Source organism: Saccostrea cucullata, unplaced genomic scaffold (assembly GCF_032062105.1).
Source record: "Saccostrea cucullata isolate Sc308-1 unplaced genomic scaffold, CSIRO_AGI_Scuc_v1 ctg9505, whole genome shotgun sequence".
NCBI lineage: Eukaryota > Metazoa > Mollusca > Bivalvia > Ostreida > Ostreidae > Saccostrea > Saccostrea cuccullata.
In genome coordinates this window covers 1-72,089 of record NW_026936891.1, presented here as the reverse complement: position 1 = coordinate 72,089, position 72,089 = coordinate 1, and the positions used below count along the sequence as shown (strand labels likewise).

General features: G+C 32.9%; 3 protein-coding genes and 2 long non-coding RNA genes across 9 annotated transcripts in view; 3 read left to right on the top strand and 2 right to left on the bottom strand.

The window, feature by feature from the left end:
• The window catches only part of LOC134246820 (prominin-1-like), a 13,222-nt gene extending 1,657 nt beyond the window's left edge, over positions 1–11,565 (top strand). The window contains exons 3-11 of the mRNA XM_062729170.1: positions 1,483–1,548; positions 3,144–3,194; positions 3,288–3,368; positions 3,586–3,654; positions 3,897–3,986; positions 4,240–4,409; positions 6,773–6,814; positions 7,665–7,937; positions 9,381–11,565. Coding sequence (XP_062585154.1) covers positions 1,483–1,548; positions 3,144–3,194; positions 3,288–3,368; positions 3,586–3,654; positions 3,897–3,986; positions 4,240–4,409; positions 6,773–6,814; positions 7,665–7,926 — 831 coding nt within the window. The 3' untranslated portion in view covers positions 7,927–7,937; positions 9,381–11,565. The remainder of the gene's footprint in view (positions 1–1,482; positions 1,549–3,143; positions 3,195–3,287; positions 3,369–3,585; positions 3,655–3,896; positions 3,987–4,239; positions 4,410–6,772; positions 6,815–7,664; positions 7,938–9,380) is intronic.
• A 16,729-nt stretch (positions 11,566–28,294) lies between these two features.
• On the top strand, positions 28,295–33,055 carry LOC134246819 (uncharacterized). 5 transcript variants are annotated; one of them, XR_009987727.1, is made up of 6 exons: positions 28,295–28,671; positions 30,869–30,952; positions 31,041–31,132; positions 31,242–31,742; positions 32,230–32,326; positions 32,451–33,055. It is a non-coding gene; the product is annotated as an uncharacterized LOC134246819 (long non-coding RNA). The 5 variants fall into 5 exon arrangements; XR_009987729.1 differs by lacking the exon at positions 28,295–28,671 and having other exon boundaries at positions 30,689–30,952; positions 31,245–31,742; XR_009987726.1 differs by lacking the exon at positions 28,295–28,671 and having other exon boundaries at positions 30,689–30,952; positions 31,242–31,738.
• Positions 33,056–39,533: 6,478 nt separating this feature from the next.
• Positions 39,534–45,265, bottom strand: LOC134246817 (26S proteasome non-ATPase regulatory subunit 12-like). The gene is given in 12 exon segments (XM_062729167.1): positions 39,534–39,887; positions 40,505–40,582; positions 40,766–40,943; positions 41,084–41,196; positions 41,694–41,748; positions 41,787–41,875; positions 42,233–42,382; positions 42,768–42,872; positions 43,068–43,175; positions 43,292–43,420; positions 43,664–43,723; positions 45,132–45,265. Coding segments are annotated over 12 exon segments (1,371 nt in total). The 5' UTR covers positions 45,228–45,265; the 3' UTR covers positions 39,534–39,677.
• A 248-nt stretch (positions 45,266–45,513) lies between these two features.
• Positions 45,514–63,731, top strand: LOC134246818 (cytoplasmic phosphatidylinositol transfer protein 1-like). The gene is given in 11 exon segments (XM_062729168.1): positions 45,514–45,662; positions 45,665–45,693; positions 48,380–48,528; positions 53,491–53,579; positions 54,695–54,702; positions 54,904–54,975; positions 57,100–57,198; positions 58,219–58,278; positions 58,920–59,015; positions 59,342–59,405; positions 60,795–63,731. Coding segments are annotated over 11 exon segments (756 nt in total). The 5' UTR covers positions 45,514–45,646; the 3' UTR covers positions 60,869–63,731.
• Positions 63,732–67,379: 3,648 nt separating this feature from the next.
• LOC134246815 (uncharacterized) lies at positions 67,380–71,982 on the bottom strand. Its single transcript, XR_009987724.1, has 2 exons — positions 71,916–71,982; positions 67,380–68,251 (listed from the first exon to the last, which is right to left on the bottom strand). It is a non-coding gene; the product is annotated as an uncharacterized LOC134246815 (long non-coding RNA).
• Between the last annotated feature and the right edge of the window lie 107 nt (positions 71,983–72,089).

Genomic DNA, 72,089 nt, shown 5'->3' with positions numbered 1-72,089 from the left:
CAGGTAGTGTAGATTCAAGTTTGTTCAAATCATGACCCCGGGGGGTAGGGCGGGGCCAAAATGGCCGACCAATGTTTTACATAGAAATATATAGGAAAATTCTTTAAAAATCTTCTTCTCAAGAATGACAAAGCCATAATTCATCATATATATATGGAAGCATGCTCAGGTAGTGTAGATTCAAGTTTGTTCAAATCATGACCCCCGGGGGTAGGGCGGGGCCAAAATGGCCGACCAAGGTTTTACATAGAAATATATAGGAAAATTCTTTAAAAATCTTCCTCTCAAGAATGACAAAGCCATAATTCATCATATTTATATGGAAGCATGTTCAGGTAGTGTAGATTCAATTTTGTTCAAATCATGACCCCCGGGGGTAGGGCGGGGCCAAAATGGCCGACCAAAGTTTTACATAGAAATATATAGGAAAATTCTTTAAAAATCTTCTTCTCAATCATTTTCTAAAAAATAGCAAATCCATGATTGGTCTTGGGACTACTTTTGGATTTAAACTTTACAATAAAAAGCCATTTTATACTAGTCCTACCCTTGGTGCTCAGGTGAGCGATGTGGCCCATGGGCCTCTTGTTTGACTTGCTTTCATTGCAAATGATGCAAATAATAAATTTCTAAAATATAAAGAATTGTAAACCTTCTGTGACGTTCAAATTCTACCCTTCTGAAACCATCTTTATTATTCTATACAAATATTTCACTCTTCAAATTAAATTGTGCAACTTTCAGTAAAAATTTAAAAACTACGCGGTGAAACCTATTCTCTTTATTCATTAAAACATGACCGAAGTTGTTATTTTCAAAATTTTTGACAAAAGTTTGATTGTATCATCTGTCCTTAATCTGTCTTGCCCACTCAATATTCAAGCTTTTACTTTGTATAAGTTATTTGAGAAAGACACCTAGTATAATAAAAGTTAAGTTTTGATATGAAGCACACATACATTCATATGTGTATTTCCATACATACCTTTTTTCTTTATTTGTAAGTGCTATTTGCTTGCAAGAAATATCCATGAGTTTTGCAAATATATATCATATTTATCTATTAATAGATTCAGCATTTATGTATAGTTTCATCAGGCTTGAAAATTATTTTCACAGATGGATTTAGAACTCAAAAAGTATCAATCATTAAGTTATTCCCAAAAGTACATTGTTCACAATGTATCTCACTTTCAACGAGCATTTGAGTGTATGTGGCCTGAGTGGGAAGGGTCTAATATTGTTTACTTGGTTGTATTTTAAAAGGTCATGTAAGAAAGATAGGGAATCAGACTATTAAAACTTTCCAAATTATTTTTTGTTTTATTACTATTAAAAGATGACAAAAAAAAAACAAGTAAATAAAATGATTAGCATGTATATGTATAGAACGAGAATGAATTTTTTGTTTCATATTGTTTTTGTTTTTTTTGCTGAATAAATGAATATAAGTGGATTAAATATAATTTTACTATTTTGTAGAATGAACAAGCAGACATGATTCAAAGCTTTCGAGATGTAGAATTAAAAAACTTTACAGTCAAAATGGTATGTTTAATATATAGTATCAGATTTATTTTATGGCAAATGAGTACAAGTCCATTTGAGCCATATTTTATATGATACATTATAAAGGGAAGAAAAAAACATGGCGCTATCAATTTCCTATTTATAGTAGGTTTTAGCTCACCTGTGCTGAAAGCTCAAGTGAGCTTTTCTAATCACATTTTGTCTGTAGTCTGCCAGTCTGTTCCTCTGTAAACTTTTCTCATTTTTGACTTGCCACAAACTATCCTTGGATGAAGAGGATTCCACTTTGTTTAATTGAATGGCATTGCCCTCATTCAAGAGGATATAATTCAGAAAAAGTAATGATTCATTGGCATGTTTTAAAAATCTTGTCAAGAACCACTGGGTCAAAAAAAATGGAAACTTTACATTTTTTGCATGGTCTAGATTCAAATTTGTTCATATGATGAATCTTTTGGGGTATGTTGGTACCACAGTGTGGGATCAGAGGGAATATAGAAAACAATCTTTAAAAATCTTCTGCACAAGAACAGCAAAGTGATTGGATATAGAAGCATTCTTAGGTAGTTGAAAATTCAAGTACACCCCCATTCAATGTAAACTTTTCAATACTGAACTGATTTATACTTTTAATCTTTTACCCAGCCAATATGTGCTCAGTAGAACAATGTGGCCCATGGGCATGTTGTAATTGAATATTGTAGAATTCAAATTTATTGTATTAAGAACTTAAAAAAAAAAAAAATTGTGCAGAATTTTTTAAATAGAGGTGAAAACAAAAATATGCTCAAAAGCTTGGAAACAAACCTCTTTAATAGCAGTTCAGGACTTAAATAGGAATCCAGCTCCAATAAATAGGATTTTTGGATAAAAAATTTCATGGTAATAAAAACATTTTGGAGAATTTCTGAAGAACAACTTAGCTAAGTTAATCAGGTGGGCATTGTGGCCCTGGGCCTCTTGTTTATCAGTGAATATTTCCATTTCTAATTTTTTTCTCTGTGATAACTGTTTGAAAGTTGGGGGCATTTATTTCTTGATAATTCTGCCGGAATGTAAATTAGGCAGGTCGATAGGTCAGCAGCTAAGGAGGCCTAATACGCATGCAAATCTCGTGCGCATCTGTCTCTGTGTCTGACGCTAAGGAGGCCAAATATGCATGAAAATCTCGTGCGGTTGCCTTTGTCTTTGACGTCCGTGTGCGAGGACTATTGAAATTGGCATGGAAGTCCTGGTGTAATTTAAATCTATTAGACTACATTTTAAATGTCTAAGTCTACAATTTTATTTCACAATCAAATGGAAATATAAGGATATAAGGAATCACTGTCTAGTTTTGAGAGTATGCCAGGGACATCAACAATAGTGGGAAACATGGGATAATTTTAGCATAACGGGCTTCGCCCGTTATGCAAATTATCCCATGTTTCCCACTATTGTTGATGCCCTGGCATACTCTCAAAACTAGACAGTGATTCCTTTATTGTTTTTATTAGTATACCGTAATTGGTAATGAATAAAAGGAAAGGCTGTAGAAAGGTGTGCTTATAAACAAGAAATAAGAAGTACAATACATGTATTTCACTAAAATTCCTTCTGAATTTTTACTGTAGGACGATTTGAAAACAGCACTGAGTGTTTTAAAGGGCCACACAAATTTACAGGTACGTATTGTCAATGTTAAAAGATGATTTAAGATTTGACTAAGAATTGAATATGAATGTTGTTGATTAAATTTTTTGCAACATTTTTTTTAGGGAGCAGTAAATAACCTGACAACATCTCTTGGTGCATCTGAACTCAAATATAATTCTGAGAAAGAGCAGCTTGTGGAAGATGTAAATATCTTTTAATGCTTTTAATGATTCATCTTAATTGTTAATCTGTATTAAAAGTTACTTTTTTTGTGTTTCTCAAAGAAATACAATTAAAGTTTCTATGCTTGAAGAGTTGTATGAAATACAGAATATTTGAAGCTGGATTGATTGTCATGAAAAACAGTTTCTTTCTGAGGTGGTTGAGTGAAGTATTAAAATATAATATTTTAATTTACAGGGACTAAATAAGACAGTGAATAACGTAAAAAACTATACACTTGGTACAATTGAAAATGTTAAAAATGAGGTATGTTTTCCAGTATTAACTGATAATTTGAAAATATTAATGTGTATTTTATAGTAAGATTCTTATTGTTCTAAATACCTTGGTTGAATGGAAACTAAAAACTGGGCAATTCACAACATTAGTGTGTTTGAAAAGGAATTTATATATTACCTGGTACATGTATTCATTTGCTCTTGGTAAATTGGGAGATAAATATAATATCATTTTATAACAGTGACACATTTTTAAAAAATTCTTTGTAGGTGAGGTACAATATAGGGAAATGTAAACCTGTATATGAAGCTGTTCAAAAGTTATCAGACTCCATCTGTCTGGTTCTGTTAGATCCTTATGTGAGTACCTATTTTGTCATTTACTTTGTCTACTTTTAGCTTTTTTGTCTTTTTGTTCTATTATAATTTTTCACATTTACAAATGAAGGGCTGCAAACTCTTCACATGGAGATAAATTGGAAATGGAAAAATAAGATTGATTCCAGTCTTCTTGTCCAGATTGGTAGTTTTGATTAAGTACATGTACATTTACCGGTAAAACCGTTGATCATAAATTTATATTTTGAAAAATTTCTTGTATTTTTCTCTTCAGAATACCTTCTGGTTTGGATTAGGTTGGGGAATATTTTTCTGCATTCCAAGCATAATATTTGCCTTGCTGCTGGCAAACATGTACCAGAGAGAAGAGAAGTTTGATAAAGATCTTCACAAAGCCAAGAAGGAGAGCAGACAGAAGCAAGAACGGCAGGACTTTGACAGCCCGTATGTTCATATTGTCTTCTCCATATACCTTGTTAACATTAATAGAGTTTTATAGAATATACTGATTCATATGATCTTTTAATTTGAAAATGCATTCATTTATAATAGTGTATTTCTTATAAGTACAAGATGTCAGCAAATTTCTTATGTAGGCAATATCAGATTCACTTACAGGTAAACTTCGGTATCTCGACATCGGATATGTCGACAACCTGGGATATGTCGACGTCCGTCCGCGGTCCCGGCATTATTTACTATACTGGCACGCAAAAGAAACGCAACAAGCAGTAATCTACAAATGTTTGAATTTTTTATCTAATGATTTTTAAAAAAGAGTACAATAAGGCTAAACTCACTTTTCAGAAGATCAGAGATTTGATAAAAATGTTAAATGTTTATCTTTTAATTTTACTAAGTAACATATGACTTTTAAAACACCCCCCTTCAAGCCACTCAATTACAACGTGCAAGACAAGTCTTATACAACATTAGCAGCTTAATTTCTACGGTACAATAGGTTAATCAATATCGATATCTAAGTGAAGGAATCATTCTTTGCCATTTTTAAATGCCTGTTTTTCAGATGATTAGGTCGAATTTTCTCTAACTTAGCGCATTGTAGTAACCCTTGGACTTCCGGTCCAAAGACTATCATTTATGAATATACTACGTAAGACCCCGTTGAGACGTAATGTAGTGTGTTTTTGCATCATCAGCTCTCCATCACCTTTACTTTGAGATTTTCCAGGCAGAGCAATGGAAATGCGTACTGAAGCCATTTTCAAGAAGCTATAGCATCGTTACGGGAAATGAAAGATTTTATTTTTTGAAATATTGCTGCATTGAACTGTACAAACCCTTAACCTCCATAATATTGCCAACCGTTTTGTGAAACAGGCAATTTTCGATTTCTGTTATTCAGACTCAAACTTGACTTCCGGTTATCTTATGAAAATCGTTCAACCGTTAAATTACCGATATTTACCAATTTGAAGATATCCATAATTTTAAGATTTAAATTTTTTTACTTTATATAATTATTTTACCCTAAAGTAGGGTGTTGCGTTTCTTTTGCGTGTCAGTATATATAAATGATTTGCAAAAACTCTGATATGTCGACCTCGGTAATGTCGACTACCCCGCTTATCTCGACGTATTTCACGGTCCCAAGAGCAAAATTTACCTGGTTTATGTCGACATCGGGGCAATTTTCTGCTCTATTTAACCTAATTGTTTGTCAGCTGGTCGCTCGTCACGCACGGACGACTCCGTGTATCTCGACGTCCTCAGAAATTCACACTTTTCACACCCATGTTTTGACAACATACTGCTCTGTAGAGATGTGTTTTTAGAGGAATCCCAAGCCCCTCGGCGTCTCTAATACGTTAATTGATTAATGTTCAATCCTCTCAATTCTGCGTAAATGTAATTTTACATTTATTTATTTATTTATTTATGTCGAAATCTAACAAAACTTACACATTTTATTAAAAAAAAGTAACTGAATGACAATGAACAATATAAACATTGAATTCGATTTAACTTGAAAATTGTGGTAAAAATGCATTTAACAGGAATCAATCAAATCTACGACATACACGACTATTGCATCAGTCGTAATATGGATGCATATATGGGACATCATTAAGTTTGTAAAATGCGCAATTCCAATTAAATTTTGGTTTAAATTGAAATTAAATTAATGATGAATGATTATGAAATAAAAAAGAAGTGAAATGAAATAATTTTTAAAATATACGCATCATTTTTTTTCCGTATGTCGAAAGTCGACTTTGTACCGTTCCGGTTTGGAGTTTATAGAGCGCATTTCGTATCCTGTTCTGACAGAGCTAGTGGCACGCGGATCGAATGCTGGATGGAAAACGCTTTTAGTAAAATGAGAAGATTTCGATAAAAAAGAAAGCATTTCATAAATAACATTTGTGAATAACTTCTTAGATTTTCTAATAGATATAGAGGGATAGCTGAAACGAATGAGCTACAGTGTAATAGAAGTATTTGAAGATATGTCGGTACCTGTAGTTATACGTCTGTTCATTTTAGGTCTATGGTTTTACTATACAGTAAAATTATGGACGTCGAGTCTCAACTCTGATATCTCGACACCTCGGATATCTCGACATTTTCCGACTGTCCCGTCGATGTCGAGATAACGAAGTTTACCTGTATTTGACTTACTTTTCATCGAAAAAATGAACTTTCAAAAATTATCAGTGAAATGCTGAAGATCAATTATCAATATTTATAAAGGTAAAGAGGCATTCTATATTATAGTGCAGAGTTATACATTTTGTAAGATATGAGTAATAGTAAGAGTTTATCTACTGAAATAATTTTTGTAGAATGATGGAGCAGTACCATGATGATAGCATTCCATTAACCAGGTGAGTAGTCGCTGCATTTCCTGTTGTGGTGCACTATGGGTATATACTAGTTGTTTGTGGTTTGGGGTGGTCATTTAATTGTTAAATGTGTTGTGTTTAAAATAACAAATCTCTAATTTTATCACTTAATGTTACACATTTTCAAAATTTTTTCATAAGTTTATTCACATAAATGTTATTTTTCTTTATAGAAATCATTTTTGACATTCCTTCCATCTTTTTCTCACTTATATGCTTATGTGTCTAAAGGTGTAGGGTGCATCAAAACAATACTTGTAAGGGTGAAGGTTGAGGGTATATTAGCACAAAAGTCTCTCTCTGTCCCTATACACTCCTACGTTGATAATTAGAGCTCATGATCCTAAAACTGGTCAAGTCCATGATCATAAGCCCAATCAGGTCTATATTTTATTTAACTATTGGGCCCTATGAATGGGAATTCATTACAAGTTCTTTTTTTTTATATTGTAATTTTTGCTTGAGGTCAAGGTCTTTTTGACTGTTCTTCAGTTAAAGGTCTTTTTTTCTTTGAAATATTTTCTTAAGCTATTCAAGGTCATTACTAAAATCCACATGTTAATATTTTAAGATTAACATTGCCAGTAGAATTAAATATACTATATATTTTTACACTTTCACATTGTGAATACCCTAGTTACCTTTCCCTCCATAACACTGGTTTGATTCATTATAATACTAAATACCAAATAAGTTATTGTAATTCAAGTTCTGGGATTTTATTTTTGACCTATTCAGAAGTTAGTGAGCATGTGAAAATTTATTTTAATATCTGTTATTAAAATAAGGGGGACATTTTAAAATTTGACTTGTGCATTCTCTAATCCTATAGTCCTCCAAATGGTGGATATGGTCGATCAAACAATGGGGCGGTCAACCAAGGCTACTACAATGATCGCCGTGACGATTATCACCGTGGAAATCAGTACCGTGATGATTATCGCCATGACGATTATCGGGGCAGTCGAGGGGACCCGTACTATAGGCAGGGTGAGCGAGACTACCCCCCTCCCTCCTATCATGACTCCCGTCATTACCCCGGCCCAGGGCCTCATGACGCTTACCCAGTGCTGCCCACAAAGCAACGATACTAATTATCTGCACTGTAAGTAGTCATATGTAATCAGAATATGTAGCTCATTATAGTCACTTGTAAGAAATAATTCTGGAGGATTGGGAAATATGCTGAATTGTATCTATACAATGTACATTTATGTGTGTAATCTCATATGGAATGAAATCTTATACAGTATGTAGAATGTGCATTTTGAGCTGTAGGATTGAAAATTGCAATCTATTTTTAGGCATAATATTTTTCTTTATCATTATGACTGCTACTCTTTATCAATATATCTATAACTTTTATCACATTTTCTTCACCATTAATTATTTTTTACACTTTCTGTAGAGATTTTTTTCTATAGAGATATTTTGTAGATAAATCATTTTTGTTTTTTCAGCTGACTCAGGGGCAGATAATGAGTTCTGACTAATAGTAGTTTCCTTTTCATATCACTCTTTTGTCACCTTCATTAGTCTTCTCTGCATGTTAATTTAGAAGGCATAAAATTTTAAACTTAGTCACTTGTGTTGAATTGACAGAATTTGAATGAAAATCTGATGAAATGAAAATGCTTTTAGTTGGGAGAATAAACTTATATAATGCAAAAATTCAATACTTTCTCCAGTATTTTCATTCCATCTTGATGAAATTGTTCAAACTTACAAAAATAATATTTTTTTGAAAATTTGAGAAACACGCACAACACATAAAACATACTGCTTCTTGTGATGTTAATGTTTGTATAAAGACTGTTGGCCTTATGTGTTAATGCTAAAACACAAGCTAGAAGATCACTTTGGGGATTGCTGTTGGATTTTTTTTTTTTTTTTTTGTGAAATTTTACAAATGGCTTGGTTTATTGAACTTTGATGATAAAAAATATCAACTTTACATCAAAGCAAAATCTACCCTGAGAAATAAATTTTGCTTAAAGAAATTACCTATAATAAGTTTATGCAACAAATAATGCAGAAAAGCAACTGACTTATTATTGCATGATTCTAGGGCTAGAATAAAAGTATTCAAAGCCCTCAGGACGTAATTCCCATCCAGTATAAATCCTTATAGGTGAACATGATTATATAGACTTGTTGCATGAAACATCCTTTACAAAAGATTGTATATAGAGCTAGAAACATTGATGACCATGTAAATGTAAACAATAACCATGTAAATGTATATTTAAAATATAGATATATATATTTGTATATATTATTGTCTATTTATTGATCAAAAGTGTAAATGTTTATGTATATACCGTATATAGCTACCCCAGTAGATTACAATATGTATGCTCATTTAACTATATAACAAAAACAGTATTCTGATTTTAACTTTTAATTTAACCTAAAAATTTTAAATATGGGATTCATTGTATGGAGAATATAAAAATAGATTGCTTACTAGTGATAGAAAACTCTTCATTAATATATGATTTTTGTTTCTTTAAAATAACTCAAATGATTTCATTTTTACCTCTTACAGAGCAGGAGACTGGTGACAAAAACTGAATGTTAATTATCCAAAGACTTAATTATCTAGAGAATTATCTGAAGATCGAGATTTATCTGAGGAAATAGAATTATCCAGAGATTTAATGCAGAGCTGTGATATGATCTCATATACCAAAAAGCCCAGAATCATGGATTTCATGATCCGAAAAAATGTTAAATTTGTTACCAGGAGAAAAAAAATCACAGGTTGTTGTTTGTTGGAATATGAAAACCAGTGTCAATTTGATTGTAGTCAAAGATGACATTTTGTTATTTGATGTTGAACCATTTGTTTTTCATGCTAACTTTGTATTTAGGAATTGGGAAGTGAAAGCTTTTAAAGTTTGAATGAATGGCATGAAAGAACACTATTGTTTGTCAATTTTAATTTTTATATTTCAAAAATGAACCTTGTGCTATCACTTTTTTGTTTATAGGATATTTCTATATAAGAATTGATTTTTTTGATCACAGAGTTCTTATTTTGTTTTTATATTGGCAATTTGTAGACATTTATGATTTTTCTGTTTTGCTCACAAAGTTCTTAAACTGTCTTTCCCATAAAGGTTTTTTTGTTTGTTTTGAAAACAAAGATCATTCCACAAGATGTCATGGCTCAAAAATTATTTCTCTACATTATTTATTACCCCTTCATTCCAAACTACTATCTAACGGGTCTAACGTTCTGTTCTGTTCTCTTTTGTATGTTTTTGTTTTTTAAACCTATATGCTAGTGTGTTCAGTTAAAATCTGTGTACATATATATGTTCGTTATGTGAGTAAAATTGAGAAAAACATTTTTTTTTTTTTCAAAACAAAAATGGTGCTATAGTTTTCCAACATTTTCTGTTTCCCAATTCAGATTTGATATATGACCCTAAAATGGCTTATATTTCAGTGATTGTTAGCCCTAGTTTATTTTTGTGTGCTGCTAACTTATTTTAAGCATACTTATATTTTGAAAACACTTTTATTAAAAAAACAACAACATAATATACATGTTATATGGTGTATTGTATTATATTTTTCTTTGATAGGTAAGTTTTGTCGGATCCATATTTAGAAAAAAAGGAGAAATGTCTGTTTGTAATAGCAACAAATTTATGTTGCTTAAATGTTCATATATTCATGTGTTTTTGGTACAAAAGATTTTGGAGTATTGTGATTTGTATTTAAAATCATTTTCATTAAAAAAAATATACATGTACTTGCATATCAGATGTACTATGCAAATATTAGAAGGTTGCTATAGGGACAGTACATTGTATATGGGGTGTGTCAATGATCAAAATAGTTGCATAAATCTGTGAACTTGAACAATATGCAAGCTTAGCTGCTGTGTAAGAACAGCTAGGGTTAATTAGTGCATTCACTAGATCTAGATATCTAACATAGCAGCTAGCCTAGCTGCTATGGTGTTAAAACCATCCCATAAATATGAATTTGTTACAGAGAATGGTAGGTCAATAATATTTACTTTTGCAAAGAATTAGATTTGTTGTTGGTTAAGTTAAAATAGAAAGTACTGTTATTTGTGATTTTTTCTTCATTTTTTGATCATTGTTTAATCAATATTATTTTTCAAAAGGATCTTTTGTATCGAGTAGGTATATATTACAATTGCCTGAATTAAAAAAAAAATATTTGCTACAAGAATTTAAAAATCAGCTATAAAATATCAATGATAATTGTTTTTAAAAAGAATTTTTAATATTTATAAATATATATTTATATAAAAAAATGTCTTCTTGCCAAGGCAGCCCTAGCTAGTAAAGAAATAATGATAGAGGCTAAAGTTAATATAATTTTATGCCCATTAGAAAACACCTCCAAGTGATATGCCTTGATATGATGTGTTTACTCAATGGATAACTAAATTATAAGAAAGGGAATTTGATTAGTTCCATATCAATTTCTCCCAGTATTTCAACAAATCAATGAAATCTTAAATAATACATATGTACATGTATAAATGAATGCTGTGTAGATGTTGACACCAGAATTGTCACTTTTGAGGGACATACATGTAATTTAGCAGGTTTAGTGGAAGCCCTGGGTGAATTTTGTAGTTTTAAATAAACTGCAGGTCTTAATTAGTGGATAGCAAGTGACATTGGTTTAATTAAACCAACTGTTAATTTTCATTATTCATAACCAAGTTAAAAAACAAACTTTTATCATCATTTCCAGAATAAAAAGAATGTCTCAAATGTTTTATATATTTGATGCACATGAATTACCGGTACCGGTAATAATTAGAACAATGTTGTACAGTTTAAGAAAAAAACTGTCTATGTGAAAGTAATTTCAAGAATGAAAGTAGAGATGTTAGAATATTTTTCTGTACGTGATAAAAACCATTGACTTTATATATAATCACCAAAGATCTTTCTTTTAGAGTTTTAGTTAAACAGGATACATGTTTAAACAAAGATGCAAAAACTGTGCAATGTAGCAACCTCTTTTGAGAAAACGAAAAATATTAAACAGGCAAAATTGCTTAACTATACTTTGCCATTTGAAATATTCACACATTGATGAGATTTTTTAATACAGTTATAAAATGTAAATAATGTTACACCATATGTAGCCATTTATTTTTAGAATATGTACATTTAATGTACAAGTTTTTAACCTGATTTTAAGAAAATGTGATATATCCAAAAACCGTCCTTTTTATTAAAAGGATACTTTTACCTGAGCTGAGGGTATAAGAGTGGTGAAATGGTTGTAATAAATGCATAATAATTAATCCCCTTAACTGATCTCATCAAGTGTAAATGTAAACCAAATTATTTACCAGAATACTAATTTTTGTCTCGTTTGACTCCTGTATATATACAGAATGTGTTGTCCCATGAATTTATTCTATAGCTTTCATGTTCTTTACAAAGTTCCCCCCCCCCCCCAAAAACACTTTATGAGGTCTATGTATAGTGTGCCTTTGAGAAAATTGGGAACAGAGTCCCGTATAACATTCCACCACTGTCAAGAATTCACTTTTATAATGATTTATAAATGCTTAGGTTGGTTGAGAATTAAGCATTGTACAACCTTATTATTGTCTGAATGTTGTATGCATCCATCATTAAGCCATTAAATTCATTAAAATTAAGACTGGTTTCTTTTGTTTTTTTGAGATGAAGCATCTTACTTTTTTTATTAGCTCACCTGAACCAAAGCTATAGTGCACAGGTGAGTGATGTGATCCAGAAACCTCTTGTTAAGATGACTTGCTAGGACTAAAGCTAAACTAAGTTATATATTTCTTTGCAAAGATTGTCCAATGAATTTCTAACCACGTGATTTTCTTCCAGTATTTTAATTCCAAATGATCAGTTGTTGAATTTCAACATTATGTTAATAGACTGGCAAAAGAAATTGATTTAATATGAAATGTCTTTGGAATCAAGAATTCTCAGTCATGACACACCTAGAGTCTTATGTAACTACAATCTCTACAAAGCTGACTACATCTTGACTTGTCCTTATGACTATGAATTTGGTCAAGTTAAACCCTTTGGTCATTAGCTGCCTTTGAGCTTACCCTTCCTCCAATGAAACGAGAACTGTCCAGTAGGGACAAATACCCCCGCTGGGTTTTTCAGAGTAGGTGCCAAGTCACAAATATTTTATGGATCTTATCAGAGGTGTTCACCGTTTTCTTAGAAACAATTCGAGTGAAAATATAATTGCTCATATTTTTTTTTCTTAATAAATGAAACTAAGGTGCAACCAAATAATATCATCAAAACATCAATACTAATACATTGTAACAGTATTTTTTTATTTCATTGAAAAAATGAATTGCAACCATTTGTCATGATACTCTGCAAATGCCCTTTAAAAATGCCCCACCCCCACAAACACACACATATGCATATATCTTTCATGTGGGACATGATGCTCTGAAATTTGTCACTTGATATTTTCAATTTTTAAAAAAAAAAAATTTTCAATTTAACTAATTAGTATTAAAAACTTAATCAATAACGAATTGATTTTAGAAATAGAAGGCTGGCCATCAAATGACATATGCTACTTAAACTGACCAGCAGTTCTTCTGTCTAATTCCCAAAGGACACAGATAAGAGCTCCTTGATCAGCCATGCTCTAACAGAAATGATTGAGACAGCTAGCTTTCCTACACTGAACTCATTAATTAATCTTTGACTGGATGCATGTCCACTAATTAATGTCAAGGGATGAATGGATCTTTACTATCTCCTTTGTAGTGCAATCAAAATGCATAATTGTGTCATTCTGAAATTAAATCTGAAAGCAAAGATTTTGTATAAATTTGTTACAAAGATTTATACAGAAAAAAATTGTGTAATCTAGATGCATCATTTTGAATACTTAGATTCCTGCATGATTCTTAGATTTGTAGGAACTGTATGGAACTATCTTAAAATCAGACTTAAATTTTCAATCTGAAATTAATATAGAGAATGGGCATGCCGATTCCAATATCCCCCCCCCCCCCCCAACACACACACAGTATAATTAGTTTTAATATTAACTAATTAAGTTTAAATAAGTTTATAATACAATATCATATTAGTTTGAAATACTATTTCTCAGATTCATTAAATAAGTTAGGCTAGTCACTAAAACTATTTAAGGCTGATTCCTTCACCCAGTTCCCAAGAGATATAAACCGAGATGTCCTACCAGTGAGTTAGCTCCTTACACCGAACTAATTAATTTCTCTCTAATTTGACATGCAATTTTCTGTTATCGAATTCTCCTTGACCAGTGCTTGATAATTATACCCTTGGGAGAGGTTGATTATCTCTTTATAAAATAACATTTGTTATGGATTGCTGTAAGTATATAATGAAAAAAAATATTATTTTCTTAATTTAACATTTTTTAAATAGGGATACAGCAACACTCTTACAATTTTGGGGATTGTGTAATTCAATAGTAAAAGACACATTTTTCTTTAAAATTTAACTTAAATTAAAGGTCACAGTGACCTTGAAATAGGTTGTTACACACCTTCTACCCAAGATGTACAAATTGGCCAAGTTTGATGATTGTAAGTCTAATAGTTTTCTAGTTATGGGCCAAACAAAACCACAAAATAAAGAAAAAATGCCTGTAAAATGCAAACAAATCATCCAATCATGTTGAAAATACCAGGTGCACACCTTCATATGGTGAATAAGTGTACAAATTTTCAGATAAATCCATCCAATAGTTTCTGAGAAACGGTCCGGACAAAGTCTTGTCTACAGACGGACGGACAGACAGACGGACATGCTGATTCCAATATACCCCCCGAAACTTCGTTTGCGGGGGTATAAATACTGTACATGAAGTAGGATGGATAATGGGCAAAGTGATTCTTATATATACATGTAATTACTCCCTTATAACAGCTTTTAATACGATAGTTGTCCAGTAAAATCGTGGACAAAGCGTTTTTCTTGAAAAATAATGGACGCACTTAGCTGAAATTTTCAGTGAACGTTTATTTATCATATTTAAGTGCATTATAATTTTTTGATAAAATAGAGACAAAAATAAAGATTTTATCATGCTTGAATGTGCACAGGGTAAGGTCCTACGGCGCACGGTCAAAAAAGAAGGTTTTATTAGAGAATACATGAGTATTGTTTTGAAATAAAAGATTTCAATATATAAGAATGGGGTAAAAATTATCCTTATTCGATTCCATAATTTATTTTGTCGTCTTTTTAAAAAAATTCAAGACATTTGGTAAATTTTTGGCAGTTTTCTGAGCATTCAAAATAGGAAAGTGGTGAACACAATACATGAAAAATGGTGACGTTTGATGACGTTACCGCGCACCAAAGAGCAGTTTGCTTTTATTGTCCCCCGCTTGAAAAGGGATATTAATTTGGGTTTGTCCGTCCGTCCGTCCGTCCCTCTGTCCGTCCGTCCGTCTTTCTGTCTGTACGCTTTCGTTTCCACACGATATCTCGAGAACCCTTTGAGTTTTTGCAATGAAATTTAGCATAGCAACTCCCTATGGATTAAAGAAGACCCCTATTGATTTTGAGGTCAAAAGGTCAAAGGTCAAGGCCATAAATAAGCAAATTCTGTCTGTTGTAACACTTTCGTTTCCACACGATGTCTCTAGAACCATTTGAGCTGTTGCAATGAAATTTTACATAGCAACTCCCTGTGGCCTATTGAAGACCCCTATTGATTTTGAGGTCAAAAGGTCAAAGTTCAAGGTCGTATTTATACATTCTGTCTGTGTGTAACACTATCATTTCCGGGCGATATTTCAAGAAGATTTTGAGCTTATGCAAAATAATTTTATACTAAAACTCCCTAGGACCTCTCTCACCCCTCTCAAAGTGCCCCGCCCCGTTTGTTTGATTAGTATTTATAGTATTACATGTCGCTATTTTTAGCACAGGGGCATGAGGAGAGTTATTGCGTATAAAACAGGTTCTCAGCGGACTTAATGTTCTTATTACATCTATTAGAACTGTTTAATAAAGGCTAAATAAATCAAACACCATGGATTGTGTAAAATTTTGAGAATACCGAACATGAATATATACATGTATGTATGTGACTCCACTTCTGCATATACTTCATTGCACGTAAAGCGAATCCGTGGTCTACTGGTGTGTCTCTCGCTTCACATGTGAGAGGTCCCGGGATCGAATCTCGGTCGGTCCTTTTTCTAAATACTTTTCTTTTCTTTTTTTACTAAATGATAGTATTCAGCATGTGAAATGAAAAATTTATGAGGTTGTAAAATCATCATTACAGTGTGATAAATATTCCATATAAAAAGAATCTTCTATACACATAATAAAGAATAAGCAATCAAATCTTTATATGCATATTGACATACATGTATATTATTTGCTTCAGTATACATGTATACTTTTAATAATTCTACAAATTCAGTCAGGGGGTCCGACTTTTTCCCTAAGCGGGGGACATGAATTCCCTGAATTAGCTTGTTAAGAAATACTTTTTTTTTTTACCAAATGATAGGCCATATTTCAGACTATGTGGGCAAAAAATGTGTGGTTGAATTTCTTTCATATCATACATAAAGAGAGATTTTGTATCCTAGAACAAAATATCAAAGTTTCAGAAAAATTGAATTTGAGGAAAAATCTTGGCCTATTTATTGTGTCCTACTATGATTGGGAGTCTAGGCCATGCTTTTAATCTTGAAATATAATATAATTGTGACTTGGTATTCTGCACACAAAATACTGTAGTAAGCATGCAAGCAATTATAGATTGATATACCCTATATATTAAAGTATATTCATGAATATTTTACCGTCTACAATGTATGTTTATACCGGTATATTATTTTGAATAAACATAACTGTTACATATAAATGTAATTCATGACTGTAATTTTAAAAAGTTTATTAAAATACCCACGCACAAGATTTTCTGTTGAAATTTATAATATACATGTAACAAAAAAATTGTGTACTCGCAGCGTTAGTTTATACACATTTCACAAATCTAATGACCGCAGTAGAGTAATGAATGATGAATACGTAATTAAATCACGTGAGCATGATGTTTGAACATAATTCACAACTGAATTCACAAAGCAGTAACCTGTAACTGCGCAGCAGACTTTCAGATCAGTTCATTACATTTTTCAGTCGAAAGTGCATTACAGGAGCCCAGAGATGATCGAAAATTGAGGTAAATATTCTAAAGCTGTTGTAATAAAAATGTTTAAGAATTTGTTTAATTTCTCTGAGGAAGGTTGTATATTTTGACATCCCCGCCATTTCCCTGGTCAGTGGTCAAACGACACAACTTCCAGATCTCCTTATACAGCTGTAGATAGTTTTACAAATGACACAAAATAGTCTGCAATTTTAGGGGAAATGTAGTCACAAGGGAATAAATAGGACAGGATATATTCGTCGCATTTAATCTTGCAAATATGCATTAAAATAAAAAAAAGGCTTTCGATTAAGAGTTTTTTCACATTTTCAAAATGCAATAGAATCCATAAAAATCAACCGAATACATGAAAAATTGAAACGCATTTATTTCTTAAAAAGAAATTATCTCAGAACCCCCCCCCTCCCCCCTCCCCCACCTCTTCCAGTAACCTAGCAATGTCGCTTATATAACAAGACAGGTTTGAGACATAAATATTTTGTCCTGCCCAGAGGTAGAGCATATTCTAGATTAATTGCTAAAATTGTTTTATAATTGGGGGATTGATTAATACATAAATTTATTATTTGTTTCTTGCATGTATTTATAATTTATTTGCATCGGGATCGAAATTGTGAGTTTTAAATTTTGACATGTGGCGCGAACAGCAAATTTGGCGTCTGTGGACGGTCAGGTGAGTTGGTTGGGGAAAACAGTTAACATTATTTGAAATAACATTTGTCTGATTCAGATGCACGTATTGATAAAACGTTGATAAAGTATTTTTAAGCTGCGGAAAGGGACAGCTTAAAACCTACAGGTGAATTAATCTATAAAACAAAAAAGTGAAATATCGTTTGAAAATGTATTGTGCTTTTAGACTCTGCATAAGTTTGGGACATCAGATCCTAAGTGGGGTTAACTTTGCCCTGAATCAACTGTGTATTGATAATGCAAATATTTTTACTGACAGGCATTTTTAGGGTGTCGATGGGGCCTGTTTTTTGCTCCATTCATAATGGCGAAACGTATGTGTTTTCCCAATTTCACCAAAGAAAATTTCCAACAGACAATCAAAACAAACAAAATTTGGTTATAAAATGTTTGGACTCTGTAATGTATACTAGTAATCTAATTGATGTTCAAATAAATATATAAACGACATGCTCCAAATACTGATTGAGTGAATGTTGAAGTATTGTATGTATAAACTGACAATGATAGTAATTGTTTATATTTGTATTCAGCATTAATCATACAAGACTTACGATATTATAATACGCAATCCCTCCTGCAATACAAGTGACTAGATCTACACACCACCATGCACAACAGACGACAACTTACACTTGCGCATCACACACAGTGTCAAGTTAATTAACACATACCTGCACACACTCATACCACACTAAACTCCCCTCCCTTTTGAAAAAAAGGGAGGTACTCCTGTACCTTAATACACCATATGCAAGTAAAAAAGTCAATGAGTACCTTGCAAATAAAATAAAAACTATTATTTATTTACATAAATAGAAAAATGACAAAATTAAGGTTTTTTATTAAAATTTCAACCAAATGTCACTTTTTTCTCAAATGGAATAGCCCAGCCAATTGATGTTTTGCCCCCTTTCCGGATTCTGCTGGAAATCAAGCGGTGAGGTTGTCGGCATGACATTTTACTTGCATAAATATATTTATCAAATCAGAGATGGTATAAAAAATATGCATTTTCATCATTTTTTTGCTCACCAATATGAAGTGGACAGGAATATTAGTAACACCCATGGGATCAGTGCAAGTGTTGGTGTCCCAGATGAAAGTTTTTGGAGCAGACTTCTTTTTAAGTACATCTATGCCCTAGCCCCTAAGGGATGCATGTAAGATGCTTCAAGTATGTTTCATTGTACCAACCAGGGTTTCAGAGACTGCAATTTCAGCTAATTTAAAAGAATGATCAGGTTAATGTTTTTGAAGCAGGTGTCATTTCCAAGTATTTTGACCAAACTTACAAGAATCGAACATGTACATCCAAAATAAAATATATGGAAGTACACTACCAGGCTTGCCTCGGATGCTGAATCTGGCCTTTATTTTTAATATGAGTGACTAGGTTAAAAGTTTTTTGAGCTAGTCTCATTTCCAAGTAACTATAAGGCCTATTTTGACCAATCTTCCATGGATCCATTACCAGGCTTGCTATAGATGCTGAATCCAACCTACATTTTATGGATGAGTGAAAGAGTCAAAATTTTTGGAGCAAGGAAATATTTAGAAATAGTCATTCTAATATAACTATTAACCTGTTGAATGATCACAATCAAATTAGAGATATTGATGAAGGTTATTCAAATGCAAATATTTTTTTTTTACCTTGAAGCTTTATTTTGAACTTGAACTTACCTCAACAAAGTCAAGATGTAGTTATGCTATACCCTGACACCAGCCTCAGGGTTAGCATTTGTGCCATGGTAGAGTTTTAGGAGCAAGTCCATGTTCTAGTAAGTATAAGTCGTACCTAGACCAAAATTGCATGGATGATGCATTTAGGAATGGACACTACCAGACTTTGCTTCAGATGCTGGATCTGACCCACATTTTCCAGATGAGTGACCAGGTTAAGGTTTTTGGAGCAGGTCCATTCCCAAGAAACTGTAAGTCCTACTCGATCCAAACAAGCATGGATGATCATGATGCATCTAGGAATGGACACTACCAGACTTGCTTCGGATGCTTGATCTGACCTACTTTTTCCAGATGAGTGATGAAATTATTCCCAACTCAGCTCTACCCTGACCAAACTTGCATGGATGATGCATCTAAAGATGGACATTTGAAACTTGCTTCGGATGCTGGATCTGACCTGCATTCTTCAAACGAGTGACCAGGTTCATGTATTTGGAAAATGTCAATCTTCAATGAACTTTAAAACCTATTTAAACAGAATTTGCTTGAATATTGTTCTCAGGATAAATACTAACTGTTAAGGAAATATGATGTGAGATTTGCATTACTTAAACTGATAACATTCGTCGATGTGAGCTTCATAATCTTTGATTATCTATGCTTTTAAATGAAGTTTCATACTTCATGTGAAATGAGAGTGTCTCCCCTATGATGTGTCTGTTTTCTCTTTATAAGAGCAGAAGAAATTTGAGGCTGACCAGGATCCTGAAGTGAGGAGCCAATTAACAGCATTCATGAGCAGAAAATGGGGTAAGATTCATACTTGACCTTTTTGTACCTTTTCCCAGTATTTTGGCTTTCCAGTTGAAGTTGGCTTTGTAAGGCTTTGACCTATTGATTTTGAATTGACAGGAAACAGAAATGCTGAGACAGTTCAGAAGAAACATCACCAGAACCCACAGCAACAGCAAAGGAAGCTTATATGGAAGTATTTTTGATTTTCTCCCTTCTTTCCCCTACCCCCTGGCCCCTGCTGACTCTAACATAACTAACCATCCCCTTCCCTTTCCCCCACATTCGTCTTCCTGAATTCACTGTCATCGTTTTCTGATTTTTCAACAAATTGTGTTGTACTGATTTTATTCACTTGAATTTTTGTGATTTGTTGCATTGTTTGAAGTTTTACTAACCCAAATGAAAAAGAAATCTAACAAAATACTTTCAAAATATCTTCAAAACACTACCAAATCATACTTTTATATTTTCTTAGTATGTTTTGAAAGTGTTGCATTTAACGAAACATCAATGCTATACTTTACAGGATGGGGTGGCATGGTATTTTGTTAATGTTTCATTACAATGTTGGTGTTTTATTAATGTTTCATTACACTCTGCAGAATGAAATTGCATTTTGAAAGTGTTTCATTATACTTGTCTGCATCAAATTAATATTTTGTTAGCATTTCATTTGATTAACAGACATGTTAAGGGTTGACTTATCTAAGAGCAGTAAAATCTTCCAAGAACAACTTATCTATTTATATCCTGTGTTACTAGTTTTGCGCCAATTTTCAAACCACCAGCACTAGGTCAGAGAGAAACAAAGAGATTGGTGAAGGGACATGTAAAGTGTTAGTATATATATTGATCCCTGATTGGAAAAAGCAAAATCAGGATGAATCTGGATATAACAAAGGTATTTATTTATTGCATGACATAAAGTTCTTTTAAACTGGACTACAGTTAAACCTTCAATCTGTGAATGTGGATGTGTATATGGCCTGTTTTTATTGGGTTTTTGGTCATTTTAAGATTGATCGACCTTTAATCCATATACTACCCAGCTTAGATCAGTTTTAAGCACTGGGTTAAATGAATTATAATTATACTTGAAAATTCTGTGAAAATGTATGTGAATGGAGAAATGGCCAAAGGATTTCACTGCAGAGAATGATTGATATAAGAGAGTGATCATGAATCGAACTTGGTGTTTTTTAATGTTGGAATGGTGTGCTATTGTCTATTGAACAATAATGTCAAACCTGGAATTCAAAATACTGTGAAACAAGATGTTTATACATGTAATGTTTCAATATGAGACTGTGTTTAGATGTTTTCAAAGACTTGTGAATTTGCTAATTATAATTTTAAAAATTCAAATTTAGTGGTTTATTGATGATTTGTTACTTATGCTTTGTTAGTATTTTGTTAGAGTGTTTTGTTAGCCTCATTTGCATGTGATTTTCTATACTAATGGAATACTATCAAAACACAGTGTTTTGTTAGTAGTTTGTTAGAGTGTTTCGTAAGTATTTTGTTAAAGCGTTTTGTTAGTAGTTTGTTAGAGTGTTTTCAAAGTAACTTGTTATAGTGTTTTGTTAGCTCATTTGCATGTGATTTGCTATACTATCAAAACACTTTCAAAACATATGTTTTGTAAGTAGTTTGTTATAGTATTTTGTTTCCCCCTTTTTTTCATTTGGGAACATTGTGCCAGTTTTATACTTTCAGGGACTGAGAAGAGGAACAACGATGGAGGAGTAGGGTCGACCAACAGAGGAAGACGAGATGACGAGTCCATTTCCCATCTCTATACAGCAGCCAACATGGCCCAAAGTGGTAAGTAACTTTTCGTGATTTATTGCATTCTTTTGAAGTTTTACTAACATTGTGCCAGTTTTATACTTTCAGGGACTCGGAAGAGGAACAACGATGGAGGAGCAGGGTCGACCAACAGAGGAAGACGAGATGACAAGTCCATTTCCCATCTCTATACAGCAGCCAACATGGCCCAAAGTGGTAAGTCACTTTTTGTGATTTGTTGCATTCTTTTGAAGTTTTACTAACATTGTGCCAGTTTTATACTTTCAGGGACTCGGAAGAGGAACAACGATGGAGGAGCAAGGTCGACCAACAGAGGAAGACGAGATGACGAGTCCATTTCCCATCTCTGTACAGCAGCCAACATGGCCAAAGTGGTAAGTAACTTTTCTTGATTTGTTGCATTCTTTTGAAGTTTTACTAACATTGTGCCAGTTTTATACTTTCAGGGACTTGGAAGAGGAACAACGATGGAGGAGCAGGGTCGACCAACAGAGGAAGATGAGATGACGAGTCCATTTCCCATCTCTATACAGCAGCCAACATGGCCCAAAGTGGTGAGTAACATTTCGTGATTTGTTGCATTCTTTTGAAGTTTTACTAACATTGTGCCAGTTTTATACTTTCAGGGACTCGGACGAGGAACAACGATGGAGGAGCAAGGTCGACCAACAGAGGAAGAGATGATGAGTCCATTTCCCATCTCTATACAGCAGCCAACATGGCCCAAAGTGGTAAGTCACTTTTTGTGATTTGTTGCATTCTTTTGAAGTTTTACTAACATTGTGCCAGTTTAATACTTTCAGGGACTCGGAAGAGGAACAACGATGGAGGAGCAAGGTCGACCAACAGAAGAAGGCAAGATGATGAGTCCATTTCCCATCTCTATACAGCAGCCAACATGGCCCAAAGTGGTAAGTAACTTTTCGTGATTTGTTGCATTCTTTTGAAGTTTTACTAACATTGTGCCAGTTTTATACTTTCAGGGACTCGGAAGAGGAACAACGATGGAGGAGCAAGGTCGACCAACAGAGGAAGACGAGATGAGTCCATTTCCCAATTCTATATTGCAGCCAACATGGCCCAAAGTGGTAAGTAACTTTTCGTGATTTGTTGCATTCTTTTGAAGTTTTACTAACATTGTGCCAGTTTTATACTTTCAGGGACTCGGAAGAGGAACAACGATGGAGGAGCAGGGTCGACCAACAGAGGAAGATGAGATGACGAGTCCATTTCCCATCTCTATACAGCAGCCAACATGGCCCAAAGTGGTAAGTAACTTTTCGTGATTTATTGCATTATTTTGAAGTTTTACTAACATTGTGCCAGTTTTATACTTTCAGGGACTAGGAAGAGGAACAACGATGGAGGAGCAGGGTCGACCAACAGAGGAAGATGAGATGACGAGTCCATTTCCCATCTCTATACAGCAGCCAACATGGCCCAAAGTGGTAAGTAACTTTTCGTGATTTATTGCATTATTTTGAAGTTTTACTAACATTGTGCCAGTTTTATACTTTCAGGGACTCGGACGAGGAACAACGATGGAGGAGCAGGGTCGACCAACAGAGGAAGATGAGATGACGAGGCCATTTCCCATCTCTATACAGCAGCCAACATGGCCCAAAGTGGTAAGTAACTTTTCGTGATTTGTTGCATTCTTTTGAAGTTTTACTAACATTGTGCCAGTTTTATACTTTCAGGGACTCGGAAGAGGAACAAAAATGGAGGAGCAGGGTCGACCAACAGAGGAAGATGAGATGACAAGGCCATTTCCCATCTCTGTACAGCAGCCAACATGGCCCAAAGTGGTAAGCCACTTTTCGTGATTTGTTGCATTCTTTTGAAGTTTTACTAACATTGTGCCAGTTTTATACTTTCAGGGACTCAGAAGAAGAACAACGATGGAGGAGCAAGGTCGACCAACAGAGGAAGACGAGATGACGAGTCCATTTCCCATCTCTATACAGCAGCCAACATGGCCAAAGTAAGTAACTTTTCGTGATTTGTTGCATTCTTTTGAAGTTTTACTAACATTGTGCCAGTTTTATACTTTCAGGGACTTGGAAGAGGAACAACGATGGAGGAGCAGGGTCGACCAACAGAGGAAGATGAGATGACGAGTCCATTTCCCATCTCTATACAGCAGCCAACATGGCCCAAAGTGGTAAGTAACATTTCGTGATTTGTTGCATTTTTTTGAAGTTTTACTAACATTGTGCCAGTTTTATACTTCCAGGGACTCGGACGAGGAACAACGATGGAGGAGCAAGGTCGACCAACAGAGGAAGAGATGACGAGTCCATTTCCCATCTCTATACAGCAGCCAACATGGCCCAAAGTGGTAAGTAACTTTTCGTGATTTGTTGCATTCTTTTGAAGTTTTACTAACATTGTGCCAGTTTTATACTTTCAGGGACTCGGAAGAGGAACAACGATGGAGGAGCAGGGTCGACCAACAGAGGAAGATGAGATGACGAGTCCATTTCCCATCTCTATACAGCAGCCAACATGGCCCAAAGTGGTAAGTAACTTTTCGTGATTTATTGCATTATTTTGAAGTTTTACTAACATTGTGCCAGTTTTATACTTTCAGGGACTAGGAAGAGGAACAACGATGGAGGAGCAGGGTCGACCAACAGAGGAAGATGAGATGACGAGTCCATTTCCCATCTCTATACAGCAGCCAACATGGCCCAAAGTGGTAAGTAACTTTTCGTGATTTATTGCATTATTTTGAAGTTTTACTAACATTGTGCCAGTTTTATACTTTCAGGGACTCGGACGAGGAACAACGATGGAGGAGCAGGGTCGACCAACAGAGGAAGATGAGATGACGAGGCCATTTCCCATCTCTATACAGCAGCCAACATGGCCCAAAGTGGTAAGTAACTTTTCGTGATTTGTTGCATTCTTTTGAAGTTTTACTAACATTGTGCCAGTTTTATACTTTCAGGGACTCGGAAGAGGAACAACAATGGAGGAGCAGGGTCGACCAACAGAGGAAGATGAGATGACAAGGCCATTTCCCATCTCTGTACAGCAGCCAACATGGCCCAAAGTGGTAAGCCACTTTTCGTGATTTGTTGCATTCTTTTGAAGTTTTACTAACATTGTGCCAGTTTTATACTTTCAGGGACTCAGAAGAAGAACAACGATGGAGGAGCAAGGTCGACCAACAGAGGAAGACGAGATGACGAGTCCATTTCCCATCTCTATACAGCAGCCAACATGGCCCAAAGTGGTAAGTAACTTTTCGTGATTTGTTGCATTCTTTTGAAGTTTTACTAACATTGTGCCAGTTTTATACTTTCAGGGACTTGGAAGAGGAACAACGATGGAGGAGCAGGGTCGACCAACAGAGGAAGATGAGATGACGAGTCCATTTCCCATCTCTATACAGCAGCCAACATGGCCCAAAGTGGTGAGTAACATTTCGTGATTTGTTGCATTTTTTTGAAGTTTTACTAACATTGTGCCAGTTTTATACTTCCAGGGACTCGGACGAGGAACAACGATGGAGGAGCAAGGTCGACCAACAGAGGAAGAGATGACGAGTCCATTTCCCATCTCTATACAGCAGCCAACATGGCCCAAAGTGGTAAGTCACTTTTTGTGATTTGTTGCATTCTTTTGAAGTTTTACTAACATTGTGCCAGTTTTATACTTTCAGGGACTCGGATGAGGAACAACGATGGAGGAGCAGGGTCGACCAACAGAGGAAGATGAGATGACGAGTCCATTTCCCATCTCTATACAGCAGCCAACATGGCCCAAAGTGGTAAGTAACTTTTCGTGATTTGTTGCATTCTTTTGAAGTTTTACTAACATTGTGCCAGTTTTATACTTTCAGGGACTCGGACGAGGAACAACGATGGAGGAGCAGGGTCGACCAACAGAGGAAGATGAGATGACGAGGCCATTTCCCATCTCTGAACAGCAGCCAACATGGCCCAAAGTGGTAAGTAACTTTTCGTGATTTGTTGCATTCTTTTGAAGTTTTACTAACATTGTGCCAGTTTTATACTTTCAGGGACTCGGACGAGGAACAACGATGGAGGAGCAAGGTCGACCAACAGAGGAAGAAGAGATGACGAGTCCATTTCCCATCTCTATACAGCAGCCAACATGGCCCAAAGTGGTAAGTCACTTTTTGTGATTTGTTGCATTCTTTTGAAGTTTTACTAACATTGTGCCAGTTTTATACTTTCAGGGACTCGGACGAGGAACAACGATGGAGGAGCAGGGTCGACCAACAGAGGAAGATGAGATGACGAGTCATTTCCCATCTCTATACAGCAGCCAACATGGCCCAAAGTGGTAAGTAACATTTCGTGATTTGTTGCATTTTTTTGAAGTTTTACTAACATTGTGCCAGTTTTATACTTTCAGGGACTCGGACGAGGAACAACGATGGAGGAGCAGGGTCGACCAACAGCAAAAGACAGGATGACGAGTCTATTTCCCATCTCTATGCAGCAACCAATATGGCTCAGGGTTGTAAGTAACAAATTGATTATTTAAATGAAGTTTGTCATTTGTTAGGGAATGTGAGTGATTCTCCTTTGATGTGTTTGTTTTCTCTTTTTAAGCAGAAGAAATTTGAGGCTGACCAGGATCCTGAAGTGAAGAGCAGTCCCTCTCCCATTTAACAGCGTTCTTGAGCAGAAAGTGCGGTAAGATTCATACTTGACCTCTGAGCACCTTTTCCAAACATTATATATGGCTTTCCAATTGATGTTGGCTTTTTCAGGCTTTGACCTCTTGAGTTTGAATTGACAGGAAGCAGAGATAGCCACCTCTGAAGGTCAGTCTGGAGTGTTTTCTGCTGCATTCAGAAAGTATGGGGTGTATAGTAGTTGTAAGTAGCGTTACAAAGGTGTTTCTTATTCTTAGGTTTAGTTTGTATAGTATTTCCGGTAGGTGCATTGTGTTGTAGTTTAAGTTAGTAAGTAGGCTTTAGTTGATAGTTAGACAGCTTAGAGGAGTGTAGGTTATTATTGTAATTAAGGTATTTGCTAGTTAGTGCATGGTTAGTGCTTGTGGTGGATAGGTTTGCATGATTAACACCCTAACAAGCAGGGTTCTCCATGAGCTGTTTTACTGTGTTGGTCCCGACACAGAAAAATGTTCTCCGACACAGTAAAGATTCAAATTTTATCTGTGCGACACATTAAAAATTTTGCTGACACAGTAAGATCTGTGATAATAAAAAAAAATTGAAAGAAACATATTCTCTCTATCTGAAACATTATAAATTGATCAAACAATTCTACAGTCTTTCAATTCTATACGATATCTAGATCACTTAATTATGCTTTCACCTTGCATAATCAATTATTTCCTAGACCCTCAATGGACTTGACGCATGAAGGAACAAAGACAAAAAATTGGATTTCAAACTTCCATGTAACGCTTAATTGGTACTAGTACTTGCAATTAAAGTACATTGTATTATTTTTAAGAATATATTTAAATGTCTTTTCTTTAGAGCCATGGCTCTAGAATTATGTTTGCAATGTAAATCAAACATAACACTGTACCAAAATCATTTACTTGATGTAAATAAATAGTTTTCAATTTTCAAGGAACTTTTAAAAGTATTTTACTATTCCGAAGTCTCTTTTTTTTGTAATTCCTTAATTCGATCAATAAAATTCGATCAATAAAATTGACAAAAAAAGTATGACAAATTTGCTTTAAAAAATTGTAAGTAGTTCAACTTTATAGACAAGAAGTACCGTAATTTACGGAATATAGGTCAATACTTTTTTTCTCAGAACCGCTGGGGTCGACCAATATTCAGAATTCGACCTATTTAAGGCTCAAGTTTACGAAAAATGCCCCCAAATCAGTAAAATTTACGTCAATTTCAAAGCAAATTTGTGCCACTTTTGTAACTTTTTTGATTATTTTTCACAAAAAAATTAATGCCCCGATAAACAATATTTATTCTATAGCTTTCTTACAAAATAAGTTCCATTAATTATTCATTGATGACAAAGGAAAACAACATTGCTTCATCTATTAAATAATTCCTCAATGTATTATCCATTAACATCATGTGGTAGCCATTTTGTGAAGTTAGGAAGTCGCAATCGTGTACTAAAAGTAAAACTGCAGCCGTATCAAAATTTAAAATACGGAAAATTTTTCATGATCACAACTGAAGTGTTTTTACCATTTATTATTAGCAATGAATTGAAATAGTATATTAAATATTTTCTATTGTCTTAATTATAATGAATAGTGAGTCAGTTGCAAATTTGATCGCTAAAATACCGTGAAATTTTAGTGCTTTGGATAAACTCTGCAACACAGTAAATTTTCAAACAATGGAGAACCCTGAACAAGTAACAAGCTACTAAAACTACTAACGTCTGCTAAATGTTGTGTGACGCGTCTAGTGTGTTGGTGTTAGTGTCTGTGTGCTTGTCACCTCTCGCTTTCATCCATCACCGCTGGCTAGCAGCAATGCGAAAAGGGGGAAGAAATTCTAATGACTTCCCCTGCCAGTACATAGCCTCTCCACAACAAGTCCTATGCGATGCCTCCACGTGGAAGCAGACGGATACTGGGTATCATTTTGTCCCAGGCTAAGTTCGCAAGGGCGCACGGGAAGATGAGTCTCAAAAGCATTGGTAAACATCTCATATAGGATCTCTCCTGATCACAAACCCAATTTAGTAGTTGAATCAATTGATATAAGTGCTGGTTTTTAAAAGAAGTGAACCTTTAAATTGTTCATTTTATGTCTTTGTCATCTTTTTAGCTCACCTGAGCCAAAGGCTAAAGTGAGCTTTTCTGATCACATTTTGTCCATCGTCTGTCCGTCCGTCCATCTGTAAACTTTTCACATTTTCGACTTCTTCTCAAGAACCACTGGGCCAATTTTGACCAAACTTGGTACCAAGCATTCTTGAGTAAAGGGAAATTTAAATTGTTAAAATGAAGGGCCAAGTCCCCTCACAAGGGGAGATAATCAGGAAAAGACAAAACTAGGGAGGGGTCATTAAAAAATCTTTTCAAGAACCACTGGGCCAGAAAAGCTGAAACTTCTGTGGAAGCATCCTGGGGTAGTGTAGATTCTAAATTGTTCAAATCATGACCACCGGGGTAGGGCGGGGCCACAATGGGGAATCAAAGTTTTACATAGAAATATTAATATATAGGAAAAATCTTTGAAAATCTTCTTCTCAAGAACCACTGGGTCAGGAAAGCTGAAACTTATGTGGAAGCATCCTGGGGTAGTGTAGATTTCAAATTGTCTAAATTTTGATCAGTGGGGTAGGGTGGGGTCACAATATGTGTTACAAGGGGGAAATCTGGTAAAGAACAGAATGGTCAAAGCTTCTCATGTGAGCGATGTGGCCCATGGGCCTCTTGTTTGTAAAATTTCACATTTTCATCTTTGGTCAAATTCAACGAAACTTGGCAAAGAATATCCTTGGATAAATGCCATTATGGGATTTAAGTTTATTCAAATGAAGGCCCATTCCCTCTTCAAATAGAAGATTACTACAAATTAGAGAAAAATTAAGGACATCTTTTAAAAATCTTCTGTTCAAGAACCACTGAGACAGGAAAGAGACACTTATGTGGCATCATCCTCAGGTAGTGTAGATCGATTCAAAATCGGTCAAATCAAGACCCCATGTTGGTGTCAGAATAGGGGATTAAAAATATATATAATACTGTAGATTCCTTATTTCTCGTGAGTAATTATCGCAAATAGGCTTTTCACCATCAAATCACAAGAATAATAATTCGCAAATGCATGGTTGGTTAAGAGATAATACATAGATTTCAGCGCCATAAAAATAAAGGCGAGTAATTTAATTTTGTGTGTGGTGCTTCTCACAAAATTACGCGAAAATTAATTCCACGCACATATTTAGGAATCTACAGTATGTAGGGATATACTTTTTTTTTCTCAAGCCACAATTAGTTATGTTGATAGCAAATCATCCTTTTTGGTAGTGAAGATTTCATTTTGTTCAAATCATGTCTACCGGGAAAAGGTTTGGGCCACATTGGACAATCAAAGTTTTACATTGGGTTATATTGGAAATATTTTTAGAAATCTTCTCAGAAACAAATATGTCATGACTGGTGATATGTATACGGTAGCATCTTCATGCAGTGTAGATTTAAGTTTGTTCAAATCATGATTCCCAGGTGTAGGGCAGGGCCCCAATTGTGGATCAAAATGGACAGGGGAATACTGTAAATCACTTTTTATTCGCGAGAACTTTATTTTCACATTATTACGCGAGACGGTATGGTCGCGAAAATTTCATTCTCACATATAATATAATTCCTTAAGATTATATAGAGCATTAATGACCACAATTTTGAAAATTTTGTCTGTTGTTAATGAAGAGTCATTGACTATCTCGCGAAAATAAGGTGTCGCGAAAATTAAGTGATTTACAGTATATAGGAAACGTCTTCTCAATAATACCAAAGCCATATATAGTCATATTGATATGGAAGCATCCTTAGGTAGTGTAGATTCAAATTTGTCCAAATCTTGATTCCAGGGGGCAGGGAGGGGCATCAATGGGGATAAAATTTTAACAAAGGAATATATAGGAAAAAAATTTATGTTCAAGAACAGCTAAGCCATTGTTATTGATAATTATGAATATGTCTCCAGGTAGTTATTCAAGCCCCCTTCTCCTCTTCCTAAATTTTATACTTTTCAATACTGGACTAATTTGTCATTTACTAGCCAATATGCTTAGGTGAGCCACTAGTTTATTTTAGAAATCTTCTCACTTGGTATGAAGTGCAAGTGATCCCCTTTTGGTGTCTGTTAATTTTTATCTTTTTAAGAGGAATACTCTTAAGGCTGAACAGGATCCTGAAGTGAGGAGGACTCCCTCTCTCATTGAACTGCATACAGCAGCAGAAAGCAGGGTAAGATTCGGATTTTACTTCTTGTATCTTTGTTTGCCTATTGATGTTGGCTGTACCAAGCTTTAACATCTGGACCTTCAATTGACAGATTTCAGTTCCCCTTTGATTCAGAAGAGGAACAACAATGGAGGACCAAGGTCATTAATATAAGAAGAGTCTATTCCTGTCTGTGTTTTGCAGGTATTATGTTTCAAAAGTGGTAAGCAACAAGCTGCTTTTTACTGAAGCTTCTCACTTGGTATGAAGTGCAAGTGTTTCCCCTTTTATGTCTCTGTTTTATCTTTTTAAGCAGAAGAAAGTTAAGACTGACTAGGAATTCTAAGTGAGGAAGGGTCCCTTTCCCATTCCGCTGCAGCCATGAGGAAAATACTCATAAGAATCAGACTTTACTTCTTTTTTACCTATGGAACTTCATCATGACCCACTTTAAAAGGCAGGAGTCTTACAAGTATTTTTTATTTAATTATTTCTGACATATCTTTGTCCTCCCTACTCTAAAGTAACTAATGATGCTTTCCTCTCCTTGCCCCAATATTCCACCTTATTCCTAGCTATCATAACCTTATTGTCTTTATTTGCTTTTTGATTTTCAAGCTAATAATGTTGTAATGATTATGTTCATTTGAATTTCTGTGATTATTACATTGCTTTGTATTATTGCTTATCTTCTCTCCATCAAGTATTTTCAAGGAATTTGACAAGGGAAGAGGACCAGTGCTGACCAAGTGAAGAAAAAGAAGAGTCTATTGCAAAAGCTTTGTACAGCAGCCAATATCTGATTAAGGAGTGGGTAAAAAGATTTATTTTTTGCAATTTACAAATTTTCTTTATACACTTATCAAATCATAGGTCCAGGGGGATTTACTTCTGCTGCACAACAGCAAGACTGTGTTGCAATAACAATAGGGCATCCCGGGGATGTGCTGTTTCAAATTACGTTACATCATGATCCCTTTGGACTAGGATTAGTAAAAAAAAAAAAAGAATTTTTCTTTTGATGACAAAGTCAAGGTGATTCAGGTGAACATTTTGTCACAAGGTATTTTTGTTCATGTTTTTTTCATTATCTTTGGATTCCCTTTGTTAACAAGTAGAAGATGAGACTGATCTCAATCAGTTAACAAGAATGTGGAAAGTAAGGACTTACTACTGTCTAACCTAAACATTGATGGTTAGTCAGATCAGATGCATGTAAAGCTCTAGACCTTGCATTATGTGAATTAGAGGAGATTTTGACTCTCTCATTGCTTGGATTCTTAGTGCCTTTTTGTTAATAGGCAGACGGTTATGCTGGCATTGATCCTGTTTCCAAAAGAAGATCAACATGATTCCTCAAGACTCCAAAGAGATCAACTATGGGACCTGAAAATAAAGGTAAGACACATGTACAAGCTCTGCAAAATCCTTCTATTCTGTAAAAATATGTTAGCTATTTTTCATTTATTAAGATTTTATTAATATAATTTATGTTGAGTCCTTGTGATTTCTTTTTTTACAGGCAGACTGCCATCAATTTCATGTTTCTTTGATAGCAGACAAATATGCTTCAACAACAGTACAGAGAGTAATTTAAGGTTTGGACTGCAAGTGATGGACACACTAAATAACTCGATCAACTCGATCAAAGAATTCAATGGATAGTGCTGAGTACATTATCATATATCTACAAAGTGATGGGCACACTAAATAGCTTAACTGACAGAATTCAATGGACCGTGCTGAAAAGATTGTTATATATCTACAAAGTGATGGACACACTAAATAGCTTAAATGACAAAATTCAATGGACCGTGCTGAGTACATTGTTATCTACAAAGTGATGGACACACTAAATAGCTTAACTCACAGAATCCAATGGACAGAGTTGAGTATGTACTAATATCTACAAAGTGATGGACACAGTAAACAGCTTAATTCTCAGGATTCAGTGTACCATGCTGAGTACATAACTCATTAAGGATAACTCATTTGACATCCACAGCAGATCATTCAAAGTTGTGTTACTACATTATTGTACAACTTTTCATATACTACGTTATTTTTTCTGAATGTTTTTTTTGTATCTGTATATTATATTTTTTAATTTTAAAAAGTTAAAGATTGGATTTTTAAGCAAAAATATCAAGAGAGGTAAATCAGTGCTTGTCTGAATATCTAAGCTTAAGAGAAAGGGAGGTAATTTTTTTTATTATGAATCCTTGTCCAGAGCATATGCTTTCTCCCCTTGGTCCAATGTGGCTAATACTTCTCTCACAGAGTGCCACTGGTCAATGGATGTGTAGTGACCTTGAAGTTTCTAGGCCAAGAGTCAAGGTTAAAACCCCTTTCAGCTACTTTACATTTTTATGTTCATTGCTGAAAGTGGGACCCTTTGAGATAGCCACCATCTCAATGATATCTAATTTTAGTCTGAAAATTGCTAGAAAAGATAAAGTGATCTCATTGTAACATTATTATTTTTTAGTGTTTTAGATTATAAATAAATATAACAGTATGCAAAATCTAAATTCTTTTATATGTTCTCTCCTTTGATTTACATAGCAGGCCTTGCAGTTTTTAGCTCATATGAGATTTTCTGATCACCTGTCCGTCGTCCATCCGTCTGACTGTCCATTCATCTGTAAACTTTTCACATTTTCAGCTTACTCTTGAGAACCATTGGGTCAATTTTGACCAAACTTAGTACAAAACATCCTTGGGTAGTGGGAGTTTAAATTATAAAAATAAAGTCCCCTTCCGAGGGGAAATTGTCAAGAATATACAAAAATAGGATGGGGTCATAAAAAAATCTTCTCAAGAACCACTGGGCCAGAAAAGCTAAAACTTCTGTGGAAGCATCCTGGGGTAGTGTTACTAGTGTAGATTCTAAATTGCTTGGATCATGACCCCTGGGGATTGGGAAAGGTCAAGATAGGTATTAGGGGGAAATCTGTTTAATAACATAATAGCCAAAGTTACTCAGGTGAGTGATGTGGCCCATGGGCTTCTTGCTTATCTAATTTAGTTTTATCTTTGTATGCAACACTTTTTCCTTCTTTTAGTTGTTACTGAGGTTCTAAGTAATTTAAGTTTTTTATGAAATATTTTTCATTGTCAAGTTCTATATGCATGTTCTACTTCATACACAAGTAGTATATGAAGATTTTCTAGATGTTTCATATTTTTTCAACTTTTCTTGAAAAGCATAACTGATGTACATGTAATTGTAAAAACTGTGTTTGTCCCCTTGTGATACATGATTAATTTATGTCAAGTTGAATTTATCATATATATTAAAATACACTATTATACAGTCTTGTTTGTCATGGAATTAAACTTGTTGAGTTTTTATTCCACCACTATAATTGAAGATTTGGGGGCATATTTTGATAAACTGTCTGTCTGTTTATGTCTCCAAATTTACTAATTAGCTCACCTGAGCCGAAGGCTCAAGTGAGCTTTTCTGATCAAAATTTGTCCATTGTCTGTCGTCGTTGTCGTTCGTTGTTTGTTGTAAACTTTTCACATTTTCATCTTCTTCTCAAGAACCACTGGGCCAATTTCAACCAAACTTGGCACAAAGTATCCTTGGGTAAAGGGGATTCAAGTTTGTTCAAATGAAGGGCCACGCCCTTTTCCAAGGGGAGATAATCATGAATTTGTTAAAAATTAATGGCATTTTTAAAAAATCTTCTTCTCCAGAACCGCTGGGCCAGGAAAGATGAAACTTATGTGGAAGCATCCTCAGGTAGTGTAGATTCAAGTTTGTTCAAATCATGACCCCCGGGGCAAGGGTGGGGCCAAAATGGCTGACCCAAGTTTTACATAGGAATATATAGGAAAATTATCTTTAAAAATCTTCTTCTCCAGAACCACTGGGCCAGGAAAGATGAAACTCATGTGGAATCATCCTCAGGTAGTGTATAGATTCAAGTTTGTTCAAATCATGACCCCCGGGGCAAGGGTGGGGCCAAAATGGCCGACCCAAGTTTTACATAGGAATATATAGTAAAAATCTTTAAAAATCTTCTACTCCAGAACCACTGGGCCAGGAAAGATGAAACTCATGTGGAATCATCCTTAGGTAGTATAGACTCAAGTTTGTTCAAATCATGACCCCCGGGGCAAGGATGGGGCCAAAATGGCCAACCCAAGTTTTACATAGGAATATATAGGAAATATCTTTAAAAATCCTTCTCAATTACCACTGGGCCAGGAAAGATGAAACTCATGTGGAATCATCCTCAGGTAGTGTAGATTCAAGTTTTTTCAAATCATGACCCCCGGCCCTGGGGATAGGGTGGGGCCAAAATGGCTGACCAAAGTTTTACATAGGGATATATAGGGAAACCTTTGGTATTTATATGGAATCATCCTCAGGTAGTGTAGATTCTAGTTTGTTCAAATGATGAACGCCTGGAAGGGGGGGGGGAGTAAATTCAAGCCCGATGTGCTCAGGTGAGCGCTGTGGCCCCTGGGCCTCTTGTTTTTACTACCCATGACCATTCCTTTTGAACTTTTTTTAACCTTTAAGTTAGACTTTGACCTACTTTGGTAAAAAAAAATAATGTGAATGATTAGTGCTAGGGCTTTCATATTTCAAATGTGTATTCCTTGTAATGAAACTTCTCTTTTTACCCCAAACAAAGGAAGTTTTAGGGATATATAGGAATCACTTTGTCTGTGAATGTAATTTTGTCTAGGCTCTAACTTTGATATATGGAAACATTGGAAGCTTATACTTGTTATAGAGCTTGCTTGTAATGACCCGACAGTGAGTCCTGATCTGACACAAGGTCATTCCTGCAAGTTCAAGGTCACTGGCCTAAAAGTATGAAATTTTTGTCTGGGTCATAACTTTTTAGTAAGAATCACTGGAAGCTCAAACCTGGTACAGGGATTGCTTATGACCCAAAAATGTGTCATGATCTTATCCAGTCATTCCATTTAGTTCAAGGTTACTAGTAGAAAAAAGGTATGACATAACTTGACTTTGTAATGGAGAGTCAGTGGAAGCTCATACTTGGTACAGATATTGCTTATGATCAAAGAATATGCCTTGACCTTTATCCAAGGTCATTTTGGCGATTTCAAGGTCACTGGTAAAAAAAAGAAAAAAAAATGTCTCAGCTAAAACTTTATTTGGAAAAGAATTGGTACAGGTATTGTTTTTGAAATAAGGAAAGTTCTTATTTTAATCCAGTGTCAATGCAGCAAGTTCAAAGTTACAGGCAGAATAGTGTAAAATTATTTTTTTAAGACTTTAACTTAACAATGTAGAAATACTAGGAGCTCGTACTTGATACAAAGATTGCTCATTGGAACCTGATACAGGTACTGTTTATGAACCTAAGGAGTGTCATGACTTTAATTCGAAGTCAAATAGCAAGTGAAAGGTTGGTGGTATAAGAATTAAAAATTATGACAAGCCTTTATTATCTGATAGAGAAATATCTGTATGTATGCACGACGATTCAATTAAAGTTTACTAATGATCAAAGTATATGTGAATTTTGACTAGTCTCAGTCTTTTTGGCAAGAAATTGAAATGAAATGGCAAATTGAAAAAAAAATTCATTTTGGACCAATCCCGATCAAAATAAAACCATAATGAATAAAATAACAATTTACTGCCTTCTTTATTGTCCCCCGCTTTAGCGAAAGCGAGGGGACATTAAATCTCATTCGTCTGTCCGGCCGTCACAAAAACTTTAACCTTGCCCATTATTTTTGATTTAGTGGAGCTATGACTTTCATATTTCACTTGTGTGTCCCTTGTGAGAAGACCTTTCTTTGGGTACCACCATATTTGACCTTTTGACCTAGACCTTGGAGTTTGACCCACTTTTACACAAAAAATCTGAACTTTTACTTTGGCCATATTTTTTGAATAGTAGAAACTAGGAATTTCATATTTCACATATGCATTTTTTGTTTCAAGGCCTTTCATTGGATACCAACAATTTTGACCTTTTAACCTTGACCTTAGAGACTATGAAAAAACTTTTACCTTGACCATAACTTTTGAACGGAAAGGGCTAGGGCTATCGTACTTCACATTTGTAATTCTTGTGAAAAGACCTTTCCTTGGATACCAAGAACTTTGACCCTTTGACCTTGATCATGGAGATTGACCTAATTTTCAAAAACTTTGACCATGGCCACATTAACTTTTGAACGGTAGATACTACATGTAGGACTTCATATTTTTGCACATATGTATTTTTTGTCGCAAGACCTTTCATTGGATGCCAACAACTTTGACCTTTTTGACCTTGGAGATTTCCGTACTTATGAAAAAACTTTAACCTTGACCATATCTTTTGAATGGTAGAAACTAGGACTTACATATTTCACATATGTATTTTTTGTGTCAAGGCCTTCCATTCTGACATTTTGACTTTGACCTTGGAGATTTCCGTACTTTTGAAAAAAAAAAAGTTTAACCTTGACCATAACATTTGAACGGTAAGGGCTAAGGCTTTCGTACTTCACATATGTAATCCTTATGAGAAGACCTTTCATTGGATACCAAGAACTTTGACTCTTTGACCTTGGAGTTTGACTTACTTTTCCAAAACTTTTACCTTGGCCATAACTATTGAACAGTTAAGGTTAGGGTTTTCATCCTTCACATATGTATTACTTGTGACCTTTTTAAAGAAATCAACAACTCAGATCCTTTCACCTTGGAGTTTGACCTACCTTTCAAAAATGTATCCTTGGCCATAACTTTCTTTTGAACAGGGGGGTGGGATTTTGTATTTCACAAATGTATTTCTTGTCTGAAAACCCTACTTTGGGTAATATCTAATATATTTCATTTGAATTAAGAAATGTTAAATCTTTGTCATGTTGCCATACGAGGTCATCTGTGTTTCACAAACACATCTTGTTCCTTATATTGAGAAGAGATAGGACTTTCATATTTGACATGTGCATTATCTGTGACAAGATATTTCCGAGCATGCTATGAATTCTTACCCCTTGACTTTGACCTTCACAATTGACCTTATTTTTAAAAAAAATCAACTTCAGTGATAATTTCTAAATACATGACATATGAAAGGGTGTTCATATTAGACACAATGTGTCATAAAAAATGACATCTCATCCACAAAGACACCGAAAGCGGGGGACCAAAATTCTTTGAATTTGCTTGTTTAGATGGTGTAATAATGCCGTAAGAAACTTTAAATGAATATGGAAGAAAAAAATCCCCCCAAAATTACCAGATCTTTAGTATAGAAATGAAATGGGAGTTTTCTTAGTAAAGTCATTTTGATCGAGTCCCGAGGTAGTACAAAACATGCGGACAAACTGCTAATTTCTAATAGCAAGAGACGCTGTCACTGTTGACCGTCAATATAAGATTGTCTGTTAGTTGAATGATGGTGGGAATATTGTCCGTATCTTACTAATAAATCCCCAGAAGATCGCACGTTTGTGCCAGATGGTTCCTCAATTGATTATGGAGACTAAAGTATGTGCACCAATGAAAATCCGAAATTTAAGTGGAATAATCCAACTTTATTTTTAGCACAAAGATGAAACATGACGCTGTTTTAGACACTTTGACGTTATCATCCGCTCTCCGTAAGGCGATACAATACATAACATAAAATCTCATAATTCATTTATTTATGCATATATCTATTTGAAATTTGCTAGGGTTATTCAGAAAATATGTACTAAAGAGTAGTCAAAATTTCAGAACGCAGTGATGATTATTATTCACGCGAGACTACTTGTCCACAATTTTACCGGACAACCCTCGTACATGTAAATGTAGACAAGTTACATATAGAGCTAAGTTCACTTTATGCATAAAATAGCCCTGTAGAGATACCAATGTATGGACTATCATTCTATGTTCTATTTTAAACATTAAAATAAAGTAGAGACTTAGGGCTTTCATTTCCAGTAAAAACTTTCTCTGGAAAGTTCAAGTATAGGAAATATGCTCTATTAAATTTCACTGTTCTTGCATTTTAAGAAAAATGGGTATATTTGAGTATTTTTAGAGAAGAAAATAATATGAGTGAAATCCTTGATCCAAAAAATGAAACATATCTTGTAATCCTCAGAGACAGTTCTATCATTTGTTCCTTACATACCTTAGATCAGAGATTGTACTCCATACGAAATATAGCTTTAAATATCTACTGTTTTAGTAGCATTTTTCAGGTTATGAGGAAAATGAAAAAAAACTCATGACACAACATGCTGCATTTACTAGAGAGAAATTTACATAATTTCTTATAGTTTCTTAATCGCCAAAGGTCTAAATGATATTCAATGCATTGTCAACTAAATTAAGCAGTTGCAATTTTTTAGAAGTTCACAGGGCCAAAAAATGCCATAAGTGAACCTTGTTCTTTAAATTACTTTTGCCATATTTTCCATAGCTAAAAGTAAAGCAGTATGTTGTTTTAACTGGTTTGAAGTTATAAATCAGGATTGACCAGTAGGGAAAATACATGATTACAATGACTTCAATATTACCAAATTTAATCAGAAAGAGGGGAGAAAAAATTGTTTACTTGTACATATAAAAATATAATCAGGTACTCATAAAAAATATTTAAATAAAGACTAAAAATGACAATATTAATATTTTTATTTCATTTTTAAATCATGAGAAACATATGAAGGCATAAGGAATTTTTTCCTTACATGTATATCACAACACAGCTATTTGCTGATACACTGTAAAATTTAGACGTATTTACACAGAAACTTAGCCCTAATGAAGTTTATGGACCATCTCCTCTTTAGTAATCAGGTGATTAGTTTTGTTGACCAGTTGCATTAAGGTGTTTATGTTAAATGACCAATCATTGAGGATGTCACTGGGGTCTTTATGTTCACTGAAATGCACTATTCCATCCAGACGATCAATCTTGGCCTGCACCGTTTTGTTTACTACCAAAGTGGATAGAAACTCCTCAGTCTCCTGTTTATATAAAAAAGAAATGTTAATCTCAAGTAACCATTAAGGCTTGAAAAATATAATTTAAAGTGTTTTATAAGAAGGCAGAGAATTTCAATCTGTAATAGGATTTTACATAAAGCAATGTTCATGTACATAATGTACATGGGCATTCACCACTTTATTATTCTCCATTTCCTGCATAAAGGGTTATTTTCAACCTACACTATTTTCTCTCTTACACACTTTAAATTTTGGCCAAATTTTAAATATACCCACTTGCAATGACGAAGAAAAGGGCAAAAAATAAACTAGGGGAAATTTCCCAAGGTACGGTACAATGTAATATTTTTCCTAAACTAGTACTGTATAGGGGGAAATTCCCCCCCCCCATTTTTTTTCACCCACATTTGGGAGTATTTAAAACTGGGCAAATTCAAAGAACACAGTATAATTTCTTAAACAAATCTATGACTGGGCAAATTTAAAACTGCAAAACTGTTTGCTAATGTGAAAAGGCGAAAATAACACAGGGCGAAAATAACCATGTATACAGTATTCTTTCTCTTTGATAGTGAAAAGTGTCATGTTATAAAAATGATTTTAAACAACTTGAATAAGTGTTTGTATAACATGCTTACCGATTCTGCCAGATCTAGAAGTTCCGCCATTCGCTTTGTCCTTATCCTTGTGTAGTACTTGGCCATCACTCGTATATTCTGATATAAAAAAAATCACAATGTAAAAACAAAATTTTTTGCAAAAATTTTGGACTTAACATTAAATAAATACATGTATTTAACAAGTATCTCACCAAATGTTATCATGATTAAGAATGATCGTTTATTTGTAAACCTATTATTAAAATGCACAGAAAAATGCTGTGTTTGAGCATGACTTACATGTTCCACCACCCTATTTTTGAGATCCGTCCACCTCTTTGCTCCACCCTCTAACTTTGTATTGAACACATGAGTAGCAGGACTTGAGGCAGAACCAAACTTAAGTTCACTCTCATATGTAGTACACAACTGTTTCCAGTTAATCAGCTCAGCCGTCGTGAAACACTTCAGTAGCTCTCTGAAATGTCATGCATAATTGAAAGCATTGAAATTTTTTACTCAAGTTTATAATCACCATCAAGAAAAAAAAACATACACAGAAAAAAAAAAACTGGAAATATTATTTTTACAATATCTCTAATAAAAGCTTTCACTTACTTGTACACAGGGATTTCTTCTAAGTGTTTATCTTCTTTCACTCGATGAATCAAATCAGATTGTTCATTGTCATATGGGGCCAGGATAAGATACAGGACCACATATCGTAGTGCCTAAAAATAACACTCATAATGTAATACATACCATCAAGTTTTAGAATCAAACTTAAACCATGAACATCTTTGTTTTTACCAGGTAATGAAGTATAGCTAATTCATATTTACAGTGTATATGTATGTATGTTTATTAACTAAAGGGTAATTGTAAATGTTTATTTGAAAAACAGAAGTTATTTCCACATTAGTTTCAGCTTTCCTGGCCCAGTGGTTCTTGAGAAGAAGATTTTTTAAAGATTTGTTCTACATATTTCTATGTAAAACTTGGATTCCCTATTGTGGCCCCGCCCCACCCCCAGGGGTCATGATTTTAACAATTTAATATCTACACTACCCAAGGATGCTTCCACATAAGTTTCAGTTTTCCTGGCCCAGTGGTTCTTGAATTAAAACTTGTTATTGTAAATTGTTGCCCAACAACCCCCTTCCCTTTTTTATTTTAAAACTTACAATCTACACTACCCAAGTGCTTCCACATTAGTTTCAGCTTTCACCTCTCTCATTTTGTCCTTATCCTCTTTGATTTCCGGAGTTTTAACAATTTAATATCTACACTACCCAAGGATGCTTCCACATAAGTTTCGTACACAGCCCTGTAATGTTTACATATGGCCAGGTAGGAGCCCTCATGCTCGTCCAGCTCTATCATTAACTGATAGTACTTCAACTTCAGCTCCTACAAAACATAGTCAAACTGTAATAGGATTCAGGAAGTACTATATTTCAAAATTATATTCAATCAAATAAGGTTTTTGAACCTTATAATTTGATGTGGGTAGATATACATGTATAGCAATAATTATGCCAATTGGCATCTAATTTTTTCTGTATTTTTTCATAAAATTGACTCTAATAAAGATCATGAATTAAAATGGAAAAGAAACATACATTACAAATTGTTACTTTATCTCTTATTTATCTACCATTTTACAGTCTACACTGCAGTTACTCTACAAGGAAGTTTACAACATTCAAGAATCCACTTGCTCTACCAGAAACCTCTGATTTACATGTAATAGTATGTGTTTCTTACTGTGGTATTTTTATCTTCAAAGAATTTGGTGTTGATTTTCTTGCTGATGATCTGTGTCCGGATGTAATCTTTTTTAGCCAGACATAACCTCATCTGTTCTAGGATAAACTCTATCTTCTCTTTCCTCTCCATAGAGCCAAAGGTCTCCACCTAAAATTATCATTCAGAAGTATGGCTAAAAATTTCTGAGTACAAGAAATGTTAACACAATGCAATATATTAATGTGTTAACTCATAACAAAGTAACCCGTAAACTCAAATGGTCCTGAAAAAGATTCTTTTGATTTTTTTTTTTACAAGTCTAAAGCATTACCACCCAACAACAAAAGGAAATGTTCATTACAAGTATTTTTGCTTCAGCAAATTAGGATATTTGTAAAGTAATGTCAATATTTTTAAACCTGAATTTTCATTACAATTGTAATATCAATAAATACTGTTTTTTGTATGAAACAAAAATTGTAATGTGTCCCATATTCCAGATTTTTTCCCCCACATTTATTTCCCCTGATCTTCTATTCTTAATTTTATGTACCTGCAGCTCTTGTAAGATGGTAGCTGCTTCAGCAATTTTTCCTGCATCCTCTTTGATTTTTGCTAGAGTTCGTGTCAGTCTGGCTCTTTCTATTTCTACATATATCTACAAAATCATGCATCACATAAAATCATTCATTTTATACCCCATATGTTTTAGCTAAACATTACCCTTAATAAGCATACATCTGCAGGTCTATAAATTATTCCAATTCAATTTATGATGTTAAATTTTCAAATTATGCAAAAGAAAGTGATATTGAATAACCATGAAATTACAATAACAAAGCCCTAACCCTACCTTCCCAGCTGTTACTGTCCGTAGAGTATCTATGAGTTTCAGTTTTATGTCTAGGTTTGGTGTTTTGTCTACATATGTACAGGCCTCTTGTATCATTTTTGTCACTGCCTAAAATAAAATGAAACATTAAAAAAAAAAAAAACAATACATTTGTATGAAACAAAATATTGATGCATTAATAAAAGCTCCCCTGATGACCTCTTGCTGATTTATTGACCTCATACCTGCTTGATCTGTCCCCTTTTCTTGGTGAGTAAGATAATGTTCTCATTCAAAGCATCCCAGTTCTTGGCCTCAAAGCACATTTTTACTACGGCGACCAGAATACGACTTGTGGAATGTGTATCAGAAGCCTAAAACAAATGAATGAAAGGGATAAAATACAAATTTAATCTTATTAAACTGATTTGTGTAATGTGTATCAGATTTTACTAAGTTTGAACAAAATACTTTAAGAGGAATAGTTCTGATTTTTTAAAAATAAGTACATGTACAGAGAAACAGATACACAGACAGATAACATGAAATGTTAATATTGGTAAATAAACTGTTTAACCTAACATTAGTGGACCATATTTGGTAACTATAATACTCACAGTTCTGGTTTGTTTTTCAAGTGACAATAAAGTCTCAAGGGCCTCTGTTAACTTCCCTTGCTGAAAAAGAAGACAGATTACAATTATTTGTCAGTTTTAATAGCAATCAATGCAAAGAGCCACAGGTACTGTGAGCTATAAAAAATATGCCTGGGCAAAGAGAAATTCAGACATTGCACATTGATCAAATGAATTTTTTCTGTAGTATATGTAACCTATGGACCAACAATTCTTTTTGAATTGCATCTTGCTGCAAACTACATTCTTGCACTAACAATGTTTAACAAAAAATAAAATATTCTTGATTTAAAAGACCATGCAGATAAATACACTGTAGTAGATTAAACATCAATTAAATTCAGCACTGTTCAGACCTTGTCTGACATGATTTCAGTAAATAGGTTGGGTCCTGAATATGCAAAATGCCACATGCATGATTCGATTAGCTGCAGAACTGTAGCTCTCTGCTTAAGAAAATATGGACAGATGAAACAGAGAACTACAGATCAATGCATTGTAAAAAGCTTTGATTTACGCATCCAATTTTTTTGCACTCCTTTCAGATATCTTGTAGTTTATGCCTTTTTACGCTCTTAAAATGGTATCTGATAATTAATCAAATATTCTACACCAATCATTGATACTTCAATGGTCCAAACAGTTCTCTATGGATTTAGAATGTCAGTTTAAAAGATACCTATTTTTACGTCCACTTCCACAAATGGCCCTTCTTGAACCGTTAGGTAAATAAACATTCACATGTAGGAATAAGAGTTAAAATGAATCGTTAATTATCTGATATTATTTATAAAGCTGGGGAAAACATCAAATATAGGAAATAATACCTGAAGTAAGCGACAAACAAATTGAAGGCTTTTACAATGCATGGATCTGTAGCTCTCTGCTTTACATCTGTCTGAATTTTCTCAAGCAGAGAGCCACAGTTCTGCAGCTACAATTTAATGAGATGGATCTAATACTGAAAAACTAAAGAAACGTCTGTGCTTGCCCTAACAGTCAACATACCAGTATGTAAAAATGTAATATATAATATATTGTATAAATTGTATTCATAAAGCTACATTTCACAAAAATGAACAATTTTGATTTAGCCGTGTCCGTGGTTACTATGATTTTTCCTTGGGCTAAACCTGGTTTATGGCCAATAGGCCGCTAGCCAACCAAATTTATTCAAACCAAAGGAAATTCGAGCTAATCAAAAAAATTCTCCATCTTTGTGGCATAATTGACAGTATTTAAATTACCTTTCAGTAAATATAAGATTGTTTTGAGGAATCTGATAAACAAAATTAAAGTTCAGCATATATGATCGGAAAAAATGCTTATTTGCAAGTATGACAAAGCTGTTTTGTCACGAGGCATAGCTCAAAATAATTGAACAAAAAGGTTAGAAGAACTTAGATTAGACAAATGTAAAATTGTGAAACACTTGAAGAACTGTTTTTACCTTTGCAAGCTTTTCACATTTTGGCAATTTTTCATCTACAGTGGAGCTGTAGTCCACTTCCATTTTTTGTTGTTTTTCATCGCCGGTGTCCGCCATGATTTCTCACAATCTCGTGTATAACGAGAAAAGTCGAGAAAGACAAATTCCGATTTGGCCTTGGGTAAGATAATTATAAGACGAACGTTTCTTTAAGTTTGTAAAATTAATTAAAATTTTTAATTCGGATGCTTAAATAAATACATACATATTATATTTTCCCCATTTTATTTTGGACCTTTATTTCATTCATACTTGACATACGTTAATCCGGAAACATAAACGCTACCATATCTGCTTTTAGAATAATTTCCAATGGACTCCAGATGTGTTCCGAACTGTGTAACAAGGTAGCAGAAGCTTTGCTGTGTTTTTCTGTAAATAACTTCTTCAGGGCATATTGATTTTTATATGACATTAGTTCAGATGGATTTAGGAAGCTTGCAATTCATTCTGTAACGTCAAGACGACTGTGTACGATGTTGCTGAAGGAATACAAATATGCATGCCAATGACAGTTGCAGAGGTTGTGCATGTGCCTGTAAGGTCATTTAAACATGTGATATACTGATAGATAACCCTTAGTTATGGCGGCATTAATTCTTTCATTTTCTTTCGCTTATGAAGTATAGATATTTAAATCAAAGTTATTGAATTTAATGTAAAGTGGGGCAAATAAGATAAACAGGGAATAGGTCACATGCAGACTTTCGACAATATCATTAAATGAGATCCTAGCTACTCCCATTTATACCCTCGTGTGCCCATATTTCGACGGTCTTTCAATGTGTTGCAATATTTTATTTTATGTAAACAAGAATCCATTGAAATAAATTGAGCGGTAAACATATTCAAATTGTATTCTTTTCTGTGTAAAGATTTATCCAATTCGTATTATCTACTTTATTGGTGATGAGTTAAAAAGTGACATATAAACAATGGGCGCCGCCATTACCGGGTCCTAATTTCGACGGTTACGTCATCGTTGATATGCAAGCAATCAGGAAGGCCAAGCAAAACAAATTTTTAAGAAATGAAATTCGATTATTTTTTTGCAATATAATGTTAATTGATGGCAATAGTTGTAAATTTAACATTTAATTTCATAAATAACTACTCAATTCAATGAGGACAGAGAAATTACTATTCATACTTAGAGAACTTGTGTGCTGCAACAGTATTTCAGGTGACAATATTGACAAGGCACCCCATTAGGATAGCCCATTTTATGAAATAATTATGTCACTGTTGAAAATTTCTTGTGGCGTAACTTCCAATATACACACCAATAGGCGTGAACAAAATGACTGATGTCTTTTTATGGGACCAGTCAATAAATATAAACAATAGTTAAGCTAATACAAACTGCATTTGATTTTATTTTTTTATTTATTTTTTTTTATTATTTTTTTTTTTTTACATATAATACCATTATTAAATATTATTTTTAGTACTTTTTAATGTAAGTAGAGAATGAAAGAATTTTGTTTTAAAAAGTAGAAATGGTGGAAAATTTTAAAAGAAAAAAAAACATAAATTCTAAGCATTGAAATATTTCCTGTGTAAAGATTCAGTGTAGTACTTTTAGTAAAAAAGGGAAAAAAGTATTTTCAAAAAAAAAAAGAAAAATACATTACATTTCATTGCAAATGATTACCAACAAATCATTAAAATTTAAGTATAACAACACACTTAATCATTGTGATTTTAATGCAAAATATGATGAATTCATTGTTTTCTTTTTTTAAAAATATAGTTCTGATTTCAAAATAAAATTGGCTTGGCCTTGTTTTCCAAAAGTTTGTCTTTCATAACTGAATTGTCAGTCTATGCAGACGGCATTTTGTCAAGTTATTTGTAGCAATCATAAACCAGTAATCAGATTTCATATTTGTATCAAAAAGTGATTTTACGCAAGGCAGACATTTTTTTCGTCTAAAACTATATGAAACGAATACTTTCCTGTCTGAAATGCATTTTCATCCATGATATAGGTAATGTGATCGCAAGTCTACTGGGGTACTATGTTTACACAGACCAGCCTGATCTCGCGAGAACAATATAAACAAAATAACAAAACCGTGAGATCCTACTCTTATTTATGATTGAGTTAGCATGCATTGATATTAAGTAAGCTTATAAAATATTACTTTCTCAGATAGTGAAGTGTACATATCTGTGTTCATAGGTTGTATGAGTCTTATCAGGCTGTGTATATATATCTTACAACATACAAATAAAAAAATATGTAGATAAATTAATAAAAGATATACATAAAATAAAATCTTTTTTTATTTTACTTGAATAGCTTATAATTTGACCTCATGAAGATTAGTTGATCTTGTTATAAAAGTTGAAAAAAAAAACACTGAATAGCTTATTATTATTTTTTTTTTACTTGTTTACGATAGAAAGTAATTTAATACAGTTGTATGTGGTAGACCATGGAAAGCTTCCCCCTTTAAATGTTAAATCTTATGTGCTTAACAATATAGAAACTGAGCTAGAAAAGTTAGATCCAGTCAATGTCCTTTAGAGTATATGCCCTACATTTCACAAGCCTAAAAAATTCAAACACAAACAATATTATATAATAGTTAAATTTGAATTAAAAAGATGTTATTAGGCAACAATTGAAATGCAAGAAGTATATATGCAAATGCCAAAGCTTAGAATTGTAAACAGTTCCAGATACTTCATTAAACTAATATGACTTAAAGAATAGGGTATATATAAATGTAAACATTAATAATATGGTATGATTAATTACCATGATATATATTTTCATCACAGAGATGTATATATATAAATTCAACATTGTAAATGAAAGATGTTTCTGATTGTATTAGTCTTGCACTTAAAGAGATTTATGATGAGTTATGAGAGAAATGGTTTAAACCCTAATGTGTTCCAAAAATGTTATTCAAAATTCTCTTAGTAATCTTTGAATTATTGTAATTATCAATGTTAAAAGAGAAAAAAATATATTCTTAGCATTTTCAATTGAAAGTTATCAAATTTTTGCATGTTCAAGAAATATTTAGCATTCAGTCATTACAAACATTTATTGATATAATCATGCTCAGATAGGTAACCTTTCATTGGGCAGGTTAGAACTGTTCAATTACCATTCTATTATTAATTGATAAGATTTAATCTTGTCTAATGGGTTAAATGTGACAAATTATACGTATTTAATTCTTTTTTTGTAGTATCGCATCGGACAACTTTATATGATCGCAAAACACAGTCATGAGCAGAGTGAGAAAGGAGAAGGTGTGGAAGTGGTCAAAAATGAAATTTGTGAACATTCAGTCCACGGTCAAGGACAGTTCACAGAAAAAAGAGTTCATCTCTCAAGGTAGGTGAAGGCCATATTTATTTCATTTTTTTAAAACATATGAATATTACATACACATTCATTGTTTGGAACACCCCCCTCCCTTGCAAAAGGTAATCCATGTCTCAGTTCTTACCACATCAAAGAAATTCAATTCCTTGACCTAATTCTGTCATTTCTGGGGATCTAATTCTGAAGGAGGACTTGATACATGTACTTTAACTGCAAGAGTTGGTCATGTCTTGTTCTGTTTTTGTCATTTTAGCCTAATTCACAAAGTCTAATTAAGGAAATGTTAAATGTGTTAAATCATTAGCTTGATGTAGTGTGAGGAAGAAACAGTTTGTACATGATGATTCATCAGCTGCTTGAATGTTTTTTTAAAGGCTTATAAATTTAAATCCCATCAAGGAAATAAATAAACATTCTTCACAACATCAAAAAAAAAAACTTGCCTATATATACATGTATAAAATTTTCTTCAAAGATATGAATTTCAGCAAACAATCTGTACCGTAATGACACACAATTAGCACTTAATGAAACTTTTATTTTTTAAAGAAATATTTTGATCTGAGGAGATCTAGATAAACCAGGGACAGATACAAGATTCAAATTTAAAGGAGTGCTAGCTTATAATATTTGTAGGGTGAGGTGGGGTGGGCGATCCACCTTAAGACCTGCATAAATTGAAGGCAGGTCGAATAAAAAATAATTTTATGACATAAATGTAGATCTGTTTTTTCATGGGGAAGTTAAATTTGAAACTTTATTGTCTTTTTTCTAGGAAATTTATCTTTTTCAGTATCCTTGAAAAAATTACTCTGTTGATAAAACATCAGTTCCGACTCTTAGGACAGCTAGTACATGATGTACATGATTTGTTTCCTTTATGACAAAACATCATTTGTCCTACTTTAAGAACATAGTATATAATAATATACTGTCTAAATATAAAACATGGCTCCATTATATTCTGAGTGGGAGGAGGAACAAAGTGGGGAAATCCTGTTTTAGGACTAGATGATAATGATATGATGTACCGTAATTTAGTTTTATAGATTTATAATGTCTGATAAAACTAGCATGTTTTTGCTGGCTCTTACAGATCATCACCCAAGTTGAACATGTTGTCATTAGTCTTCCAATTTATTCACTATACTCAAAAGCATGCTCCTGGTTATAAAACAAACCAATTCATAAACCATTAGGCAGGCTACTGATAGATTAGTTGATGTTACAGGGATTTGACTTTAATACCAGGATGTATTAGCTATAATTGGGACATAAAATTTTACAAAGAGTGTCATGTAGGTGTACGTCTGTGCTTCCTATTTTATTCAACAACGTAAGATTAACTGGTGCATGCATATAATATTACACTGTGCACAAAGTTCTTGAAAATTACAAACTTAAGGAAATACAATAGCATTTTGAGGCAGTATATTTATTTGTTACAAAGCCCATCTGCTTGTTTTTAAAGATAAATTTGAAAGGAATTAAAAATAAATTTAAAAGGAAAAATAATACATTAATTTATAAAAAAAAAAAGTTTGCAATTACATTTGAGGAAATAAATTATTTTGTATACAAAAAGATGAGAATATTTAAAGGAAGTAAATAGAAAAGCTAGAATAGATGTTGATCATACAGGGACATTTTCAATAAAAAAGAAAAAAAAGGGGTCTTGATCAGGAAAATACACTTCAATCCCATAATGTTTTCATGTTCGATGAGACCTCAATTGGATAACACTAATAGGCCTCAGAGGCATTTGTTACATGCGATCTCTTGGCTTAGCCAATATTTGTACAGAATAGTTTTTTTATGCTGTTTACATTTGCTTCCTGATATGGAAATGACTGCAGCTTAATAGACAAATTCTACATTAATTAATTAACAATTACAATGTATATAGAATTTTAGGTAATAAATCTTTTGTATGAGGCAGATTATATAAATATAGTTTAGCTTCCCATTCATATAGACAAACTAATTTATTAAGGAGGGAAATGGTTTATACATTGGCAAATTATATTATGTTAATGAACATTTACCAAAGCAATTAGATCAACTTATAGTAAGGTGCAGTTTTGTTAAGGGGATCAATTTACCACTGAGGATAAAAAAAAACAGAAATGTCATGGGGAACGACATAATGAATAAAAGAAACTACATACCGGTACTCTGTGACATAAAAGCACGTACTAGAGGATGATCATATTCCATAGTGCTGGGTATTGGCCCAAGATTTCGTATTGCGATATATTGCGATATTTTTAACTGTATTGCGATATGTATTGCAATATTTTCCTTGTAATTTAAATGGCATTTTCTTACTATATTTACTTAATTTACATGCAGAATGTACATAACTATGATCATAAGTAACCAACACTGAAAAAAATCTTGTTGATTTCATTTAAGTTATACTCTGAAATGTTCCCACAAAGCAACTTCTGACTCACTCTTTGGCTTAATAACAAACTTTCATAAGTCCATTTTTATATTTAATGACAAAATTCCTTAATCTAAGTATATCGCCAATATATCGATATTACAAAATCATATTGCGATACAATATTTTTTGTCATTGTATCGCAATATACTGTAGATCATTATTATTATTATTATTATTATTATTATTGTGACACCTTATTTTCGCGAGATAATCATTGACTCTTTATTGGCGAGACATAATTTTCACAAATTGTTGTTTTCCCTCTATATAATCGTAAGGAATACTTTTAAACGCGAGAATGAAAATTTCGCGAGCTCATTGTCTCGCGTAATTACGCGAAAATTAAGTTCTCGTGAATAAAACGTGATTTACAGTAGTGAAATATCGATATTATTGCCCAGCCCTAATATTCCATTTATAATAAAAATTATTGTATTTATATTACACTTTAAGAAATTATCTTTATCAAACCAATCTTTCAAAATCTCAATAGTAACTTTCCAAAACAAATAGGAAGTGTATGTTATATTTCTTACAACTGAAAATAAATACATAGTAATTATTTCTTACAAATGTAAGTCATATTAAGAATATCAACTTATAGTTTTGTAATTGTATGTCAAAAGGGCCATTGTTTGTTATGTAATGTACTAGATGTCAATACAAATGAATCATACATATTTTTGACGAAAATGCATCACACTATCTCTGTATAATATATTTATGAATGATACATTTAATTGATATGATTTTTGGACATTGAAAAAAAATTCTGTATGAAGCATTAAGTTAACCCCATGGTGTAAGCCAAATGTTCATATGCCCCGAGGAAAAATGTTCAAATTAACCCAACAAAATAAATACAGACAAACCTCATTATTTGGAACTCATTGGGACAGAGGAAAGAAACTTTGAGTCTGAGATATCCAAGGGTTCAACATATTAAGGGTAAAACACTTTGAGAAATATCAAGTGACCTCTTAAAACAGGTTTGATTGTAGTAGCTAGTTTGGTGCCTTTAAATGACTTTTATGTATCTAAACAATAAAGACGAAGGTATTCAACTTCGAAATATTTTATCAGTGTTCAAGATATGTTGTTATTTAATTGTATATTGACAAACATCAATGTTGCTTTTATTGTAATTAATTAATATTTGGAAAATGCTTGAAATGAAAATGTTCCATTAAGTTATTGTCTCTTAAGAAATGTTGCAGAAATTTGAAATGTTTGCAAAATGAAAATGAAAGCCCTATAGATTTTCAAATTACATGTATTTTATTTTAGATCTAAGGGCAGATCTAAAAGTTTTACAGAAGTAGAACTCTTTACTGTGTAATGTATTAAGGTTCCTTCAGTACTGAACTTAAGCTATATCGATCAGAATATCTCATTAATAAGTTTATTTATAATGTTTTTGAAAGGAACTAAGATAATGACCAATTTCTGTATATAGAGTTAATCAAAAAAAAAAAAAAAACTAGATTGCATTATGATATAATTAGATCTTGCAGTTAATATAGAAAGTTGGAACAAAGTAGAGAAAAAAACCCTGATGGAATGGTAAAATCTTGCAGCAGTCTACTGTAAATCAAATTTGATAGCTGAAGATCTGACATGTACAATAGAAAACTGGTCTGAGAAAAGCAGGATGGACACCTCTAAAATATACTAGATTCTCAGTTAGAGCATGCATGTTAGTACAAAGTATGAAAATTCAAATTTATATATAAGCTATGGCTACCAATTGAATTTTACCAATGTACTTTTACATGGAATTAATTTATATATGAATTGTAGAGAAATCCATTTACTGTGTTATACAGTAAGACCTCATTATCTCAAACTCAATAGGACGAAGATAAACTTTTTCAGAGATATCAAAGGATTCAAAATATTGAGGGAAAAAACTAAAAGAATAAGTAGTTTTGATTTTCAAATCCAATTGTCAACGACTCTTTGACATATCCATGGTATTTGAGAGATCAGTACTGTATTTGAGATACTGAAGTTCAACTGTACATGAATGACCAGTATATAAGAGCCACGAGACTGCATAATTATGTTGCACAGTAATTTGAATTTGCCTACTGGGCAGGGACCATGATTTAAATAATTATAACTGAACATGTACATATATTTTATAAAGTTATTTAGCATAATATATGTCAATTTTAGAAAAAACCTCGACATGAGAGCCTTTATCATTTTTTCCCCATTTGAGTTTAACATTTTGTGCATATATTTACAAGTTGCTAAATATTGATGTACATGTATGATAATTAAAATCCAATGACCACTTAATAGTACAGTATTAGTCATTCTTCTAAATAAAAAAGACTTGTTCTCCAAAGTTGCTCAGCATGTTTAGTATGAAGATATTTTTTTGAAATTTATGGATATACAGAAGCTTTTTGGTATCCCCTGCGATATTTTTACAATTTGTTATAAATTTTATGGATATTATAAGGTTTTATAATGGCTCTGTAAATGGCATGTAATGCTTTGATTGTATTTTTCAGTCGATTACCAACATGGATTCAGAAAATGATTCCAAAAATATTCTACATAACAGAAAAGGCCTGGAATTACTATCCATTTACTATAACAGGTAAATTTGGTTCATTATGGACTACTTTGTCCACATGCAATTAGATGTATTATGTAAGAAATCGGATGTAATGGTCAAGTAAATGGATGGTAATAATCTGAAAAATGACAGTTTATGGCAACGTGGCAACAGATTTATATTAATTGCTTCAAGAGTTTAAAATAAAAATCACAATATACTGTATTGATTATATCTTTTATAGAATATCTGTTGTACATCTGTGTTATATGTAATTAACACTCTAAAAATTACATCCTATTTTCATTTTGAAAGAAAAGGGGGTTGTGTGTAAAAACTTGCAGATTTTAAAATGGTTTACATTTAAACCTTTTAACTTTGTAGACAAGATAATGTAATCAAGCTATAAAAAATCTGAACTCTATGTACATGTTAATCTGTGTCTCTCAGGTGCTCTTCACAAACCATCCTTAATGTTTTAACAAAGAGAGCCTCTTTTAAACTTACACGGAGAATCTGAGATGGTTTTCTTAAGATGATGCAAAGTGCAAGGGATTTTTCTTGTTTTCAGTTGCTTTTTAAGACATTTTGTCTCTCAGATTTACACATGGCTCAAATTGCAGACATAACTTTAGACAAAATTCATGAAAATTGTACTTTTAAGATGTGATTTTGAATGATTTTGTACCGACAACACATTTCTGTTATTTAGAGGTTAATAGTTCTCTAGTGCATGATGAATTATATTGTGTCAGACTTGTTGGATTCTGGTGCAGCATTTTCATTTAACTGAGGAGAAACTGTCGTGGTTTTTACACAATGTTTTCTCTCTTTTGAAAATGAATGAATTTTGTGTTAACTTATGATTATTTAGATTTATCAAGTGAACTTGTCAGTACTTTACATTTACCAGAACCTGTATTAGACTTGTAATGATTTTAGAATGATTATATAGTGGGAAGCATTTGAAAAATTTTTTGTGTATAGAATTTTAACTTTTTTTTTAATTCTTCATATTGATACACTCCAGATTTATGAAGGTATTGAAAATTGGATAACTGATTTTTATTAATAATTAATCTATGAAGCTGAAAGTTGAAACTAAAATCTAATTTTTTAAAATTAATTTTCTCTTTCATGTGATGTCATCCTTCCAGAATACACAGTAAGTGTAACTTTGGCAAAGATTGACTGTGCAATGCATTTTAATTTTTTTAATTTTCAAAATAAATGCAAATTTATAGACCTTTTCATTTTAAGTTTTTACAAGGCTAACATAATTTTAAATTTTACTTATTTTGCCAGATCAGCATTTAAGTGAGACATTACTCTAAAACCTTTAAACATTGTAATTTTATCTTTTCAGTGTTCCTTCATGCCAAAATTTACAATCTACATTGAAACAAAGTATGCAGATGACAATGGCTGCAGTGAGAATGTAGGTCAAGTATATGTAATTGATCTTAAAATTTGTTTAAATATATTTAAGTTTTCTTATGTACATAATAATAAATGATATTTAACAACAGATTAACTTATTAATTAAATGTCCAACAATATTGCTCAATAACACTGTACAGAATAATGTACTCTTTGATCTATTTGTTTCTCAGACTTGTTGCATAAGAATCAGTTGAACTTTATTATTACAAATACAAACTTTTTGATGAAGACACAGATATAAATATCTTTGATATGGCTTTTTGGCATTCCAATGAAGTCTTGATTTGACCTTTCATGGATTTCCTTCCAGTGACTATTTTTGGCCTAATTTGATCAGTGTCTCAGAATAAATTGTGGTCAACTGATCCTGTACCAAAGCAAATGTATCCAATATCCACTCATTTCCTTGCAGATCAATTGTATAAAATTATTTAGAGCAGTGCTTTGTCCATTTTCTGTAAATATGGGGAGGTCATTTTCATCATTCATATTCTTCTTTGTCGTAGAATCATAAACCTTAATTTGCCGACACAGTGTGATGGAATATAATTCCCGGAGTAATATGGAATCCCAGATGAACTCCAACACGTTTATATAATTTAGGATTGTCCAATATATGCAATATATGTACATGCTACCCATAGGTTTTCACACTAAAAAATTAATGACAGTGTCTTTCGAGCTGTTGTCATTATATTAATAAATTATGGTTAGTTTTGTGTAACCCTCAATTTTAAAACTTTAAATTCCTTTATTTTGACTTTATTCAGCAGTAAAAAGGAAAACTGTAATAGTTGGAAAATTTTGTGTGTGCAGATTTTTGATACCCTTCTTGTTTGCTAGCTTTTAGTACAGAGCTCTTTGATGAATTTAATTTGAAATTAATTAAGTGTCTCAGAGCTAGATATGCAAACTAAAATTCCTGTGTCCCAATAATTTTTGGCTTGAACTTGTCAAGGAATACAGGTATATCTATATATAGATAGCTACAGCAAGCAGATTTTTTCATTGTCAACCATTCATAAGAGCCTTTTTAACTTTACATTAAAATGAAAATATATTTGCCTTAAGGACATACGCAACATACTTTACCTACTGATAATTTTTCAAGATATTCTTAATTTAAGATTATTGTGCCATCAGATATTCATAGACAAAAAATCAGCATGCATTACCAGGGGTTTTTGGTAGATATCAAATTATGAAATTTTTTGCATTATTCAAAGAAATATATTAAAAAATTACGAAACATAAATTCCAGATTTTTTTCCATCAAAATTAGTTTTAGAAGAGGTGTGCAAATCCATAAATTGACATTAAAAGTATTGCACACAGGTCCTTTATTTAGTGGAACTCATCAACTCCAGGGAAGAACCCAAAAAAGTTCAAATTACGTTGCGTATATGGCACGCCAAATTCACAAAAATGAGATAATCATAGTTTCACAATTGATAAACTAGGTTTATCGACTGTGAACTATAGTTTACAAACTGTAAACTTTAGTTAACGATTCGTTAAGTATATTTTCATCTGTAAAACTATATTTAACGGTTGTTAACTATAGTTTACGAATGTTAATTAAAGTTTATCAATAAAGCGTTAACAATAGATTTTGTTGATAAACATAGATTCACGTTTGTAAACTATAGTTTACAATCATAAACTATAGTTAAGAGTTGTTAATCATAGTTTCACAAATTGTGAAACTATATTTATCAGATCGTTAACTATAGTTAATGGTTTGTAAACTATGCCCATAGTTTACAAATCATGAAACTGTATTTATCAGATTATCTATGTTTTGCAATCGCAAATGATTGTTTTCGGTGTTAAGTATATTTTACGGTTGTGAAACATAGATTATCGCGTTAACTATGGTTTACAGATTTGAAATATAGATTAACATTGTTAACTATAGTTTACGGTTTGTAAACTATAGTTTACAACCGATAAACCTAGTTTATCGATTGTGAAACTATGATTATCTCATTTTTGTGAATTTGGCGTGCCATATGCGCATGATCTTAAACCCTGTAGATTTGTAGGCAGAAATTGAATGAAATTAATTTTTTTTGATTTAATGAAATTATGCCTTAAAATAATTATCATCTGTTTTCAGTTGTGTAACTTGAGTGATTCTGACTTGAAGGAGAGAAAAGTAGAAGAGATAGATATAGCGTATGATGAGATTTCAGAAAAACATTACAAAGAAGCTGAGGTGAGTGGGGGTATCGTAGGAAAATTTTATCTTGAAGAGCTTGCATGTATATGCATTTATTTTTTGTCCTTTTTGAAAGGCCTGGGTGAGGTTTCTGTCATAAATACTCATTTTCCCTAATACAGTAAAACAGTGTCAGTGGTGTATAATTTTGTTTCTTTGTAAATGTTACTGTTATATTTAAGGGTGAAACGTTTACTGAATTTTGTAAACGTTTAAACGGATAGCAGTAAACGAAACGTACCGTTTAAACGGGAGATATTCTATGTTGGATTTTTATGGCTACTTACTCATGAAACTCGAATTTTAATAATCAATTCTTTCACTTTAATATAAGTATGAGTTGTTATTACAAATTTATTGTTGGTTATTGTGATTTAACCGTAAGAATTTGAAGCGCATTAAATTCATTCACTTACGACCTCGTCACCCAACTGCTTGGTTTGTTTGGCTACCGGACGTAGAAAAAATAATTGTAAAGATGGATCTTTTAATCTCGAAAAAAGTAAAACAAGACCTACTGACTGTATTGAAACTTTTCAAAGACTTGTGAAAAATGTATTATATTTATTTAATCAAAATATATCAAGTTTTATATTTCAAGTGTCGTAAAACATCGCTAGTATTAGCAACTCGGAAATCAAAATTAATTATGTTAGCCCGTATCGGGTTTTAGATATTTTCATTTAATATGTTTCCGGTTTAGATTGGTCAAAGACGGTGTTTCTTTTGTAAATTATGAAATAAAACAATTTGTTTGTGTTAAACTTTATTTCTGATAGACATTGATAATGACCTTCGTGTAAACGTTTACTCAAACTGTAAACGTTTAGAGCATATAATCGAAACGTCGCCGTTTACACGTGTAATCGTTTCGCCCTTAGTTATATTCCTTAACTTCAAAATATATTTTAAAGACACTGGGAATGAAAATCATTTTGCTGTAAGCGTCAATTCATTATAAGAATGTTTGATATAACCATGTTTGACTGTATTTTAATTGTTCTTTTATGCCAACAGGATCCTACAAAGTTTGTTTCCAAGAAAACAGGAAGAGGTCCACTTTCAAAGGGCTGGAGGGTAGGCTACATAATACTCAGAATTTTGTAGTCTAAAACAATGTTTGACAGTTTGAAGCAAGATTATGTCATAGATTATGTCATATTTTATAGTGCAAAGGTTTATTGATCTGTGGCATTAATGGCTTTTCTTAGTATGTATAATTATGTCACACTGATTTCTTTATCGATTAACAAAGTGTACGAAGGAAGTGGTCGGAAGAGGTAATCAATATTGCTTATGTAACTTGGAAGACAAGTTTTGAACAAGTGGCTGGGTTAAATTTCAGCACACCCAGCTGAAGTTTTAAGCGAGGGGTATAAATATTATGACAACAATGAACTAAATTCATTGATATAGACAATTAAAAAACTTATATAAACAAGATGCAATGTATCAAATTGTAATTGCAAATAGCAAATCTTATGAATGATTTTATACACCATTGATTGGACAAAGGTGACATTGTTTGGTTTCATAAGAAATAAATTCACTATCCAGATCCAAACATTTATCCCAGGTTGTAATTTCCAATACACCCTTGATTAAATCTGCATGGAAAACTTGAAGTTTTATTAATGATTTACTTAATATCTGTAAGTGCAATCTCCCTCTGAAAGTTTCTAATCAAAAATTTATTTAAATTAATTTTTTTTTTGTAGGAAATAGTTAATCCTGTAATGTGTTCGTATAAAGCAGTGAAAGTAAAATTCGAGGTTTGGGGACTCCAAACAAGGGTAGAAGAATTCACACACAGAGTAAGTTATTTTTTGCAATATTGTAGATATTTTACAAACAGTTTAAATTATACAGTTTTATGCAAATTACACAATTTAATTATTTAAGGTGCACAATTATAATAAAAAATGTCTATCTTTTGAATATTATGCATAAGGTATATAAGCACTTGGTTCAAATTATGTTTATAATTACGTCCCAGTTTGAAAGTTATATTTCTCAGTATGTAGGTTAAGAACTTAAACTGAAGATTGTCTGTGTTTGACAAACACTATCTGAATCTAAAGTGTATGTTTATAAATATTGTATATAAACAGCTGTTGAGTAATCGTGTCTTATTTCACAGTGTATCAGGGAGATCTTATTACTGGGACATAGACAGGCCTTCACCTGGATAGACGAATGGTTCGGTAGGTATACGTATTAGTTTAAATTCTGATGAAATTAATATAGACATAAAGATTGGCAGGGCCGGTAGAAATAAACAGTTGACATTTACATAATTGCTGATTGAATTATGACATGTTGACAAATTGAAAGGGGTTTATAATTGTTCCCAGAATTAAAAGCACACAATCTGATTAAAATGTAGATCTGATCTACAAATATATACTAGCACATGCAATTAATAGAAAAACATTCTTGACCTTGTTAGTGTCTCAGGGTCAATTCAACCAAAAATATTTTACCAATTTTTTAGCTCTGCTGACCAGAATAGCTTATGCAATAGTAAGGTGTCCATTGTCCATCTGTCTAGTTATTTGTAGCTAATTGCCTATCTATTTGTAAACAAATTTTTAAAATGTTACTCCTCCTACAGTTTTGATCTGATTTCATTATACTTGGCACACAAGTAAATTACACTAATTTTAGATACATAAATCTATTTATATATATTATTGGTTTTTGATTTCAGTAAACAGTATTGCCATGGTTACTAAAAATTATTTCAGAAGAATACTTTCAAAATGCTACTTTTCCCAAAATTTTGGCCAGATTAATCCTAAATTGGCCTAAAGATTCACAATTCCATTTATCAGTTTTTGATTTTCAATCTCCCAACTTTGTTTCTTTATTTGCAATAGATCTTGCTACAAAAAAAGAGACTGAACAAAGAGTCATCATCATTTTATTTATTGCTGTTGCATATATATAGTTTCAAGTCCAACCACAACTTTTCTCTTCCTTTGCCACAAGTTCAAACAAGTGGAGCTACAGTCTCATCAAAGACTACTGTTTTTATTTGTTATTGTTTTTTGAGCTGAGAGAGAACTCTTTATTTAACCACTTTGCCTATATATTTTACAGACATATGAAAGAGGAAGTAAAAAACCTTTGTATATATAGTTGCATGAAATAAAATATACAGACATTATTAAAGGCACAAACTTGAATTTACAAATGAAAGTAAACTAGAGCCATTTAAAGTCATTAATACCATAATATGGTATTAAAATACAATCTAAATGGAATTGAACTGAAAAGTTTCTCAGCATGATCTCATAAATAATCTCAGTTTTTTTTTTTAAATGAAAACTTTTAAGTCACTTTTGAATTATAGAACTTGTTCTTAAAATATCAAATTAAAAAGGTCATATATGTCCTTCTTATTGGTTCTGAATGTAAAAATTTAAGAGAGAATAGATTAAAAAATAAAAAAAGAACTTGCATGTTTATAAAAGTACATGTATTGAATTTAAGGTTATATACATTTTTAATTGGTTATGACATGTTTATAAATGTTGAAAAGTAATTCAAGATATCCTGCTGAAAAAGATTTTTTTGGGGTGTTTTTCTAGGTATGTCAATAGAGGACATTCGTGACTATGAAAAGAAAATGCATGCAGAGACAAATGAGAAAGTACTCAGATGACGAAAGCAAAGAAGCTGCTTTTATTCAGCGGCCAGTAATCGGACAAAATCGGGTCAAATGATAATTTTTTTTTGTGTGTGTTGTTTTCTTGCAGATTGACACAATGATCTTTATAAAATCCAAAACTTTTTTTAAAACATGAAGAACTAGTTATGATAAGGTTTCATTTTGGCCCTAAACTGGCGTCAAAATACTAGGCTTAGCAGGTTGGATTCTTTCTGTTTTCAAACAGAAGATGCATTATAGTATCTATGAACATGTATTTAAATTTTAATCCCTCAAAATTTAAGTTTTAAGCAATTTATATCTATAAATTTAAGAGTCTGTATCAGTCGTACATACCGGTACTCTTGGTGTTTCTAAAATCATAGTTATACATGTTATCACATGTTCAACAGTGAAATACTGTAGTTTATTTATTGAAAATGATATTCTGTCACAGTGCGAAAGGATAATTAGAAGCTTGAAAATTAAACTCGAAGATATTCCTTTCATTTTATTAAGAATATTGTGTAAAATTCCCCCTGACCTCTACATGTAAACCATCATGACAGAGACTAAAATTGCCAAATTCTCTCTCATTTTGTCACTGAAATCCATGTTTATGTTTTTGATCTCGCAACGCCTCAACTGCTCAACTATGACTGTACAGCCTGTGACAAGATCATACAGGCCAAAGCAAGGGAAAATCGAAGAAAATGTAACAAACAGAATATTCAATATTTTGTGCAATCGATATCTAAATTGATTTTACTTTTGAGAAACTGTTTTTATACTAATGCTTTTGCACTCATGAAAATATAACAAGAAATCCTGTCCCACTTGTGAAATAAATTCTATTAATATCAAACTACAAAGCATTAAATATCTTAAAATATTTTTTGTTAAAAACATGTATATATATTAAGGGATGATAAAAAATTATCTTGTTATGCTGTTATTTGAACCAACTTTTACCTGCACATGACAGATTTTGGCATGTTTGCAACTTTACAGATGAATAAATATAGGTAATAAAAGAGTACGTTTTCAGTACAGTATTTGTGCTGATCAGTTATAAAACATTATCAATTTTTAAGAGCAGATTTTATCATTTATCCAAAGTGATGAATTTGCATTGCTTTTTAGGGTTTATTTAGCTTGTTAAGAAAGTTTTCTGAGGACACAATATAAAGCTACTGTAGTGTCACTGTATAAAAGATCAAAACATGAACAATGCAATTTTAGTGCAATATGTTTCAGTGTGTATATGAGAAATTTACAAGTAATTTACACCAATATGTATGTCCCCTTCTGCTAGCTGTAATACCCTGTAAGTGGAAATTTTAGCGAGACTCAAATTTAGCGATTTGACCTTAAAAACTGGTAATTTATTTTTAGCGAGATGCAATTTTAGCGACTTTTAAATGTTCACTAAAGAAGCTTTTACAAATAAAACGCAATTAATTTTTAGCGATATTAAATTTTAGCAATCTCAGCACCCTCGCTAATAATGCCAAAATTAAATCCTCGTTAAAATTTCTGTTTATACGGTATTGCAAATTAGATCAATCAAAGAAGATTATACTATTGATTTAGCTCTTGTTTGTGTAAAATTTGTCAAGGATTTGCCACCAACACAGATGATTTATAATCAAATTTATACATATATACCTATATAAGTTTCTGTGCGTTTTTTTCCTGGTAAGAATGATTAATGTATTTAACAAGCACTGTACATCACTTTTTAATTGTGAGAACTATATTTTAATTTGTGTAAATATACGATCTTCTCTTGAAAATGTTTTTCTTGCACATATATTTATAAGTATTGAATACATACAGCAAAAACCAGCATTTGTGAAAATTTTGTCTCACTCATAAATACCAAATACATGTATATGACTTGCGAAAATAAGATGTTAAAATTTTGTGATTTGCAGTACATGTTCTTTTTCTGGGTGGATTTCACTATCATAGTGAATATTTTGCAAGTTCTCTACATCTGTATAATTTTTAACTTTCCTAGTGTTTGTAACTATGACACAGGGATTAGAAATTTTAAGTCAATTGTTATCATGATTTTACATGCATGTATCTCAAGTTTTTTTTTTATGAATGTGTGATATTCATGTGCTTATTGTGTTAAACGTATATCTGACAGTGATAATTTTGGGCTCTACTTGTCAGAGACCTTTCAGACTTATATTTTAAAATTTTATTAGTTTTTCATCATGTGCATTTTAACTAGATTAATTTTGCTTAAGCATCGGATCAATTATAGCCCAACTACTAAACATTCCAATTATATTTTAAAATGATTTTCTTTTCCAGATGTTACATCATGAAGGGTATATTAAACAAACTATTCAGAAGCCCTTGGATTTCTCAAAGTTCAACGGTTACATATCAGATAATCAGTTACCTTCCTTAGTACCAACATGTATATATGAAAAATATTATTTTTAATTATTTGTGCTAAATTTAGCAATCTGAACCCTTAATTCCCATAAGTGATATCCCCTTAGTTTGTATTTTGAAGAAAGCTGAATGTAAAACTTCATGAAACTTGTTTTACAAGTAGGAATCATAATTATCTATCTATATATTCAGATCTAATTTTTAAATCATATCCTTGAATGGCAGCTAGTTTATAGACGAATCAACCCGAATTATACAGTGACAGATCAAGAGTTCTTAAAAAGAGGGTCCAGCAGGTTAGAAGTCTCAAGGACATAATTGTAAAATAAATGCAATAGTTTTAACAACAAAAAAAATTATTTCTTGTAATCATCATACACTGTATATATTTTGGACCTTAAAGATACCCCAAAATCTGAAACCTTTGGTGATGTAGTATAATGGGCAGAACAATTTCTACTGATTCTGATACAATGTATTATATATATATATATATATATATATATATATATATATATATATATATATATATATATACAACATAATTTACAATGAGCCCCCTCCAAATTCTGAAAATAAGCTTAAAAAAAGCACCTCACTAGAATGACCTGCTACATGGTATTCTTTCAAAATTTCATGATGTCATTTGTTTTTGCCACTACATGTCATCCATTGGCTTGTTTAAATTGTTTTAGAATTAAAATTTCTACCATTGTTTTGCTCTAGATTTTTTTTTCTGTTATATGTAAAACCAACTTCAAATCTGCAATTTTACAAAAAAAAATTCTAAATCATTGTCAGTGTTCAACAAATTTTGGACTGCAGATACCAATAGTTTATGTGTGTGCCATTATTTTATGAGAGGGCCTTTTGATGTATTGCAAAATGCCTTCCTCAGTTAGTACAATGTATGCGAATCAGTCATATTGTAATATGGTTTTGTTCAATTTTATTTTCTGTGCAATTGGAAGTTCATTCTCCCAAACATTTTATCCATATTAATTATTTTATTGTTCATATCAGTTCAGTTGTTAATGGTTCATTTTTATTGTCATTATCATAGAAGTACTTACAGAAAATAGATTAATTTTTATAGTTTTCTCATAATGATCTGCAGATATTGGCTTTTTATCAACATCTGTATAAAATTATATATTTATTTGAAAGCCTGTGTGATGCTCAAAATTATGTTTTTAATTAATAAATATATTCAAGTTTTATTTTAATCTGCATTAATGAGAAAAAACACAAAATGATGTAGTCATCATTTCACAGTGTGCAAGTTTTTCAGTGACAGAATTATTTGTAAAAGATATAAATAAAAATACCAAATCTGACTCCTTGTGCGTTTTTTTCGGTGTTGTAGATTTAAAATTACTAAGTATGTACATTTATTAATAAATGCATGCTAATTACATAAAATAACAAACTGCCAAGGACAAATTCCTTTGTTATAAGTGTACAGTAAAATTCGTTTAGCAAGAACACGTCCGGATATATTGCTAATTTACAGATATAGGGAAGTTATCTTGGATCCCCAACTATATAAATTTAATGAATTCCTTATACAGATATAACAAATTATGGATATAGCGAAGTAATTTCATAGGTCCCAGTGACTTCGTTGTAACCAAGTTTTACTGTAATTAATTTGTTACATCTCATTTCAGTTTACATTTTACATATATTTGAAATCAGGGGGAATAAAAATTACTCTCTTGATAGTTGTAAGTGCCAGTTCATTATACATTGTAAATGTCTTTGCTATAACTACATTTTACTGTAATACACCTTGACTGGTACTGCTTTGAAGTAATCCTTGTAATTTTAACTGGTGAAAACATATCCAAAGCCAATGCAACGTGCATTTTATTTTTTCTCTCTTCTCAAGTTGATCCTTACAAAGGCGAGAAAATTTAAACCATGGTCAACACACTATTTTGGAACCATCTGTATTATGCAACAAAGACCCTAGTCAAATATCCAAATCTGGAGCCATATGCCAACCTCCTCCATGGACAAATGTTTATTGCATCATGAAGGTATTGGACAGATGTAAAAATAAAAATTAAATCCGTTGATCTGCTTCTGTATACCGGTATATCTATTAGCAACTCCAGTGATTTAAATGTTTATAATTCGACTCCATCCATAGGTAGCTATCAAATCTGATAATGAATCTTCCCATTAATTTGTACCTTTATGATAGCTGCATGTACATGTTGCCCAGGTTCTATCAGACTTGCAGTTAATAGATACCACAGAAAGGTGAGAAGTAACAATTTCATAGCTTTCAGTTTAACTTATAATCATATTGAATATTTTCAAACACTAATTTTTTATTGTACTATTTAATACTTTCACATAACAGTCATGATATACATGTATATAGTGTAAATAAAATATATTAAGCAAATGTTATACGACCTGTAAAAACAGCCACTAAAAGAAAGCAAAAAGTTTCAGAAAAATTATCTGAAATAAGCACCACTTAATGCATACATGTAATAGGGCCTAGCTACTACATGTATATATCATATACATAGATTACTTTAATACCTGAGTAAATTTTTGCAGAAAATAATACACTCTTTGTAATTGAGACATTCATATACCGGTATATATAGTACATTTTTCACCGCAGTTTTATTTTTAACAAGACATAAAACCAATTAAAGAAATAAAAGAATAGAACTTGATACAGGAATTAAAAATAGATTGCATTTGAGTGAAAACAATCTGATCAAAGAGAAAGCTTATTATATATTAGTCCATCCATTAATATGACTTTGACAAAGTAATGTACAACAAAAAAAACTAGATATACATGTTTATTTTTTTCTAAATTATGACAGCGAACAATTTTTGTGGCTTAAATGTTATAATTGCAGTACTACAATATCTATTTAACAGGTCTGGATGATTTCCAAATAATTTTAAAGGAATTCATGAGCGATAACCATGAATGCTTTAAGACACAGAATAAACAAGTTGCAAGTCTTTCTGACCAATCAGATAACAGCATTTATATACAAACCCAAAAGAAAATAAATAAAACAAGTGGTTTTATCATTTTATGCTCAAAAGATTATTTTGGAACAATTTTTTTGGTAAATTTTATGCATATATTTAGGAATAATATTATATTTATGACAATTCTAACGTGAACAAACACGACTTGAACGCAAGAAAATGTTTTAAGTGGGAATAAAAATCTGTCACTAGGAGGTAGCAATCCCATAAGTTTAAAAATTTGATATAAATACGGAAAATTTTCAGTTTTTAGAGCCTGACATAAAAACCTTATTGAATGAATAATGGTCTTAATTATTTTTTGAATGTTTATGACAAAACCGTCCATGCAGTTTCTGGTATGTGCAAGGTAAGATATTGGGATAAAAACGCATTTGTGTATAATTATTCTCTTTTCTCCACGTTTCACGCCTTTCCTTATGCCCATTCAAAGTCGAAAGTTTGCATAGCTTAATATTCCGCGCTCATGAAATCCATGATATTTTAAATCTATTATGTAGTCCATATGATAAACACTTGTACGTGTGAGGTGGATCTATACACATGGAATTTAAGCATCATTAATGAAAATCGGATGGCTAAGCAAAATTATATTTACAAAAAATACAAACATATAGTATTTTCTGGTATATGTTATAATTGAACTTGATAAGAACTTGCTGATGTGATTTCTTCCTCCATAAATGATTACATTGTATACTGCACTATTTTTTTTTCTTTACCGAGATAAAAATGTCAAGGTTGTTCACAATAAATATGTATGGAATACCTTAATTATTCTTCAAAAGTTTTCATCTTACTTCTAAAGATTTTTTGTTAAAACGATCTTTTTGAGGAAAAAAACAAAAGCATGTGTTTTCTTTCTGTTCTTTTAAAATATGTTTTGGAGTGTGTAAAAATGCTGTTGTCTGATTGGACAGAAAAATAATTACGTGTTCATGATGTACATTTATAGCAACTTTCAGTTATCGTTCTTGACTTCCATATTTGGAAATCATCCAGCCGTATTTATTGTTTATTTAAAATCAGAAGAAGTCATTACAACGAACCCTCCTCCTCAAAGTAAAGAAAGATGATAGATTTATTTTTTCCATTTTCAAACAACATTGACACTATCATAATTTCATTCTAGGGTAAATTAAAACTCATTCCAATAAATACCTTGACGAATTAAATCACTCCACATTGAAAATTTTGTTTGATTGTGAAATTTGTTTAAAATTTTTATGGATGCATTAATAATGATGTCAATTGACAAAATTAATATTCCGTCAGATAATGGAAATAGGTCATAAATATATACAATTAATACAATTTTAATTTCTGTAAACTTGTTCTGTATGGCTTTAGGTTTATATCCACAAATATAAATGCTACTGGATTTCAAGAATACATGCATAACATTCTGATAAAATTCATTAAACTATTTCTCTAGAAAAAAATCACACTTTGTCATCAACATAAATAATACGATAAAAATAATAATTCAAGAATACACCCAATGGATGGAAATCAATATAATATTTATGTACATGTATCACATATCAATGATAAAAGTAGGATTTAAAAATGATGGCTTTATAAATAAAAAACAATTTTATATCAGCACTATTAAAGCATTCCAACTGATTCAGGTTTCAAAGCACCTAAATGACACCACCAGGGAATGTTCTTTTTAATATTTCTGATTCGCTTTTAAAAAGCATTAGGCTACAGTATATAAACCATAACAATTAATATACCAGTTCAATACAACAAAAGTACATGATTACTTGGATTCCTTGACCACTATAACGGAACAGAAATAGTGGTATGTGACGGACTCTCTCCATTGGCCTCCTTGGACGTCGTACGTCGCCGTATGGATTGTGTGAGTTCATTTGTTTCATTCTCTCGCTCGTGTGCAGTGGCGTTTTCATCCAACTGACGTTTAGCAAACTCAAGGAACACCTAATACACATACATAAACAAAACGTGAGAGAAACTTGCGTAATGGTAAATATAAATGAATGTATATTTCATACTTGATTGGTACATGTGTATTAAGTTATAATTTTTTTTTACTCTGGCTTTGTTTTGACTAGAAAATTTCTAAATAAATCACTAAATGATCGAAACTTAAAACAAGAGGCCCAGGGGCCACAGCGCTCACCTGAGCACACCAGGCTTGAATTTACTCCACCCCCCCTCCAGGCGTTCATCATTTGAACAAACTAGAATCTACACTACCTGAGGATGATTCCATATAAATATCACTAATCATAGCTTTGAAGTACTTGAAAAGAAGATTTTAAAAGGTTTCCCTATATATCCCTATGTAAAACTTGGGTCGGCCATTTTGGCCCCACCCTAGCCACGGGGGTCATGATTTGAACAAACTTGGATCTACACTACCTGAGGATGATTCCACATGAGTTTCATCTTTCCTGGCCCTGTGGTTCTGGAGAAGAAGATTTTTAAAGATTTTTCCTATATATTCCTATGTAAAACTTGGGTCGGCCATTTTGGCCCCACCCTAGCCCCGGGGGTCATGATTTGAACAAACTTGAATCTGCACTACCTGAGGATGATTCCACATGAGTTTCATCTTTCCTGGCCCTGTGGTTCTGGAGAAGAAGATTTTTAAAGATTTTTCCTATATATTCCTATGTAAAACTTGGGTCAGCCATTTTGGCCCCATCCTTGCCCCAGGGGTCATGATTTGAACAAACTTGAATCTACACTACCTGAGGATGACTCCACATGAGTTTCATCTTTCCTGTCCTAGTGGTTCTTGAGAAGAAGATTTTTAAAGATTTTTCCTATATATTCCTATGTAAAACTTGGGTCGGCCATTTTGGCCCCACCCTTGCCCCGGGGGTCATGATTTGAACAAACTTGAATCCACACTACCTGAGGATGATTCCACATGAGTTTCATATTTCCTGGCCCAGTGGTACTGGAGAAGAAGATTTTTAAAGATTTTTCCTATATATTCCTATGTAAAACTTGGGTCGGCCATTTTGGCCCCACCCTTGCCCCGGGGGTCATGGTTTGAACAAATTTGAATCTACACTACCTGAGGATGCTTCCACATGAGTTTCATCTTTCCTGGCCCAGCGGTTCTGGAGAAGAAGATTTTTTAACAAGAGGCCCACGGGCCTTATAGGTCACCTGAGCATTCTGCAACAACTTTCCAGTTATTGAATTTGATTCATGTTTTAAGCCAGATGCTATATGGCATTCACAATTTTGAAAGAGGCACCATTGATCATCATAAAAATACACTTAGCAGTTGCTTAGGTTGGTTTATTGATTTAAATATGCCCAATAATAAGTTCATAGGATCTTCATGAACGTTTCATGAACATTTCATGAATAAAATGCATGAAAAATTCAAGGAAATTCATGAATTATTCATAATCACCTCGCAAGGGTACTGATACCCATACGCAAGGTAGGGGGAAAAATGCATTCCAACTGATCAGTAATATTCAGCAATAATCAGTAATGCCCCTAACACTGTGAAATAAACCCCTGACCCTAGGTCCACACATTGCACAAATTTTAAAAAGGCACCGTTAAAATTGTTTATCAAAAAATAAATAAATGTTTTATAAATACAAGGGAGCAGATTTCAAACAATTAATTCATTTTCAGTATATAAGTAGAGCCCCACCCCCACCCCTGACCCTGGGGCCTTGAAATTCAAAATTTTGCAAGATAAGGGCCCTTGCTCACCATAACTATTTAGGTAGTTCATCTGCTTCATACCCAGTGACAGAGAAGAAAATATTTCAAAGATATAATGTATATTCACTATATAATCAATAGAGCCCCCTCCCCCCCCCCCCCGAACCCCTGACCCTGGGACCATAAAATTCACAGTTTTGGTAGAGGCACTCTTGCTCATCATAACTATGTACTTAGTTAGTTTATTTAATACCTAGGAGCAGAGAAGAAGATTTAAAAAAATTCATGTATTTTTACTATATAATCAATAGAGCCCCGCCCTAACACCAGAACCCCTGACCCTGGGACCATAAAATTCACAATTTTGGTAGAGGCACTCTTGCTCATCTTAACTATGCACTTTGTTAGTTTATTTAATATCTAGGAGCAGAGAAGAAGATTTTCAAAGAATTCATGTATTTTTACTATATAATCAATAGAGCCCCCCCCCCCCAACACCAGAAGCCTTGACCCAGGGACCATAAAATTATTCACAATTTTGGTAGAGGCACTCTTGCTCATCATAACTATGCACTTAGTTAGTTTATTTAATACCTAGGAGCATAGAAGAAGATTTTCAAAGAAATCGTGTATTTTCACTATACAATCAATAGAGCCCCCCCCCCTAACACCAGAACTCTTGGCCCTAGGGCCATAAAATTCACAATTTTGGTAGAGGCACTCATGCTCATCATAACTATGCACTTAGTTAATTTATTTATAAATATCTAGGAGCAGAGAAGAAGATTTTCAAAGAATTCATGTATTTTTACTATATAATCTATAGAGCCCCCCCCCCCCTACCAGAACCCCTGACCCTGGGACCATAAAATTCGTAATTTTGTTAGAGGCACTCTTGCTCATCATAACTATGCACTTAGTTAGTTTATTTGATACCCAGGGGCAGAGAAGAAGATTTTCAAAGAAATCATGTATTTTCACTGTATATAATCAATAGAGCCCCACCCTAACACCAGAACCCCTGACCCTGGGGCCATAAAATTCACAATTTTGGTAGAAGCACTCTTGCTCATCATAACTAACTACTTAGTTGGTTTATTTAATACCCAGGAGCAGAGAAGAAGATTTTCAAAGAAATAATGCATTATCACTACCTACTTATTTAGCCCTGCCCTAGCACTAAAACCCCTGACCCCAGGGCCATGAATTTCACAATTTTGGTAGAGGACTCAATGCTGATTACAATCATGCAAACAGTTTGACTGCTTGATGTCCAGGAGTAAAGAAGAAGATTTTTAAAGATTGCATTAATTGTAGTGGTTTTGGCCCCACCCCTCAGGCCCCAGGGGGGCAGGGATCATGAAATTCACAATTTTTGTTCCCCTTCACCCATAGATGCTTTGTGCCAAATTTGGTTGAAATTGGTTCAGTGGTTGCAGAGAAGAAGCTGAAAATGTTCAAAAGTTTACGAACGACGTACGACGTACAACGTACGACGTACGACGAACGACGACGGACGAAAACAGATAGCAATAGGTCACCTGAGTTTACTCAGGTGACCTAAAAATGTTATTAATTTTTAACAAATTCATGATTATCTCCCCTTGGAAAAGGGCGTGACCCTTCATTTGAACAAACTTGAATCCCCTTCACCCAAGGATACTTTGTGCCAAGTTTGGTTGAAATTGGCCCAGTGGTTCTTGAGAAGAAGATGAAAATGTGAAAAGTTTACAACAACAACGACGACAACGACGACAGACAACGGACAAATTTTTATCAGAAAAGCTCACTTGAGCCTTCGGCTCAGGTGAGCTAAAAATACTACAGTAGTACAGTATTCATGATTTTTGAAGTGAAAATCCCCACTAGCACAAATGTATTTATACACTACATCCCTTGATATTAATTTGATATAAATTATCTCCCTTCTAATCACACCTACCTGCTCCAGGGAAGATTGGCTGAAATTATACTCCTCCATGTCATGTGTTCTCTTGCCTGAAAAAAAAAGCATGTAACAACAAATCTTGAATTTTAAACATGACCAAAATGAAAAACAAGAAGGTTCAAGGAATTAAATTCCAAAGCTTACCATCCTCCAGGGAGGAGAAGACGT